Source organism: Nicotiana tabacum, chromosome 23, assembly GCF_000715075.1.
Source record: "Nicotiana tabacum cultivar K326 chromosome 23, ASM71507v2, whole genome shotgun sequence".
Taxonomy (NCBI): domain Eukaryota; kingdom Viridiplantae; phylum Streptophyta; class Magnoliopsida; order Solanales; family Solanaceae; genus Nicotiana; species Nicotiana tabacum.
Window position 1 is genome coordinate 140650718 of NC_134102.1, and position 72089 is coordinate 140722806.

The window sequence follows — 72089 nt, forward strand, 5'->3', positions numbered from 1 at the left end:
TCCGACTATGCACTTGGTGGAGTCTTGCTACAAGAAGGGCATCTCGTAGCGTACGAGAGCCGGAAACTGAAGGATGTAGAGTGGCGCTATGCCGCCCATGAGAAAGAATTATTGGTTGTCGTTCATTGCTTGCGTCTTTGGAGGCATTATCTACTTGGAACCCCATTCGTGGTCAAGACAGACAACACAGGCATTTAGCCATTTCATGACCCAGCCAAATTTGAATGGTCGACAGGCTAGGTGGCAGGAACTCCTAGCGGAATTTCACTTCAACCTGAAGTACCGAAGTGGAAAGACCAATCATGTTGTTAATGCGCTCAGTCGAAGAGCTGATCTAGCATCGGTGTGTGTACTCGCCGCCCTAAGGGAAGTGAAGTAACCACCACCATAAAAGACCAGATACAGGATCTACTCATTAAGAAACCTGTTGCACAGTATTTGGTTGATTTGGTAGGACATGGCAAGATTCCCCAGTTCTACATCGAAGATGGTTTCCTGAAAGTGAAAGGGAACCGACTTTATGTTCCTAAAGGAGAAGATCTGCGAAGGGCTCTTCTGGCGGAATGCCACGATACTTTGTGGGCCGGTCATCCCGGTGAGGAACGCACCATGGCATTGCTTCGCCGTGCATATTATTAGCCTCAAATGGTCGATGACGTCGCTCAATATGTGAAGACTTGTCTAGTATGCCAGAAGGATAAGTCAGACCATTTGACGCAATCAGGACTCTTGGAACTACTAGCTGTACCAAAAAGGCCTTGGGAAAGCGTTTCCCTGGACTTCATCACCGGATTGCCCAAGGTTGGAGATCTCACAACTATCTTGGTTGTGGTGGATCGGTTTTCCAATATGCTACCTTTATAACAGCCCCACAATATATATCAGCAGAAGATACATCTCGACTCTTCTTCTTTCATGTGGTCAAATATTGGGGCTTACCAAAAGACATTGTTAGTGATCACGACTTACGCTTCACTAGCAACTTTTGGACCCAACTCTTTAAGTGTCTCGGGTCAAAATTGAGTCATAGCTTAAGTTTTCATCCACAATCTGATGGCCAGACGGAGCGATTCAATGGCATGCTAGAGGAATATCTCCGACACTTTGTAACCGGATCGCAGAAGAACCGGGTGAAGCTTCTAGATGTTGCTCAACTGTGTTTCAATTCACAAAAGAGCTCAAGTACCAACAAAAATGCTTTTGAAATTGTTACCGGACAACAACCGCTACACCCACATACTGTGAACGCACCAAACATGTCAAAATCTCCTCCGGCTGCTAGCTTATCAAAAGAATGGAAGCAAAATTTGGAGATAGTGCGGAGCTATCTTGTCAAAGCCCAAAAGCGGATGAAGAGGCATACTGATCAGAATCGTCGCTTTGTTGAATACCAAGTGGGAGACAAAGTGATGGTCAAAATTCCAAAGCTGTACTTGTTTGCAGGGGTCCATGACCCTTGCCTATTGCAAAAATATATTGGACCCTTGTCCATTGAAAGGCGCATTGGGAAAGTTGCATACCGGGTGGATACCCCAGCTTGGTGAAAAATCCATCATGTTTTCCATGTCAGTCTCTTGAAACCTTTTCGCGAAGAAATGGAGGATCCTTCACGAAGCCAACTCACAATACCATGTATTCGAGGCCCCAATTCAACCGGGAAAAGACGTGCTGAAGCTATTCTTGATGATCGAGTTATTCACGCCTCAAGGAAAGATCACCAAGAGTTCTTGGTGAAATGGCAGGGGTGTGATGCAGAGGAGAATACTTGGGAGAGGGGAACAAACCTCAAAGCCTACAAGAGCCTAATTGATGATTATCTTGCAAGTAAAGCTATTAAACTGGAATTCCGCCCCGATTTTTGAATTTTTGTGTGCTATAGCCCACGCCTTTTGCATGGGCCTGAGCCCCTGGACCCGGATTACCTAAAAACTTTTCGGGGCATAAAAATGATGAAAGGAACAATAGTCACCGCCGTGTTGTGACCTTTCCTCATTTTCTGGCATTTTAGAGCCATAAAATTAGAATTTTGCCCGGTTCTTTAATTTTCGTGTGCTATAGCCCACACCTTCTGCATGGGCCCTGGCCCTCGTACCCAGATCGGTTAAAAGTTTTTGGGCCATCAAAAATGACCTAAGGTACAATGGTTACCCCCTCCCCCCATGATCGTACCTCATTTTTTTTAACTTTGTAGGGCCTTAAAACTGGAGTACCGCCCGATTTTCTGATTTTCGTGTGCTATAACCCATGCCTTTTGCATGGCCTCGAGCCCCCGTACCCAAATCGCTTATAATTTTTTTGGGCCATGAAAAACGACCAAAGGTACAATAGTCACCACCCAGCCATGTCCGTTCCTCGTTTTTTGGCGTTTTAAGGTCATAAAACTTGAATGTCGCTCAATTCCCAAATTTATAGCCCACGCCTTCCGCGTAGGCCTAGACCTTGGGATCCGGTCGCCTAAATTTTTTTCGAGCCATCAAAAATGACCTATGAAAAAATAGTTACCTCCCTGCTATGACCGTGCCCGTTTTTTGTGTTTTAGGGCCATAAATCTTGAATTTCGCCCGATTAACTGATTTTCATATGCTATAGCCCACGCTTTTCGCATGGGCGCGGGCCTCTAGACCCGGGCCACCTAAAAAATTTTCGGACCATCAAATATGACCTAAGAAGCAATAGTCACCGCCCCACCATGACTGTTCCTCGTTTTTGGCGTTTTAGGACCATAAAACTGAAATTTAACCCGATTACCTGATTTTCATATGCTATAGCCTACACCTTCCGCATGGGCCCGGGTCCCTGCACCCAGATCACCTAAAAATATTTCGGGCCATCAAAAATGACCAAAGGAACAATAGTCACTGCCCAGCCATGATCGTTCTTCGTTTTTTGGCATTTTAGGGCCATAAATCTGGAATTCCGTCCGAAATCCAGATTTTCGTGTACTATAACCCACGCCTTTCGTATGGGCCCGAGCCCCCTGATCCGGATTGCCTAAATTTTTTTGAACCATAAATATGACCTAAGAAACAATATTCACTGCCCCGCCACGACCGTTCCTCGTTATTTGGCGTTTTACGGCCATAAAACTGGAATTTCGCTCTATTATTTGATTTTCATGTGCCATAGCCCACGCCTTCCATATTGGGCCGGGCCTTCGGAACCTGATCGCCTAAATATTTTTCCAAACCATCAAAAACGATCTAAGAAATAATAGTCACCGCCTTGCCATGACCGTTCCTCGTTTTTTGTCATCTGCCTGATTCACGTGTGTTATAGCCCACGCCTTTCGCATAGGCCCGACCCCTCCATAAAATTTTGCAAGTATTTGGATATTTTTCGAAAGCGAGTTTTTCAAAATTTCAATATTTTTAGAAAAAACTTTTTTCCCACTCATAAAATTGTAACATTTTTAAAAGTAAAATACATGTTTAAACACAATTTCAAATTTCAAATATTATATTTCAACTTTAACTCCAAATACTACCTTTTCTTTTCTTCAAAATTATAATTTTTATGTCCAAACACCTACTAAGTTTTTAATCAGTTCTATCTTTATTTTCTCCGAATGATTTAGGCCTATGATATTCTGTTCACAAATATTATGTCTTTAACTTAATATGCCTCCTTGGTATTCAGTTCACAAATATAACGTCTCTACGGAGCTTTTTCACCCTATTTAGGACCATGTTTTCTTGCATATTTCCGTCAATGCTGTTCTACAACAGTGGAAAAATGTAATGTAACTTAAGCTATGTTCAATCAAATATATCACAATAAAAAGCATTAAATAATCAGTGAACTTACATAAGTTTGTACATTGAAAGAAATAAAATCAATATGAACGAAAAGAATGTAACTAAGAAATCTAATACACTTATCTTTTTGGACTTTTGTTTTCCCTTTTCCTTATCTGGCTGAGCTAGAATGCAAGTAGATATACCATGTTTGGGTTGTGTGAAGTAAAGCAAAATACAAAATTGGTTGGTCAGTCGAAATTAATGTATTTGCTATCCGAAAATTATATAAAGTATGTATATTTTCCGTATATAATACGCATATATACAAAAAATATACATTGTCGGCTATTAGTTTTGGAGGCAATTAACAATATACATTTCTCAATTCGAATGATAATTATGTGAGCCGTCTCAACACATGTTAGACCTTTGCGCCACGATTCAGAGTCTCAAGTAAAAATTGCACAAGTTAGCCATTTTTCGGATCGGTAATTGAAAGATAATCGCAAATTCAAATGTAATTAGCAATAGCCACTGCTATAATCTATTTGACCAAGTTTCTCTAGGCCAAAAGTACTTTTTTTTCAAAGTTGTGGGAAAAAAAATACTTTTGAGTAGAAGCAACAATATTTAGCTTCTCCCTAAAAGCACTTTTTGAAAAATACTTTTAAGAAAAATACATTTGGAATCAGTTTCTTAAAATTTTGCCAAACATTAATTGTTGCTCAAAAGTGCTTTTCAAATTGATTAGCTAAATACAAACTAAGCTAGCGTTTGGCCATAGATTCCCAAATTTATTCTGAAAAATCTGATTTGAGTGAAGTTTGGTTTGAAGATGAAATGTGTTTGGACATCTATTTTGGGTGAAGTTTGATTTGGAAAAATATTAAACATGACTTATACCCACAAGTTCTAAAAACTATCACAAATACCCAACAGTACCATTATCAATAACATTAATTATAATATCGCAAACCATAGTCCTGAACATAAATAAATTTGATACAAAATTATCATTTTTATAATGAACTACATGATACACTATCAGATGACCAAGAAGACGAAGCAACATCGTTACAAAATAATAAATGGTGGGCTCTTTTATAAAATACAAAAGTTTGGGCAATTTTTAAAAAATATAATAGTGATATTTTGGCCCAAAAACCAACTATTGAGCTGGTTTTGGGATTTGGTATTTGAGATTTGGGATTTGGCTAAAATGTAGGCAAAATCTATGGTCAAACATGTGTTTGACAAATAAAACCCAAGTTTATTTTAGCAAAATCTATGGCAAAACGGTCCTTAGTATTCTTATATATAGGTTAAACTCCCAACATGATATTATGGAGTTCAAGCTCCTCCAAATTAAACTCCAGAATTTAAAACCTGTCAAATTTAAACTCCACAATGAGCATCCATCTTTGTAACTGGTGATGATCTAGAAACTCAGACAGACAATGCTTCTTTGATTTAGAAAATTCGCACAATGTGATAATTCTAATTTTTCCTTGAATCAGAATCTCGCTTTGAAAGCCCCCAAATATTCTTACCTTCAAATACCAAATCCTCAACAAACATGTATTAACATATCTGAATCAAAATAATCGACAAACCTAAGTATAAAAATTGAAGCTGTTGTTTGTTATCATCGGCGGTTCTAGTTGCCGAAGATTGGGAAGCTTCAAATCGGGATAATCGACGGCGACGAACGGGAGATGATACGAATCTGGGTTGGTAGGTCTTACTTTATAATATATATTTGTTTCATCTCTTCTTTCCCAGGGATATAACCCTTGATGTAAAGAGTGGAGGATTATTGATGCGATTCTGAGAAAATGCAGAAAAAGTAGGTCTGTGTGATTTTTACTGTATTTTTTTTCAAATTTTATTTTTGCTTTAAAAATAGTTAATTTGCAACACTTTTGAACCTGCGGCTATTTTTTCAATACATACTCTAAAAATGGCTAATCGTGAACTTTATCATACTAGTTGTACAATTCGAGTCCAAATCCAACAAGTTCCGAATTTTTTGGGCTTGTCATCCACAAAATCCTTGTCAATATAGGAATTTACTTGCACGCCCAGTCCAATTCCTAGTTCCTAAATTAGAAAAAATCTGGGCTTGTCATTAGTATTCAAAATCCATGTCAATATAGGAATTTGCTTGCTCGCCTATATATATGTCCTTAGATTCATTTGTCTTGCTATGGAAGCGGTTCTTTTTCCTTGCCCTAGAAATAGAGAAGCCTCACATCCTCAAACTATGGCGAACTGGGCAGAGTTGCCCATCGATCTGATTAATGAGATTGCAAAGCGTGTTAAAGTGATTGAAGATTTCATTGCTTTTGGTGCCGTTTGTACCTCATGGCGAACTGCTGCTTCAAAGCAAAATTTTGATGTGCTTTCGCCCCAAGTTCCATTGCTTATGTTGGGTGCCAAAGATGACGATTATCGAGAATTTTACTCTCTTTCCAAGAAGAAAGTTTCACGCATATTTCTCCCGGAAGCTGGAGGACGAGAGTGTTTACCATCCGAGGGATGGCTTTGCACCGTGGCAAATAATACGGGGGAGATGAACTTGTTGCATCCTTTCTCTCGAATCAAAATACAGCTTCCCTCCCGAAAAGATTTACTGTCTTTTCATGGTCTCGATTATCTCGAAAGAGCACGTGAAGGAAAGCGTTGGCACTGCATAGACAAAGCTATCTTATCTGCAAATCCATCTCTTACATCAGATTATACGTTGTTGGTGCACTATTATGGAGGAGGTTCTTGTTTGGCTTTTTGGCGACCCGGAGATCTTAATTGGACGGAGATTGATGTCGTTACTGATGGTGGAGTCTGCAATATGATTTTTTGTAAGGGCCAATTTTATTCCGTGAGTTACTGTGGCGAAGTATGGGCTTATGATATTGCAGGGCCTAGCATTACTCAACCAAGTGTACAGACACGCTTGCTTGCTGAGCTGGAAGATGATATGTTTAAACTGCCTTCAGTTCAGTTCTACCTAGTTGAGTTATCTGGTGCACTATTACTTGTTACTCGATATGCAATCAAGAGCATAGGTGAGGATCCAAATGGTACATTTAAGAGCTTTAAATTTAAGATCTCTGAACTAGATATAACCAAAGGTAAATTCAAGGAGGAGGATCTTAAAACCTTGGGAGATTCATCAATATTTTTGGGCCGCAATGGAGCAAGTTGCGTTGACTCTTCTAAGTTTTCAGGAATCAAACCTAATCACATATATTTTACTGATGATTGGTTGGAATATGGTAGAAACGAGGAAGGAGGGGCTGGAAGAGATATGGGGGCTTACAATATAGAAGATGGAACAATTGAATCATTTTATCCTAGATTGTCAGTAAGTCTTATTTGCCCACCAACTTGGGTTATGCCTTCACTAATAACGTGATTGCAACTTATTGTTTGTTTTGAATTGTTATTTTTATTATATTATCAGTTTAAAGCTAAGTTAATCTATTTATTCTCCTTCATTGTAATCTTGGCTGGTGGATTGTTGTTGTGTTTAATAGATGATCGAGGCTTATGATATTTAGTTTGCAAAGTAACAATAAAAAAGAAATATTTAGTTTGTAAATTTTAACTCTCTCATTTGATTCCCCCTACATTTATCTCCTTCGAACATGTCATTTTAGTTGTCCGTGTCTTATCTAAAGGCTGGAGGCTGAAGCAGGTTTGATCCCAGGTTCAATAGTAAACAAGTTAGTAAATTTCAGCTATTGTGGACACACATATATCCCACTTAAGAAGGACCATTGTCTACCAATATACCTGGAAAATATTTTGCTTGATAATTTCATATGCTGATGTTATGGTGCTCGAGATCAGAAGACGTTATACTTGCATTTGTTACATTGGCAAAGCTGATCAATAAGAATTACGTATATGTTAATATTTGCTTTTTATCAGTTTAGCCTTTTGTTGCATTATCGCATTTATTTGATTGACTTGGTTGCTTTGATTCTTTTATATTGAGGTACAACCAACTGAAACTTTTTGATAACTAATCTTTTTAACAACACCAAGGAGGAATTGTCTAGCGATGTTATTGGCTGGTTTTTGTACCTCAATTACACACTGGATCAATGAACTCCAGTACAGAATTTATATCATTTGCAAGTATAACTTACGGGAAAATCGACTCATGTTCAACGAACCCTTTAAATTTACTAGTATATTATATAATTTTGGTCTCAAGTAAGGTGATGTAGCACATCTATAAACTAAGAATCCTATTTATCTTTTTTCTTCTTTTTTGTTATTTTTTCTCTCATTATTTCATTTGAAAAGCCTAAAAGTCATACTTTACAACTTCCAGAATTTGATGGTTGCCGACGATTGGGAAGCTTCACCGGAATAATCGACGGCGACGAACGGGCGATGATACGAATCTAGGTTGGTAAGTTTTACTTTGTATATTTGTTTTATCTCTTCTTTCCAAGGGATATAACCCACCCATGTAAAGAGTGGAAGATTATTGATGCGATTTTTAGAAAATGCAGAAAAAGTTGGTATGTGTTATTTTTACGGGTATTTTTGTTTAAATTTTATTTTCGTGTTAAAAATAGTTAATTTGCAACACTTTTGAACTTGGGGCTATTGTTTCAATACATACTCTAAAAATGGCTAATCGTGAACTTTATCCTACTAGTTGTACGAGTCCAAATCCAACTAGTTCCGAATTTTTTGGTCTTGTCATAAGCAAAATCCTTGTCAATATAGGAATTTACTTTCATGCCGAGTCCAATTCCTAGTTCCTAAATGAGAAAAAATTTGGGCTTGTCATTGATATTCAAAATCCATGTCAATATAGGAACTTACTTGCACGCCTATATATATGTCCTTAGGTTCTTTTTGTCTTGCTATGGAAGTGGTTCTTTTTCCTTTCCCTAGAAATAGAGAAGCCTCACATCCTCAAACTATGGCGAACTGGGCAGAGTTGCCCATCGATCTGATTACTGAGATTGCAAAGCGTGTTAAAGTGATTGAAGATTTCATTGCTTTTGGTGCCGTTTGTACCTCATGGCGAACTGCTGCTTCAAAGCAAAATTTTGATGTGCTTTCGCCCCAAGTTCCATTGCTTATGTTGGGTGCCAAAGATGACGATTATCGAGAATTTTACTCTCTTTCCAAGAAGAAAGTTTCAAGAATATTTCTCCCGGAAGCTAGAGGACGAGAGTGTTTACCATCCGAGGGATGGCTTTGCACCGTGGCAAATAATACGGGGGAGATGAACTTGTTGCATCCTTTATCTCGAATCAATATACAACTTCCCTCCCGAAAAGACTTACTGTCTTTTCATGGTCTCGATTATCTCGAAAGACCACGTGAAGGAAAGCGTTGGCACTGCATAGACAAAACTATCTTATCTGCAAATCCATCTCTTACATCAGATTATGCGCTATTGGTGCACTATTATGGAGGAGGTTCTTGTTTGGCTTTTTGGCGACCCGGAGATCTTAATTGGACGGAGCTTGATGTTGTTACTGATGGTGAAGTCTGCAATATGATTTTTTTTAAGGGCCAATTTTATTCCGTGAGTTACCGTGGCGAAGTATGGGCTTATGATATTGCAGGGCCTAACATTACGCAACCAAGTGTACAGACACGCTTGCTTGCTGAGCTTGAAGATGATATGTTTAAACTGCCTTCAGTTCAGTTCTACCTAGTTGTGTTATCCGGTGCACTATTACTTGTTACTCGATATGCAATCGAGAGCATAGATGAGGATCCAAACGGTACTTTTAAGAGCTTTAAATTTAAAATATCTGAACTAGATATAACCAAAGGTGAATTCAAGGAAGAGGAAATTAAAACCTTGGGAGATTTATCAACTTTTTTGGGCCGCAATGGAGATTTAGAAATGTGGAAGGAGGGGCTGGAAGAGATATGGGGGCTTACAATCTAAAAGATGGAAAAATTGAATCATTTTATCCTGGATTGTCAATAAGCCTTATTTGCCCACCAACTTGGGTTATGCCATCACTAATAATGTGATTGCAACTTATTGTTTGTTTTAAATTATTATTTTTACCGTATTATCAGTTTAAAGCTAAGTTAATCTGTTTATTCTCCTTCATTGTAATCTTGGCTGGTGGATTGTTGTTGTGTTTAATAGATGATCGAGGCTTATGATATTTAGTTTGCAAAGTAACAATAAAAAAGAAATATTTAGTTTGTAAATTTTAACTCTCTCATTTGATTCCCCCTACATTTATCTCCTTCGAACATGTCATTTTAGTTGTCCGTGTCTTATCTAAAGGCTGGAGGCTGAAGCAGGTTTGATCCCAGGTTCAATAGTAAACAAGTTAGTAAATTTCAGCTATTGTGGACACACATATATCCCACTTAAGAAGGACCATTGTCTACCAATATACCTGGAAAATATTTTGCTTGATAATTTCATATGCTGATGTTATGGTGCTCGAGATCAGAAGACGTTATACTTGCATTTGTTACATTGGCAAAGCTGATCAATAAGAATTACGTACTATATGTTAATATTTGCTTTTTATCAGTTTAGCCTTTTGTTGCATTATCGCATTTATTTGATTGACTTGGTTGCTTTGATTCTTTTATATTGAGGTACAACCAGCTGAAACTTTTCGATAACTAATCTTTTTAACAACACCAAGGAGGAATTGTCTAGCGACGTTATTGGCTGGTTTTTTACCTCAATTACACATGGGATCAATGAACTCCAGTACAGAATTTTTATCATTTGCAAGTATAACTTGCGTCGCACATGGGAAAATCGACTCATATTCAACGAACTCTTTAAATTTACTAGTATATTATATAATATTTGGTCTTAAGTAAGGTGATGCAACACATCTGTAAACTAAGAATCATATTTATCTTTTCTTCTTCTTTTTTGTTCTTTTTTACTCTCATTCTTTCATTTGAAAAGCCTAAAAGTCATACTTTACAACTTCCGGCACCTGTTTGTATTCCAAAGTAAATTCATGTAGATTAATTAAGTTATTTATACATGAAGGAGATTCCACATTATATCTTACATCAAAAACACACAACATTCTCCGGTTCTTCTCTATCTATAACCTATTGTTCTTCTTTTCCCGTTTAGATTTGCAGTTGATGAAGGAAAATTTAGCAAAGTTGCTCCTTGGCAATGATATATCTGGTAGAGATAAGGGTGTCTCATCTTCACTGGATACATCAAATGTAATCACAAACCTGATAGTTAATTTGACTTGGTGGAAAACTGGCACCACGTGCAGTGTATACCTTTAGGGGTCATTGGGTTGCCAGATAAGGATTCTAAATGTTGGAATAGAATTTGGGATTGTATTTATCCCATGTTTAGTTATGGGTATCAGTTAATCCCGGATAAATTTTATACCAAAATGGTGGGATTAGCTATCTTATAGAGAAGGTGGGATAGCTAATCCCATGGGATGAATATCCTTGTCTATCCCACAATTGAACGAAACGACCCCTTAATGAATTTAAGCAGAAGTATCCATGCATATAACTAGAAAAAGGTGGTAATTCAACTACTTGTGAATTTCACAAAAGCTATTTAAAGAAAAAGAAAAGCACACATTTTCTTATCAATGTCTAGTATGTTATTAAAGAAAAATTATATTAAGGTTTCGTGTATATGATTATCCTTAATTTCTAAGATTCTAGCTTCCGTTTCTTTTACTTATTTCTCATGTATGTGCTATATTAAAAAAAAGTAACTTCTTAAATTATCTTAAAAACACCTCCATCTCTTCCTCTCCTAACTATTCGACATCTCTTTTCAGTTTATCAAATGATATTGCGTATTAGATGCACCCAAGGGTGTGACCTAGTGTTCATTGAAATGAGAGTAGAGCCATAAGAACAGTTACAAATCTTAGCTGGGGCAAAAACACTAGGTGATTTCGTTCCATCTTTCCAAGCCTTGGTGGAAAGAGTTACCGTGCTGGTGGGCGGTAGCAGTAGCAGGTACCCGATGGAATAGTCGAGGTGCGAACAAGCTGGCCTAGACACTAGCGTCTAAAAAAATGATATTGCATATTAGACGAGTGAGATTCTTCAAAGAAAATGTCAAGACCTTTAAGAGAGGCCACAATGTTCATCTGCCCAACAAGCAATTGGTGGGAAATTTTGGTTCTCTCATCGAGTAAAACAAGGAATGTATTCAAAGGCAGTCTAAGCTAACAAAGTATTAGGCTTTGGGTAGTAAGAGTTTCCAGCTTGGATTGTTAGCAAGTAGCCTAATTTGCAGGTAGGGTGAGAATCTCTGCTCTATGTAGGCGTGTTTATTTGCATTAGTTTTGTGCAAAGAATTCAGAGAACAAGTGCTTGATGGAATCAAATGCTCCTTATAAGGTGGCATGTTTCTGTTGGTTGGTAACTCAAAGGCTTGTTTAACACAACTTTCAATTATGTTTGAAAAGCTGTTTATGTAGAGGCAAGCCATACGGTGTTATAGCCTCATTGGCCAAGCTTCTAAAATCAGCTTATTTTGAGAAGTACTTTTCTCAAAAGTACTTTTTTAAAAAGTGCTTTTGGTGAGAAGCAGTTTGTGTTTGGCTAATTAATTTGAAAAGCACTTTTGAGCAGTAATTAGTGTTTGGCCAAGCTTTTGAAAACTGCTTCTAAGTGTATTTTTCTCAAAAGTGCTTCTCAGAAAAGTGCTTTTGGAGAGAAGCTACTTTTTTCTGCTTCTCAAAAACCGCTTCTGCTTCTCCTCAAAAACACTTTTTATCCTTCCAAAAGCTTGGCCAAACACCTCAATTTTTGGCCAAAAGTGCTTTTGGCAAAAATAAAATACTTTTAGCCCAAAAAGAAGCTTGGCCAAACAGGCTATTAATCACATATTTTTGCATTGCCATATTACCGCTTAGCTATGACAATGGTTTCTTAATATGGAGGGACTTAAATGGATTATCCCAAAGGATATGTGTGAGCTGCTGAAATGCTGGAACATTAGAGGGAGGACAACAAAAAAAAGTGGAGTACACTGTTCCTGCATGTATATGGTGGATAGTCTGAAGGGAGAGAAATTATAGATGCTTCGAAGACAGAAAATTCCTTTTTAGAAGATCAAATGAATTGCTTACTTTATTTTTAGTTGGTATAAATAAGACTTGTCAATGATGCTGAAGCAGCTATAGATCTCATAGAATCTGTTGTGAATCAGCCCTAGTCCAATATGGGATACCAACAAGGATGTAACACAAATAGCTATTGGCCCGAGAACAAGCAACAGGGCCAGGAGGTCTTCACAGGTTAATCTGGGACCCAGGTTAGTGGGCTTGGAAAAGAAATCAATGGTGCAAATTGGGAACCGGTTAAAAAGGGGTTAGGAGTTAGCAAGGAACGACATGCATAGTGTGAAGAAGAATTTTGTGTCCTCTCATCCCCCTTTTCTGGTCTAAGTTTCTCATCCCTCCTCCTCTATCCTTTGTATTCAATTCAGCCATACTAGCAATAGTTCTTATATTTTGAGTTGAGGTGTAATCTCGTTTCTCGGTTGATATGTAAATACTTTTGACAGCACCTCCTTGGTGCTATATTTATGACGCACTTATCTTTCCTTAGGAAGTACTTCATCGAACATTTTCTTTCTGATGCTTCATTTGCAATTAAACTACATGACAAATGGGAACGGGCTCTACTAAACAAGAAGTAAAATATTATGACATCTAATGATAGCTAAATAAACCTTGCTTCTTTTCCTTTTGATTTCAGGTGAGGGAGATGATTGTGGCACCAGTATCCGAGTTAGACTCAGTGCTTTCTGATGATAAAGGAGAAATTTTTATCAACAAGGTACTCTCATTCAATTAAGCTTACTAGACTACAATATGGTAATTCTATAGTTTAAGTTAGTTAATTGTCATACTTAACCCTAATTTATATCTTGGCTATAAATATATTTTGAGGAGGCAATTCTAAATGAGATCTAAAGATAGATACACAAGAGTGACTTTTAAAAAAACAAGATACATACGCAATAATGGAAGAATTTTGTAGTTAGGAATCCATCTCTACTAAAGAACACTGCAATTCCATTATAAAATAATTCTCGAATTCTATTACATTGCTTTCTATATTACTAGATTACCATAGAGTCCTGTTATTTGGTTGCACCATTGTCAAGGCACTTGCATAGCAAAGATGGAGTGATGTGTTGAAACTTTTGGACTTCAATGAAATGTATTCATTGGTCTTATAGATTTTTCAAAGACCCCATATCAGCATAGATGACTTTGACTAGCTTTACAAGAAGGGAAAATTATGATTAATATTTAGCTATTAACACTGATCAAAATGGAAACGAAGTTCGGCATAATTCTTTTTTTGTGTGTAAGCTTTGCACATATTGGTTAATAGGCTATATTACCAGGTATTTTGCTTATCTCAAAAAAATCCTCATTCCCAGGTTATTCAAGCTGAATCATACCAATCTTCTAATGACTAATGAATTGACATGACGAGTTATGATATTATGCAGAGATACGACAGCCATATTTCCTAGCTTTGTGTCAAAACATGAAATGATGATGAAATTTGCAAATTCTTTTGTTAAAATGTGAATACAATGGTACACAATTGCAGTGAATATGAATCCAGCAACCTGCTCATCATTTCTCTGCAATAACAAAAATTGAAAATACAGAAATGTTACCTAAAACATAATAAAAAAATCTAAACAAGTTATGCGGTGATCATATCTTCAGGAATTACAATGCTAATTTGCATGCAATGAGATGCCTAGGTCCTCACGGGTAGCCCAACAGTTGTGTGTAGGATGGACCAGAAATCATCATGTAGGGATGCATTAATCACATCATTGATTGGGAAATTGGGCTCACCAGATATCGTTAGAGGCATCTCGGCATGCCCCTCCCGGGAAAATGCGCATAATTGATAATACAGCCTTTGTGTTTGCCTAAACCACAGTGTCTTCTTTGACGCCGAAACCTAAATTGAAATGGTAAAGAAATGGTGGGTTTGAGTTCCACTATATATGATGCACTCCATCAAAAGAATATCCTATGGATTGCTCACAATAGCAGTCACAATTTGGAATGATGCACATTGAGCTTGCAAATGCATAAGAAGATGGCAGTTGCAGCCACCACATCTTCATAAAGTTCTGTAACCATCTCTTGGAAAAGTTGTATCCTAGTATTATGCCATTTACGGTATCCATGCATGCCTGCCCTCGGCTGTGGCATAGCCATGAGTAGTAAGGTAGGCATAGGTAGGAGGAGCACAGCCTATTGGAGCTAGTCCTATGACTCCCATCACAACTGCTTATTCAAGATCTTGGGTCTATACAAGTTATGTGCCAACAGTATACATCCCATAAACTGTTGGAATATAAAGTTGGCCTTACATAATATCATAAGACATATAGAGGACGGAATAAGGATATAGACGTTAAGCACATTTCAGAATGTATTGAAACTCCACTCCTACATTACCAGATCACAAAATGAGTTATTTATAGTGCTAGAGGAGAAGTCTAGAACTATTTCTAGATAAATTTTATCACCTAGCAATTGCAGAAAACTATTCTAGATTTTCTTTTAAATTTATCCATCTAGAGCATACAAAAGGGTAAAGCGAGAAAATTATCCACATTACCCAACACAGATTCTGAAGAATTCAAAATTACTGAAAAAAACTTTGAAAAGTAATGCTGCTCTCTAAAAGCAGACATTTCTCTAACGATTGAGCTAAATAATGTTAGGAAGAACTTAGGGATATAGGGGGAATTGAAACATGTAACCGCATGACAGAGGGATTAAGCTAAGTGATTAAAAGTTGCAAATAATGCTTGCATGGAGTAATTTGATGCTGTTTCAAGTTTCCTTTAAATATCAGAAAAGGATCTCTTTGTACCATTATCCATATGCTATTCTTGGCAAATGGAGATCAAATTCAGTGTCCTCTGGACATGCCGAAGCAACAATGTTGGGAATGAAGACTTTGTGACAAGGGTTTTGAAAGAAAACCCTAGCAAGGTGGAACTCAAATACCTCATTGGGAAAAATAACTTTACGCTCTGAAGGAAAAAGAACTTGGCAAGAAAGGCTTAAACAGTGGCGTATTTGAGATATTGAAAATGTTGAATGTCAAAGCTGGTGAAGAATGAAAGTGATGTGGGAAGTTTAGTGAAGTCTAAGGATGTCTATTTCAAGGACATCTTTAACTCATAAGCAAATTTTGGTGGTGATTTATCTGAAAAGAGGATTTGCTAAGAACATTGAGGATTTGCTCTAGATGAGATTTTTGGATTTTCAGAAGTACATGAAATATAATAAGTTATGGATATTGACTTTTAAAGAGGACAATGGAGTTTCTTTGGGATTTGGGTTTAGAGATTTTGTTTTTGAGTTGAAGAAGATACCTAGGGATCAAAGCTTTGTCTAGTGGTAAGAGCGCAATTTGTGATATATGGGTTAGGCGCATATCATAAGTTAGAACTCCTCCGCATGCAAAAGCCCTGTATTTAAGCGGAGAAGAATAGAGCGGGAGGCCCATTATTCACCGTTTCAAACCGTATGTCACCTGCCTCGGGGACTTCTCGGTTATCAAAAATGAGTTCTGGTTAGTGACCTATAACCTCTAGTGCCAGCACACACACACACACACCCGAAAAAAAAACCATTTATAATTAGTGAAATTTGAGCATATGGCTGATCAGATTAATTCAATCAATGGTTTGAATAGAGCACATAGTATTAGCATTGATATGATCAAATGAATTTACAGGGAGAAGAATGGAATTGCCTAAGAAGCTAAGGAGGGAATTGTTGAATTACAAAAACCTAACTTCTAACTAGCTCCAAACCTTACAGATCTGCTAGTCTCATTTTACAGCTGAAAGTGTTTTCCTGATTTAGGCTCATGACAAGCATGATGTTTTGGAATTGATCCTTTCAGGGCTAGCTGGATAGCTTCTTTTGCATGGGAAATAGAGTTGATAAATATATCGTATATACTTTATGATGGTCAAATGCTTTCGTACTTTTTGAGACCTTAGATCCATATGTCCTAGTAAGGAAAATTGTGTTGAGATTACTACTGTTATCTTTAGATTGTGGCTTCGCTTTGGAGAGGCATGTGTTTGGCTTCGCATTTCTCTAAGGTTTATGCTAAGAGACAAGCTATTTTCTCTTGTTTGACATGCATACCTGTTGGGAACGCCGGGGTTTGCAAATCTTGTATCATTTCTTGCCATTATGGTCATGACTCATGAGGTATTACTAATCTAAGACTTGAATTTTCCTTTATATAATTGATTAATGATTATGTTAATGATCTTAGGCTGCTGATGAAGCGTGATGCTAGCGAAGATGTTGAAAACACGGGGAATTCATCTAACCACAATTGCAAAGGTTCATACTGCACATGTGGCTGGCCATATCCTGATCCAAGTGGCCATTGCAATAGAAAATGACATTTTGGAAATATAACAATGTTTTGTTACAAAAAATTCTAAAAAAGGAATACAAGCGTAATATCTCAAACCACGAGGGAGGTTAGTTCTATAAAGATAAACATGATTTGGATTTTCCCTAATTATAACTTATATTATGAACTTTATTTTGAAAAGGACAAAGGTCCAAATATGCCCTTGTACTATACGAAATTAAGCACATTTGCCCTTCGTTAATACTTTAGCTCAAATATGCCCTTACCGTCACATAGTTGGTCCATATATGCCCTTAGAGTTACACAGCAGTGGCGGACCCAGGTGGTGGCTAGCGGGTTCAACTGAACCCGCTTCGCCAAAAAATAATACTGTGTATATGTATAAATTAGAATTAAAATTGTATAAATATTTTATTTGAACCCACTTGACAACTACTATTTTACGACTAAAGTTATGTACTTGTAAAATTAAACCCGCTTGCACAAAATTCTGGGTCCGCCAGTATTACACAGTTGGCCCATATATGCCCTTTTCGAAATGGAATTCACCCAAACTAATTAGCTCTTTCATTAATTGTATTAAATTGTATTACAAACACTATTTTCTTTTTATTAGTACTTTTTTCTTTACCTTCCTCTTTTCTTTCTTCTTTTTTCTTTTCTTCCCTTTTTTCTCCCTTTTTCTTTCTCCCTTATCCGTTTCTTCCATTACTGATATCTTCTCCATTTTTATTACTAATTTCACTTGACAAAACTCATGAATTCCAATCACTAAGAAAATTCTCCCATAAGGTAATCAAGTTCCAATTTCACTAGCCCTCTAAATAAACGAAATTAAATTGTTCCAAAAATTATGGTTTAAACTTTAAAATAATAAAAACATCTCAACCTTTAACAATACTCAAAAGACCAAAATATTTAAATTGTTTCCAGAAAGATAATTTAATGATTAAAAGCCTAGAGTTCAAGTTATAGTATTATAAATTTGAGTTGTTAGTCTTTTTTCATCTTTTTTCAGCTGGACATTTTATATTTTTTTATTAACTATGTAAATTAGGGGTGTACATAGAACGGGTTGGTTCAGTTTTTATCAAAACCAAACCAAACTAATTATATCGGTTTGGATTGTTCGGGTTTGTTGGATTTTTCGGGTTTTTTGTTACATAAATATTATTTCAATCTTACTTTGTTAAATTTTTTAGTACTAAATATATGTTCAGTAAAAATTAAAAAATTGACAAACATATGATCTATTAAAATATTCTTATGCGAGAATTTTCTTAGTAATTGGAATTTATGAGTTTTGTCAAGTAAATTGGTGACAAAAATAGAGAACACATCAGTAATGGGGGGAAATCGGATAAGGGTGAAAGAAAAAAGAAAAAGAAAGAGAAGAAAAGAAAAAAGAAGAAATAAAAGAGATAGGTAAAACTGGAAGGGAGTCGGCAGATTCAAACGATACTCCTAAGTCCTATCTCTTATCAGGCCCTCCCCAAAGGAATAGAAAAAAACAAACACAACAAATTAACACACCTAACACCAGGGGCGGATCTAGAATAACATGTTCAATTGATACATAACTTTCGACGTAAAGCATAAATTTATATATGAAGTTCTATTAAAAAATAACAAATAGGAGTAGTAAATATGAGCACATAAGTTTAAAGATATAATGAATTTAATACTATAAAACTTAAAAGTTGAACCCGTAAAGTTTAAATCTTGAATCTGCCTAACACACCCCGACATTAATTAATTCTAAAATGATCTTTGATAGTTCACATGAGAGTATTCACAGGAGGAGGGCACAAGTAGATGAAGAAGACAAAGATATAAGGGAAAGGGGCCTCCTTTTGCAATTACTTTTTCCTTCTCTTGTGCTATTCTGTATTTTGCCTAATAACTGGAAGTCTGGAACTTACAAACCAAAGGCAATGATACCTCATTCCATCTGTCATATTGATTTATGATTTGATTAGTGTAACGATCAAAAATACACCAAGCACCTTAGCATAATCACAGAAAATTGGCACTTACATGCAAGTGCCACCAGAAAAAGAGAATATTTTGCCACACGATGTTACTCTGTTAATCAACATCAGAATCTCTAGTAGCATAGCATAAATGTGCTGGTTTGGAGACAAATTCAACAGTATTAATGAAATTTGGGCTTTAGACCTCCAAATCTAAACAAATTACAGCACTAACTATAATTCGCAATGGCAGTTTAAGGTCTCCACAGAATGAAATTAAATGAAAAACAACATGAATTGAGTGCAAGCAGACATAACATCCAAAGCATTCTAATACCATGAGCATCATTGACATAATTTTCCTGGCGCGCCTCAGAAGCACGTCCCGGCTCATCATTTTTCTCTTTCTCGCTACTTCCGACTATGAGTTGCTATTATTGTAATATAAATTTAATACATTTATAATACTCTCTCCGGTCCACAATAAGTGATTTTTTGGTCTTTTTTTATCGTCCAAAATATCTGATTTTTTCAGATTTTAAGAATGAATTAATTATTTTTTTTCTACATTGTCTTTGGAGTAAATAATGTTGAGTATGTGTTAGGAGTAAATAGTGTTCCTGGCTCACAAAGTTTTCAATGTTCTGCCGGTTGCTTCGTCTGCCAGTTGCTTCATTCAATGTTTAGTGGGAGTTGATAATAATCACATCCCAAATCCTAAAATGACATTATGTCAAATATAAAATAAAATAAAATAAAATGTGAAGAGATAATAAAGGTTAATACGGTCAATTTTATTATTAATTAATGTGAAAAGGTGAATTTCTTGATCTAAGTGAAAACAACCAATAAATCAATTATTATGGACCGGAGGGAGTAATATATAACTTAAATATAAAATTCATACAATATACAGATTAGTTATAACTTTCATACAACATTCATACTAATTTTTCTTTCTTCCTTATGAAGGAAATACGGTAATTAGGTGGTATACCATATGTATAATTTTTAGAACTCCTTCTAATGACTTATGCATTTTGTTATCATTTTCAATCGGATAATCCGTGTATTCTTGATAAAGCAGAATTTATATATATATGAGAATCTGTTTGGGAAGTAAGAAGCCTCCTTTGATATCTCTACATATGCAAATAACCCTTGATGTGAAAACACAAAGCCAAGGGTCTGATCTTTGAATAGGAAAAAGAGTGGACCTGCAGGGTCCCAAATGAATTTGCTTATTCGAAAAAGATCTTGTTCTTTGGAAGATCTATCTCGTATCTGAAATACAACTACAACATAATACAACTGAAATACAATTATCATATAACATAATAGAACTTTAATACAATTTTGATACATATATACAAATTTATGTAAAAGAAAGTATTTATAACTTAATATTAATTTCATACAACGATTCATATAATATGCAACTTATTTATAACTTTAATGCAACATTCATACAAAAAATACAACAACAACAGAATACAACTTAAATACAATTTTTATGCAAATTTCATACAATTTTAATACAATCTTGGAAATACAACCTTCCTCTCGAGTTTCAATCTGAAAGTCGAACCAAAATTAACTCTATCCTTCATCAAATACCCTCATAATTGAGATATAAATTCCAAAGGATACTCTCAATCATTTGCAATAATATCCAATCCAAATAAATAATAATTTTAAAAAAAAAAACCGAATTTAAATTCAAAACTTCCAAGTTTTTTAATGTCTGTTAATGGCTCACGGACAGTAACTGATTTGCTGGTGATAAGCAGCGACGTGAAATTCATTATTGAATCCCTGAAGAAAAAGGAGAGAAAGGAGATGAGAAAAAGATAAGAAAAATAGAGAAGCAGAGAATATCGAATAAAGAAGAAATAGGCAGAGGAAAGAACGCGCGCACACACTCACAGAGAGAGAGAGAGAGACGAAGAGAGAGATTAATGGGCAATTGGTTGAAGTGTATGAACTCGGTCACCACAGTAAAGACTACAATCTAGGGATACTCATTTAATATTAATTTGTATATAATTGTAAATTGTATATCAAATTATAAATAAGTTAAACCCTTTCATTTAAGTAAATAATTTCTTATCTTAAAATTTTGAAATGCCTTTAACCTACAAGTCCCTGGTTAGAATTGCACCAATAAGCACCTGAAAGGAAAACAGGTTGGAGGTAATAATAGTGCAGGTTAGCTACTTTTTAGTCCTGTAATTAAAATATAGCCACTATTATGGAATTTCAAATTTTAAAGGTGAAACTCCATAATAATGTCTTGGAGTTTCACATATGGAATTTAAAATCCATTGTAGTTGCTACCTTTCAATTACAAGAGCTAGATCTGAAAAGTGGCTATTTCTGAATATTTGGGCAGCATACGGTAGTTGGGTCAGTTCGCACAGAGTCCAACAGGTATATCTCTGTAGAGATGGCCCAACAGAGATTGACATAGCATGCAATTTACAAGTGATGTTGAGCCTTATGCCCATTTGGATAAACTTATTTTAAGTGATTTTTAAATTAAAATAATTTTTAAGTCATATTTTATATATATATATATATATATATAAAAATAGATAGAATATCACTAGTATCTCTGTTACTTCAATTTTTTAACGCCTGTAACTTCATCTCACGCCGCCGCTATAACTTCGCCTCTCGCCGCTGCCATAACTCAGCATATGGGAAAAACAACTCCTCATCATTATGAAGATCTTACTGAGAGAAAAAAAAGAGAGATGCTTAGGGATGCTCCTGCTTTGGATAACATCAAATGCGATGTTCCCAAATGTAATAGGACGTTTACGTCACTGGAAAAACTTAAACTGCATTACGAGGCAATCCACACTTAAATTGCAACAGTCCCGGATAACCTCTGTGCAGCCTGCGGGAATTATTTCCCTACCCAAGGTGACAAAGCCGCGCACAAAACTTTTTCTGGGCATTGAAATGCTCATGGGTTTCTCTGCAATCAAGATTCTGTTCATCTCCATTTCTTTCGTATACCCAAAAAACATAGCTCTCATAACCCATGATTCTGTTTTTGATTTTTGGCCACCATTTTCGCCCTCTTTTTCTATCTCTCCAGCTCCAATTTTTGCTTTAAAAATAGTTAATTTGCAACACTTTTGAACCTGCGGCTATTTTTTCAATACATACTCTAAAAATGGCTAATCGTAAACTTTATCATACTAGTTGTACAATTCGAGTCCAAATCCAACAAGTTCCGAATTTTTTGGGCTTGTCATCCACAAAATCCTTGTCAATATAGGAATTTACTTGCACGCCCAGTCCAATTCCTAGTTCCTAAATTAGAAAAAATCTGGGCTTGTCATTAGTATTCAAAATCCATGTCAATATAGGAATTTGCTTGCTCGCCTATATATATGTCCTTAGATTCATTTGTCTTGCTATGGAAGCGGTTCTTTTTCCTTGCCCTAGAAATAGAGAAGCCTCACATCCTCAAACTATGGCGAACTGGGCAGAGTTGCCCATCGATCTGATTAATGAGATTGCAAAGCGTGTTAAAGTGATTGAAGATTTCATTGCTTTTGGTGCCGTTTGTACCTCATGGCGAACTGCTGCTTCAAAGCAAAATTTTGATGTGCTTTCGCCCCAAGTTCCATTGCTTATGTTGGGTGCCAAAGATGACGATTATCGAGAATTTTACTCTCTTTCCAAGAAGAAAGTTTCACGCATATTTCTCCCGGAAGCTGGAGGACGAGAGTGTTTACCATCCGAGGGATGGCTTTGCACCGTGGCAAATAATACGGGGGAGATGAACTTGTTGCATCCTTTCTCTCGAATCAAAATACAGCTTCCCTCCCGAAAAGATTTACTGTCTTTTCATGGTCTCGATTATCTCGAAAGAGCACGTGAAGGAAAGCGTTGGCACTGCATAGACAAAGCTATCTTATCTGCAAATCCATCTCTTACATCAGATTATACGTTGTTGGTGCACTATTATGGAGGAGGTTCTTGTTTGGCTTTTTGGCGACCCGGAGATCTTAATTGGACGGAGATTGATGTTGTTACTGATGGTGGAGTCTGCAATATGATTTTTTGTAAGGGCCAATTTTATTCCGTGAGTTACTGTGGCGAAGTATGGGCTTATGATATTGCAGGGCCTAGCATTACTCAACCAAGTGTACAGACACGCTTGCTTGCTGAGCTGGAAGATGATATGTTTAAACTGCCTTCAGTTCAGTTCTACCTAGTTGAGTTATCTGGTGCACTATTACTTGTTACTCGATATGCAATCAAGAGCATAGGTGAGGATCCAAATGGTACATTTAAGAGCTTTAAATTTAAGATCTCTGAACTAGATATAACCAAAGGTAAATTCAAGGAGGAGGATCTTAAAACCTTGGGAGATTCATCAATATTTTTGGGCCGCAATGGAGCAAGTTGCGTTGACTCTTCTAAGTTTTCAGGAATCAAACCTAATCACATATATTTTACTGATGATTGGTTGGAATATGGTAGAAACGAGGAAGGAGGGGCTGGAAGAGATATGGGGGCTTACAATATAGAAGATGGAACAATTGAATCATTTTATCCTAGATTGTCAGTAAGTCTTATTTGCCCACCAACTTGGGTTATGCCTTCACTAATAACGTGATTGCAACTTATTGTTTGTTTTGAATTGTTATTTTTATTATATTATCAGTTTAAAGCTAAGTTAATCTATTTATTCTCCTTCATTGTAATCTTGGCTGGTGGATTGTTGTTGTGTTTAATAGATGATCGAGGCTTATGATATTTAGTTTGCAAAGTAACAATAAAAAAGAAATATTTAGTTTGTAAATTTTAACTCTCTCATTTGATTCCCCCTACATTTATCTCCTTCGAACATGTCATTTTAGTTGTCCGTGTCTTATCTAAAGGCTGGAGGCTGAAGCAGGTTTGATCCCAGGTTCAATAGTAAACAAGTTAGTAAATTTCAGCTATTGTGGACACACATATATCCCACTTAAGAAGGACCATTGTCTACCAATATACCTGGAAAATATTTTGCTTGATAATTTCATATGCTGATGTTATGGTGCTCGAGATCAGAAGACGTTATACTTGCATTTGTTACATTGGCAAAGCTGATCAATAAGAATTACGTATATGTTAATATTTGCTTTTTATCAGTTTAGCCTTTTGTTGCATTATCGCATTTATTTGATTGACTTGGTTGCTTTGATTCTTTTATATTGAGGTACAACCAACTGAAACTTTTTGATAACTAATCTTTTTAACAACACCAAGGAGGAATTGTCTAGCGATGTTATTGGCTGGTTTTTGTACCTCAATTACACACTGGATCAATGAACTCCAGTACAGAATTTATATCATTTGCAAGTATAACTTACGGGAAAATCGACTCATGTTCAACGAACCCTTTAAATTTACTAGTATATTATATAATTTTGGTCTCAAGTAAGGTGATGTAGCACATCTATAAACTAAGAATCCTATTTATCTTTTTTCTTCTTTTTTGTTATTTTTTCTCTCATTATTTCATTTGAAAAGCCTAAAAGTCATACTTTACAACTTCTAGAATTTGATGGTTGCCGACGATTGGGAAGCTTCACCGGAATAATCGACGGCGACGAACGGGCGATGATACGAATCTAGGTTGGTAAGTTTTACTTTGTATATTTGTTTTATCTCTTCTTTCCAAGGGATATAACCCACCCATGTAAAGAGTGGAGGATTATTGATGCGATTTTTAGAAAATGCAGAAAAAGTTGGTATGTGTTATTTTTACGGGTATTTTTGTTTAAATTTTATTTTCGTGTTAAAAATAGTTAATTTGCAACACTTTTGAACTTGGGGCTATTGTTTCAATACATACTCTAAAAATGGCTAATCGTGAACTTTATCCTACTAGTTGTACGAGTCCAAATCCAACTAGTTCCGAATTTTTTGGTCTTGTCATAAGCAAAATCCTTGTCAATATAGGAATTTACTTTCATGCCGAGTCCAATTCCTAGTTCCTAAATGAGAAAAAATTTGGGCTTGTCATTGATATTCAAAATCCATGTCAATATAGGAACTTACTTGCACGCCTATATATATGTCCTTAGGTTCTTTTTGTCTTGCTATGGAAGTGGTTCTTTTTCCTTTCCCTAGAAATAGAGAAGCCTCACATCCTCAAACTATGGCGAACTGGGCAGAGTTGCCCATCGATCTGATTACTGAGATTGCAAAGCGTGTTAAAGTGATTGAAGATTTCATTGCTTTTGGTGCCGTTTGTACCTCATGGCGAACTGCTGCTTCAAAGCAAAATTTTGATGTGCTTTCGCCCCAAGTTCCATTGCTTATGTTGGGTGCCAAAGATGACGATTATCGAGAATTTTACTCTCTTTCCAAGAAGAAAGTTTCAAGAATATTTCTCCCGGAAGCTAGAGGACGAGAGTGTTTACCATCCGAGGGATGGCTTTGCACCGTGGCAAATAATACGGGGGAGATGAACTTGTTGCATCCTTTATCTCGAATCAATATACAACTTCCCTCCCGAAAAGACTTACTGTCTTTTCATGGTCTCGATTATCTCGAAAGACCACGTGAAGGAAAGCGTTGGCACTGCATAGACAAAACTATCTTATCTGCAAATCCATCTCTTACATCAGATTATGCGCTATTGGTGCACTATTATGGAGGAGGTTCTTGTTTGGCTTTTTGGCGACCCGGAGATCTTAATTGGACGGAGCTTGATGTTGTTACTGATGGTGAAGTCTGCAATATGATTTTTTTTAAGGGCCAATTTTATTCCGTGAGTTACCGTGGCGAAGTATGGGCTTATGATATTGCAGGGCCTAACATTACGCAACCAAGTGTACAGACACGCTTGCTTGCTGAGCTTGAAGATGATATGTTTAAACTGCCTTCAGTTCAGTTCTACCTAGTTGAGTTATCCGGTGCACTATTACTTGTTACTCGATATGCAATCGAGAGCATAGATGAGGATCCAAACGGTACTTTTAAGAGCTTTAAATTTAAAATATCTGAACTAGATATAACCAAAGGTGAATTCAAGGAAGAGGAAATTAAAACCTTGGGAGATTTATCAACTTTTTTGGGCCGCAATGGAGATTTAGAAATGTGGATGGAGATTTAGCTTCTGGAAGAGATATGGGGGCTTACAATCTAGAAGATGGAAAAATTGAATCATTTTATCCTGGATTGTCAATAAGCCTTATTTGCCCACCAACTTGGGTTATGCCATCACTAATAATGTGATTGCAACTTATTGTTTGTTTTAAATTATTATTTTTACCGTATTATCAGTTTAAAGCTATGTTAATCTGTTTATTCTCCTTCATTGTAATCTTGGCTGGCGGATTGTTGTTGTGTTTAATAGACTATTGATGCTTATGATATTTAGTTTGCAAAATAACAATAAAAAAGGAATATTTAGTTTGAAAATTTTAACTCTCATTTGATTCCCCCTACATTTATCTCCTTCGAACATGTCATTTTAGTTGTCCGTGTCTTATCTAAAGGTTGGAGGCTGAAGCAGGTTTGATCCCAGGTTCAATAGTAAACAAGTTAGTAAATTTCAGCTATTGTGGACACACATATATCCCACTTAAGAAGGACCGTTGTCTACCAATATACCTGTAAAATATTTTGCTTGATAATTTCATATGCTGATGTTATGGTGCTCGAGATCAGAAGACGTTATACTTGCATCTGTTACATTGGCAAAGCTGATCAATAAGAATTACGTACTATATGTTAATATTTGCTTTTTATCAGTTTAGCCTTTTGTTGCATTATCGCATTTATTTGATTGACTTGGTTGCTTTGATTCTTTTATATTGAGGTACAACCAGCTGAAACTTTTCGATAACTAATCTTTTTAACAACACCAAGGAGGAATTGTCTAGCGACGTTATTGGCTGGTTTTTTACCTCAATTACACATGGGATCAATGAACTCCAATACAGAATTTATATCATTTGCAAGTATAACTTGCGTCGCACATGGGAAAATCGACTCATATTATATAATATTTGGTCTTAAGTAAGGTGATGCAACACATCTGTAAACTAAGAATCATATTTATCTTTTCTTCTTCTTTTTTGTTCTTTTTTACTCTCATTCTTTCATTTGAAAAGCCTAAAAGTCATACTTTACAACTTCTGGCACCTGTTTGTATTCCAAAGTAAATTCATGTAGATTAATTAAGTTATTTATACATGAAGGAGATTCCACATTATATCTTACATCAAAAACACACAACATTCTCCAGTTCTTCTCTATCTATAACCTATTGTTCTTCTTTTCCCGTTCAGATTTGCAGTTGATGAAGGAAAATTTAGCAAAGTTGCTCCTTGGCAATGATATATCTGGTAGAGATAAGGGTGTCTCTTCTTCACTGGATACATCAAATGTAATCACAAACCTGATAGTTAATTTGACTTGGTGGAAAACTGGCACCACGTGCAGTGTATACCTTTAGGGGTCATTGGGTTGCCAGATAAGGATACTAAATGTTGGAATAGAATTTGGGATTGTATTTATCCCATATTTAGTTATGGGTATCAGTTAATCCCAGATAAATTTTATACCAAAATGGTGGGATTAGCTATCTTATAGAGAAGGTGGGATAGCTAATCCCATGGGATGAATATCCTTGTCTATCCCACAATTGAACGAAACGACCCCTTAATGAATTTAAGCAGAAGTATCCATGCATATAACTAGAAAAAGGTGGTAATTCAACTACTTGTGAATTTCACAAAAGCTATTTAAAGAAAAAGAAAAGCACACATTTTCTTATCAATGTCTAGTATGTTATTAAAGAAAAATTATATTAAGGTTTCGTGTATATGATTATCCTTAATTTCTCAGATTCTAGCTTCCGTTTCTTTTACTTATTTCTCATGTATGTGCTATATTAAAAAAAAAGTAACTTCTTAAATTATCTTAAAAACATCTCCATCTCTTCCTCTCCTAACTATTCGACATCTCTTTTCAGTTTATCAAATGATATTGCGTATTAGATGCACCCAAGGGTGTGACTTAGTGTTCATTGAAATGAGAGTAGAGCCATAAGATTAGTTACACAACGCCCAGCGCCACGGTAGGCCCCGTGGTCTCGGCAGCTTCAAGTGACAAGCGCGCATGTGCCTCTATCGTCCCACCGATAGCCATCGCCAGCGCCCATCCACAGGCAGATGCCAACAGCGCCGCGCGCGCAAACAATGCCGCGTGTGCCGACCCTGATGCTGAAGACAAAGTTGCTGCCAACGGACTTGTTTCTACTTTGTAGAAGACTAGGTCCTTTTCATTGTAAATATAGAATAGTTTTACTGCATTTTTCTTTAAGTGTGATTTTACAGCTTTTATAGGTCTAGTCATGTAACTTTGGTTTATTTCTTTTAAGCATTATTAAGGGGGACCAAGCAATCAAACTTTCAAGCAAGCAAACAATTATCTGTATTGGTGTCTCTCCCCCCGACACCGTGTTGTTTTTCTGTAATATCTTTCATTCAATGCAATCAAGCTTTCTTTCATTCTCAACTCTCTTTTTTGCTCTCTCTCAATTGCTCATGATATTGGTTTTCCCGTACGACACTAACAATCTAGTCTAGCGTACGGAGGGGACCTCAGTTGGCGGACATCAATCGCACTGACATCGATTGCTTAGCCTTACGTCACCCTTCCAAGGAACTTCAGGAAGGCATCGCGTAACAGTTATAACCCATGCCTTCCGCATGGGCTCGGGCCCCCAGATCCGGATCGTATAAAATTTTTTCGGGCTATCAAAAACGATCAAAGAAACAATAGTCATCGCACCGCCATGACTGTTCCTCATTTTTTGGCGTTTTAAAGCCATTAAACTGGAATTCCGCCCCGATTTTTGAATTTTTGTGTGCTATAACCCACGCCTTTTGCATGGGCCTGAGCCCTTGGATCCGGATTACCTAAAAACTTTTCGGGGCATAAAAAATGATGAAAGGAACAATAGTCACCGCCGTGTTGTGACCTTTCCTCGTTTTCTGGCATTTTAGAGCCATAAAATTAGAATTTTGCCCGGTTCTTTAATTTTCGTGTGCTATAGCCTACACCTTCTGCATGGGCCCTGGCCCTCGTACCCAGATCGGTTAAAAGTTTTTGGGCCATCAAAAATGACCTAAGGTACAATGGTTACCCCCTCCCCCCATGATCGTAACTCATTTTTTTTTAACTTTGTAGGGCCTTAAAACTGGAGTACCGCCCGATTTTCTGATTTTCGTGTGCTATAACCCATGCCTTTTGCATGGCCCCGAGCCCTCGTACCCAAATCGCTTATAATTTTTTTGGGCCATGAAAAACGACCAAAGGTACAATAGTCACCACCCAGCCATGTCCGTTCCTCGTTTTTTGGCGTTTTAAGGTCATAAAACTTGAATGTCGCTCAATTCCCAAATTTATAGCCCACGCCTTCCGCGTAGGCCTAGACCTTGGGATCCGGTCGCCTAAATTTTTTTCGAGCCATCAAAAATGACCTATGGAAAAATAGTCACCTCCCTGCTATGACCGTGCCCGTTGTTTGTGTTTTAGGGCCATAAATCTTGAATTTCGCCCGATTAACTGATTTTCATATGCTATAGCCCACGCTTTTCGCATGGGCGCGGGCCTCTAGACCCGGGCCGCCTAAAAAATTTTCGGACCATCAAATATGACCTAAGAAGCAATAGTCACCGCCCCGCCATGACTGTTCCTCGTTTTTGGCGTTTTAGGACCATAAAACTGAAATTTCGCCCGATTACCTGATTTTCATATGCTATAGCCTACACCTTCCGCATGGGCCCGGGTCCCCGCACCCAGATCACCTAAAAATATTTCGGGCCATCAAAAATGACCAAAGGAACAATAGTCACTGCCCAGCCATGATCGTTCTTCGTTTTTTGGCATTTTAGGGCCATAAATCTGGAATTCCGTCCGAAATCCAGATTTTCGTGTACTATAACCCACGCCTTTCGTATGGGCCCGAGCCCCCTGATCCGGATTGCCTAAATTTTTTTGAACCATAAATATGACCTAAGAAACAATATTCACTGCCCCGCCACGACCGTTCCTCGTTATTTGGCGTTTCACGGCCATAAAACTGGAATTTCGCTCTATTATTTGATTTTCATGTGCCATAGCCCACGCCTTCCACATTGGGCCGGGCCTTCGGACCCTGATCGCCTAAATATTTTTCCAAACCATCAAAAACGATCTAAGAAACAATAGTCACCGCCTTGCCATGACCGTTCCTCGTTTTTTGTCATTTTAGGGCCGTAAAACTAGAATTCTGCCTGATTCACGTGTGTTATAGCCCACGCCTTTCGCATAGGCCCGACCCCTCCATAAAATTTTGCAGGTATTTGGATATTTTTCGAAAGCGAGTTTTTCAAAATTTCAATATTTTTAGAAAAAACTTTTTTCCCACTCATAAAATTGTAACATTTTTAAAAGTAAAATACATGTTTAAACACAATTTCAAATTTCAAATATTATATTTCAACTTTAACTCCAAATACTACCTTTTCTTTTCTTCAAAATTATAATTTTTATGTCCAAACACCTACTAAGTTTTTAATCAGTTCTATCTTTATTTTCTCCGAATGATTTAGGCCTATGATATTCTGTTCACAAATATTATGTCTTTAACTTAATATGCCTCCTTGGTATTCAGTTCACAAATATAACGTCTCTACGGAGCTTTTTCACCCTATTTAGGACCATGTTTTCTTGCATATTTCCGTCAATGCTGTTCTACAACAGTGGAAAAATGTAATGTAACTTAAGCTATGTTCAATCAAATATATCACAATAAAAAGCATTAAATAATCAGTGAACTTACATAAGTTTGTACATTGAAAGAAATAAAATCAATATGAACGAAAAGAATGTAACTAAGAAATCTAATACACTTATCTTTTTGGACTTTTGTTTTCCCTTTTCCTTATCTGGCTGAGCTAGAATGCAAGTAGATATACCATGTTTGGGTTGTGTGAAGTAAAGCAAAATACAAAATTGGTTGGTCAGTCGAAATTAATGTATTTGCTATCCGAAAATTATATAAAGTATGTATATTTTCTGTATATAATACGCATATATACAAAAAATATACATTGTCGGCTATTAGTTTTGGAGGCAATTAACAATATACATTTCTCAATTCGAATGATAATTATGTGAGCCGTCTCAACACATGTTAGACCTTTGCGCCACGATTCAGAGTCTCAAGTAAAAATTGCACAAGTTAACCATTTTTCGGATCGGTAATTGAAAGATAATCGCAAATTCAAATGTAATTAACAATAGTCACTGCTATAATCTATTTGACCAAGTTTCTCTAGGCCAAAAGTACTTTTTTTTCAAAGTTGTGGTGTTTGGCCAATCTTCTAGGGAAAAAAATACTTTTGAGTAGAAGCAACAATATTTAGCTTCTCCCTAAAAGCACTTTTTGAAAAATACTTTTAAGAAAAATACATTTGGAATCAGTTTCTTAAAATTTTGCCAAACATTAATTGTTGCTCAAAAGTGCTTTTCAAATTGATTAGCCAAACACAAACTAAGCTAGCGTTTGGCCATAGATTCCCAAATTTATTCTGAAAAATCTAATTTGAGTGAAGTTTGGTTTGAAGATGAAATATGTTTGGACATTTATTTTGGGTGAAGTTTGATTTGGAAAAACATGAAATATGACTTATACCTACAAAATCTAAAAACTATCACAAATACCCAACAATACCATTATCAATAACATTAATTATAATATCGCAAACCATAGTCCTGAACATAAATAAATTTGATACAAAATTATTATTTTTATAATGAATTACATGATACACTATTAGATCATCGAGAAGACAAAACAACATCGTTACAAAATAATAAATAGCGGGCTCTTTATAAAATACAAAAGTTTGGGGTGATGATCTTTGAAAAATACAACATCGTTAGAAAATAATGCTTTGTAACTGGTAAAATACAACATCGGTAAAATACAACATCGTTACAACATCTTTGTAACTGGTGATGATCTAGAAACTCAGACAGACAATGCTTCTTTGATTTAGAAAATTCGCACAATGTGATAATTCTAATTTTTCCTTGAATCAGAATCTCGCTTTGAAAGCCCCCAAATATTCTTACCTTCAAATACCAAATCCTCAACAAACATGTATTAACATATCTGAATCAAAATAATCGACAAACCTAAGTATAAAAATTGAAGCTGTTGTTTGTTATCATCGGCGGTTCTAGTTGCCGAAGATTGGGAAGCTTCAAATCGGGATAATCGACGGCGACGAACGGGAGATGATACGAATCTGGGTTGGTAGGTCTTACTTTATAATATATATTTGTTTCATCTCTTCTTTCCCAGGGATATAACCCTTGATGTAAAGAGTGGAGGATTATTGATGCGATTCTGAGAAAATGCAGAAAAAGTAGGTCTGTGTGATTTTTACTGTATTTTTTTTCAAATTTTATTTTTGCTTTAAAAATAGTTAATTTGCAACACTTTTGAACCTGCGGCTATTTTTTCAATACATACTCTAAAAATGGCTAATCGTGAACTTTATCATACTAGTTGTACAATTCGAGTCCAAATCCAACAAGTTCCGAATTTTTTGGGCTTGTTATCCACAAAATCCTTGTCAATATAGGAATTTACTTGCACGCCCAGTCCAATTCCTAGTTCCTAAATTAGAAAAAATCTGGGCTTGTCATTAGTATTCAAAATCCATGTCAATATAGGAATTTGCTTGCTCGCCTATATATATGTCCTTAGATTCATTTGTCTTGCTATGGAAGCGGTTCTTTTTCCTTGCCCTAGAAATAGAGAAGCCTCACATCCTCAAACTATGGCGAACTGGGCAGAGTTGCCCATCGATCTGATTACTGATATTGCAAAGCGTGTTAAAGTGATTGAAGATTTCATTGCTTTTGGTACTGTTTGTACCTCGTGGCGAACTGCTGCTACAAAGGAAAACTTTGATGTGTTTTCGCCCCAAGTCTCGTTGCTTATGTTGGGTGCCAAAGATGACGATTATCGAGAATTTTACTCTCTTTCCAAGAAGAAAGTTTCAAGCATATTTCTCCCGGAAGCTAGAGGACGAGAGTGTTTACCATCCGAGGGATGGCTTTGCACCGTGGCAAATAATACGGGGGAGATGAACTTGTTGCATCCTTTATCTCGAATCAATATACAGCTTCCCTCCCGAAAAGACTTACTGTCTTTTCATGGTCTCGATTATCTCGAAAGAGCACGTGAAGGAAAGCGTTGGCACTGCATAGACAAAGCTATCTTATCTGCAAATCCATCTCTTACATCAGATTATACGTTGTTGGTGCACTATTATGGAGGAGGTTCTTGTTTGGCTTTTTGGCGACCCGGAGATCTTAATTGGACGGAGATTGATGTTGTTACTGATGGTGGAGTCTGCAATATGATTTTTTGTAAGGGCCAATTTTATTCAGTGAGTTACCGTGGCGAAGTATGGGCTTATGATATTGCAGGGCCTAACATTACGCAACCAAGTGTACAGACACGCTTGCTTGCTGAGCTTGAAGATGATATGTTTAAACTGCCTTCAGTTCAGTTCTACCTAGTTGAGTTATCCGGTGCACTATTACTTGTTACTCGATATGCAATCGAGAGCATAGATGAGGATCCAAACGGTACTTTTAAGAGCTTTAAATTTAAAATATCTGAACTAGATATAACCAAAGGTAAATTCAAGGAAGAGGAAATTAAAACCTTGGGAGATTTATCAATTTTTTTGGGCCGCAATGGAGCAAGTTGCATTGACTGTTCTAAGTTTTCAGGAATCAAACCTAATCACATATATTTTACTGATGATTGGTTAGAATATGTTAGAAATGTGGAAGGAGGGGCTGGAAGAGATATGGGGGCTTACAATCTAGAAGATGGAAAAATTGAATCATTTTATCCTGGATCTGGATTGTCAATAAGCCTTATTTGCCCACCAACTTGGGTTATGCCATCACTAATAATGTGATTGCAACTTATTGTTTGTTTTAAATTATTATTTTTACCGTATTATCAGTTTAAAGCTAAGTTAATCTGTTTATTCTCCTTCATTGTAATCTTGGCTGGTGGATTGTTGTTGTGTTTAATAGACTATTGAGGCTTATGATATTTAGTTTGCAAAATAACAATAAAAAAGGAAATATTTAGTTTGCAAATTTTAACTCTCTCATTTGATTCCCCCTACATTTATCTCCTTCGAACATGTCATTTTAGTTGTCTGTGTCTTATCTAAAGGTTGGAGGCTGAAGCAGGTTTGATCCCAGGTTCAATAGTAAACAAGTTAGTAAATTTCAGCTATTGTGGACACACATATATCCCACTTAAGAAGGACCGTTGTCTACCAATATACCTGTAAAATATTTTGCTTGATAATTTCATATGCTGATGTTATGGTGCTCGAGATCAGAAGACGTTATACTTGCATCTGTTACATTGGCAAAGCTGATCAATAAGAATTACGTACTATATGTTAATATTTGCTTTTTATCAGTTTAGCCTTTTGTTGCATTATCACATTTATTTGATTGACTTGGTTGCTTTGATTCTTTTATATTGAGGTACAACCAACTGAAACTTTTCGATAACTAATCTTTTTAACAACACCAAGGAGGAATTGTCTAGCGACGTTATTGGCTGGTTTTTTACCTCAATTACACACGGGATCAATGAACTCCAGTACAGAATTTTTATCATTTGCAAGTATAACTTGCGTCGCACATGGGAAAATCGACTCATATTCAACGAACTCTTTAAATTTACTAGTATATTATATAATATTTGGTCTTAAGTAAGGTGATGCAACACATCTGTAAACTAAGAATCATATTTATCTTTTTTTCTTCTTTTTTGTTCTTTTTTACTCTCATTCTTTCATTTGAAAAGCCTAAAAGTCATACTTTACAACTTCCGGCACCTGTTTGTATTCCAAAGTAAATTCATGTAGATTAATTAAGTTATTTATACATGAAGGAGATTCCACATTATATCTTACATCAAAAACACACAACATTCTCCGGTTCTTCTCTATCTATAACCTATTGTTCTTCTTTTCCCGTTTAGATTTGCAGTTGATGAAGGAAGATTTAGCAAAGTTGCTCCTTGGCAATGATATATCTGGTAGAGATAAGGGTGTCTCATCTTCACTGGATACATCAAATGTAATCACAAACCTGATAGTTAATTTGACTTGGTGGAAAACTGGCACCACGTGCAGTGTATACCTTTAGGGGTCATTGGGTTGCCAGATAAGGATTCTAAATGTTGGAATAGAATTTGGGATTGTATTTATCCCATGTTTAGTTATGGGTATCAGTTAATCCCGGATAAATTTTATACCAAAATGGTGGGATTAGCTATCTTATAGAGAAGGTGGGATAGCTAATCCCATGGGATGAATATCCTTGTCTATCCCACAATTGAACGAAACGACCCCTTAATGAATTTAAGCAGAAGTATCCATGCATATAACTAGAAAAAGGTGGTAATTCAACTACTTGTGAATTTCACAAAAGCTATTTAAAGAAAAAGAAAAGCACACATTTTCTTATCAATGTCTAGTATGTTATTAAAGAAAAATTATATTAAGGTTTCGTGTATATGATTATCCTTAATTTCTAAGATTCTAGCTTCCGTTTCTTTTACTTATTTCTCATGTATGTGCTATATTAAAAAAAAGTAACTTCTTAAATTATCTTAAAAACACCTCCATCTCTTCCTCTCCTAACTATTCGACATCTCTTTTCAGTTTATCAAATGATATTGCGTATTAGATGCACCCAAGGGTGTGACCTAGTGTTCATTGAAATGAGAGTAGAGCCATAAGAACAGTTACAAATCTTAGCTGGGGCAAAAACACTAGGTGATTTCGTTCCATCTTTCCAAGCCTTGGTGGAAAGAGTTACCGTGCTGGTGGGCGGTAGCAGTAGCAGGTACCCGATGGAATAGTCGAGGTGCGAACAAGCTGGCCTAGACACTAGCGTCTAAAAAAATGATATTGCATATTAGACGAGTGAGATTCTTCAAAGAAAATGTCAAGACCTTTAAGAGAGGCCACAATGTTCATCTGCCCAACAAGCAATTGGTGGGAAATTTTGGTTCTCTCATCGAGTAAAACAAGGAATGTATTCAAAGGCAGTCTAAGCTAACAAAGTATTAGGCTTTGGGTAGTAAGAGTTTCCAGCTTGGATTGTTAGCAAGTAGCCTAATTTGCAGGTAGGGTGAGAATCTCTGCTCTATGTAGGCGTGTTTATTTGCATTAGTTTTGTGCAAAGAATTCAGAGAACAAGTGCTTGATGGAATCAAATGCTCCTTATAAGGTGGCATGTTTCTGTTGGTTGGTAACTCAAAGGCTTGTTTAACACAACTTTCAATTATGTTTGAAAAGCTGTTTATGTAGAGGCAAGCCATACGGTGTTATAGCCTCATTGGCCAAGCTTCTAAAATCAGCTTATTTTGAGAAGTACTTTTCTCAAAAGTACTTTTTTAAAAAGTGCTTTTGGTGAGAAGCAGTTTGTGTTTGGCTAATTAATTTGAAAAGCACTTTTGAGCAGTAATTAGTGTTTGGCCAAGCTTTTGAAAACTGCTTCTAAGTGTATTTTTCTCAAAAGTGCTTCTCAGAAAAGTGCTTTTGGAGAGAAGCTACTTTTTTCTGCTTCTCAAAAACCGCTTCTGCTTCTCCTCAAAAACACTTTTTATCCTTCCAAAAGATTGGCCAAACACCTCAATTTTTGGCCAAAAATGCTTTTGGCAAAAAAAAAAATACTTTTGGCCCAAAAAGAAGCTTGGCCAAACAGGCTATTAATCACATATTTTTGCATTGCCATATTACCGCTCAGCTATGACAATGGTTTCTTAATATGGAGGGACTTAAATGGATTATCCCAAAGGATATGTGTGAGCTGCTGAAATGCTGGAACATTAGAGGGAGGACAACAAAAAAAAGTGGAGTACACTGTTCCTGCATGTATATGGTGGATAGTCTGAAGGGAGAGAAATTATAGATGCTTCGAAGACAGAAAATTCCTTTTTAGAAGATCAAATGAATTGCTTACTTTATTTTTAGTTGGTATAAATAAGACTTGTCAATGATGCTGAAGCAGCTATAGATCTCATAGAATCTGTTGTGAATCAGCCCTAGTCCAATATGGGATACCAACAAGGATGTAACACAAATAGCTATTGGCCCGAGAACAAGCAACAGGGCCAGGAGGTCTTCACAGGTTAATCTGGGACCCAGGTTAGTGGGCTTGGAAAAGAAATCAATGGTGCAAATTGGGAACCGGTTAAAAAGGGGTTAGGAGTTAGCAAGGAACGACATGCGTAGTGTGAAGAAGAATTTTGTGTCCTCTCATCCCCCTTTTCTGGTCTAAGCTTCTCATCCCTCCTCCTCTATCCTTTGTATTCAATTCAGCCATACTAGCAATAGTTCTTATATTTTGAGTTGAGGTGTAATCTCGTTTCTCGGTTGATATGTAAATACTTTTGACAGCACCTCCTTGGTGCTATATTTATGACGCACTTATCTTTCCTTAGGAAGTACTTCATCGAACATTTTCTTTCTGATGCTTCATTTGCAATTAAACTACATGACAAATGGGAACGGGCTCTACTAAACAAGAAGTAAAATATTATGACATCTAATGATAGCTAAATAAACCTTGCTTCTTTTCCTTTTGATTTCAGGTGAGGGAGATGATTGTGGCACCAGTATCCGAGTTAGACTCGGTGCTTTCTGATGATAAAGGAGAAATTTTTATCAACAAGGTACTCTCATTCAATTAAGCTTACTAGACTACAATATGGTAATTCTATAGTTTAAGTTAGTTAATTGTCATACTTAACCCTAATTTATATCTTGGCTATAAATATATTTTGAGGAGGCAATTCTAAATGAGATCTAAAGATAGATACACAAGAGTGACTTTTAAAAAAACAAGATACATACGCAATAATGGAAGAATTTTGTAGTTAGGAATCCATCTCTACTAAAGAACACTGCAATTCCATTATAAAATAATTCTCGAATTCTATTACATTGCTTTCTATATTACTAGATTACCATAGAGTCCTGTTATTTGGTTGCACCATTGTCAAGGCACTTGCATAGCAAAGATGGAGTGATGTGTTGAAACTTTTGGACTTCAATGAAATGTATTCATTGGTCTTATAGATTTTTCAAAGACCCCATATCAGCATAGATGACTTTGACTAGCTTTACAAGAAGGGAAAATTATGATTAATATTTAGCTATTAACACTGATCAAAATGGAAACGAAGTTCGGCATAATTCTTTTTTTGTGTGTAAGCTTTGCACATATTGGTTAATAGGCTATATTACCAGGTATTTTGCTTATCTCAAAAAAATCCTCATTCCCAGGTTATTCAAGCTGAATCATACCAATCTTCTAATGACTGTAATGAATTGACATGACGAGTTATGATATTATGCAGAGATACGACAGCCATATTTCCTAGCTTTGTGTCAAAACATGAAATGATGATGAAATTTGCAAATTCTTTTGTTAAAATGTGAATACAATGGTACACAATTGCAGTGAATATGAATCCAGCAACCTGCTCATCATTTCTCTGCAATAACAAAAATTGAAAATACAGAAATGTTACCTAAAACATAATAAAAAAATCTAAACAAGTTATGCGGTGATCATATCTTCAGGAATTACAATGCTAATTTGCATGCAATGAGATGCCTAGGTCCTCACGGGTAGCCCAACAGTTGTGTGTAGGATGGACCAGAAATCATCATGTAGGGATGCATTAATCACATCATTGATTGGGAAATTGGGCTCACCAGATATCGTTAGAGGCATCTCGGCATGCCCCTCCCGGGAAAATGCGCATAATTGATAATACAGCCTTTGTGTTTGCCTAAACCACAGTGTCTTCTTTGACGCCGAAACCTAAATTGAAATGGTAAAGAAATGGTGGGTTTGAGTTCCACTATATATGATGCACTCCATCAAAAGAATATCCTATGGATTGCTCACAATAGCAGTCACAATTTGGAATGATGCACATTGAGCTTGCAAATGCATAAGAAGATGGCAGTTGCAGCCACCACATCTTCATAAAGTTCTGTAACCATCTCTTGGAAAAGTTGTATCCTAGTATTATGCCATTTACGGTATCCATGCATGCCTGCCCTCGGCTGTGGCATAGCCATGAGTAGTAAGGTAGGCATAGGTAGGAGGAGCACAGCCTATTGGAGCTAGTCCTATGACTCCCATCACAACTGCTTATTCAAGATCTTGGGTCTATACAAGTTATGTGCCAACAGTATACATCCCATAAACTGTTGGAATATAAAGTTGGCCTTACATAATATCATAAGACATATAGAGGACGGAATAAGGATATAGACGTTAAGCACATTTCAGAATGTATTGAAACTCCACTCCTACATTACCAGATCACAAAATGAGTTATTTATAGTGCTAGAGGAGAAGTCTAGAACTATTTCTAGATAAATTTTATCACCTAGCAATTGCAGAAAACTATTCTAGATTTTCTTTTAAATTTATCCATCTAGAGCATACAAAAGGGTAAAGCGAGAAAATTATCCACATTACCCAACACAGATTCTGAAGAATTCAAAATTACTGAAAAAAACTTTGAAAAGTAATGCTGCTCTCTAAAAGCAGACATTTCTCTAACGATTGAGCTAAATAATGTTAGGAAGAACTTAGGGATATAGGGGGAATTGAAACATGTAACCGCATGACAGAGGGATTAAGCTAAGTGATTATAAGTTGCAAATAATGCTTGCATGGAGTAATTTGATGCTGTTTCAAGTTTCCTTTAAATATCAGAAAAGGATCTCTTTGTACCATTATCCATATGCTATTCTTGGCAAATGGAGATCAAATTCAGTGTCCTCTGGTCCATATATGCCCTTAGAGTTACACAGCAGTGGCGGACCCAGGTGGTGGCTAGCGGGTTCAACTGAACCCGCTTCGCCAAAAAATAATACTGTGTATATGTATAAATTAGAATTAAAACTGTATAAATATTTTATTTGAACCCACTTGACAACTACTATTTTACGACTAAAGTTATGTACTTGTAAAATTAAACCCGCTTGCACAAAATTCTGGGTCCGCCAGTATTACACAGTTGGCCCATATATGCCCTTTTCAAAACGGAATTCACCCAAACTAATTAGCTCTTTCATTAATTGTATTAAAGTGTATTACAAACACTATTTTCTTTTTATTAGTACTTTTTTCTTTACCTTCCTCTTTTCTTTCTTCTTTTTTCTTTTCTTCCCTTTTTTTTCCCTTTTTCTTTCTCCCTTATCCGTTTCCTCCATTACTGATATCTTCTCCATTTTTGTTACTAATTTCACTTGACAAAACTCATGAATTCCAATCACTAAGAAAATTCTCCCATAAGGTAATCAAGTTCCAATTTCACTAGCCCTCTAAATAAACGAAATTAAATTGTTCCAAAAATTATGGTTTAAACTTTAAAATAATAAAAATATCTCAACCTTTAACAATACTCAAAAGACCAAAATATTTAAATTGTTTCCAGAAAGATAATTTAATGATTAAAAGCCTAGAGTTCAAGTTATAGTATTATAAATTTGAGTTGTTAGTCTTTTTTCATCTTTTTTCAGCTGGACATTTTATATTTTTTTATTAACTATGTAAATTAGGGGTGTACATAGAACGGGTTGGTTCAGTTTTTATCAAAACCAAACCAAACTAATTATATCGGTTTGGATTGTTCGGGTTTGTTGGATTTTTCGGGTTTTTTGTTACATAAATATTATTTCAATCTTACTTTGTTAAATTTTTTAGAACTAAATATATGTTCAGTAAAAATTAAAAAATTGACAAACATATGATCTATTAAAATATTCTTATGCGAGAATTTTCTTAGTAATTGGAATTTATGAGTTTTGTCAAGTAAATTGGTGACAAAAATAGAGAACACATCAGTAATGGGGGGAAATCGGATAAGGGTGAAAGAAAAAAGAAAAAGAAAGAGAAGAAAAGAAAAAAGAAGAAATAAAAGAGATAGGTAAAAAAAAAGTACTAATAAAAAGGAAATAGTGTTTGTAATACAATTAACGAAAGAGCTAATTAGTTTGTGTGGATTCTGTTTCGAAAAGGGCATATATGGGCCAACTGTGTAATTCTAAGGGCATATATAGACCAACTATATGACAGTAAGAGCATATTTAAGCTAAAGTATTAACGAAGGACAAATGTGCTCAATTTCGTATAGTACAAGGGTATATTTGGACCTTTTCCGTTTTGAAAATTATTTTCTGCACATAAACACATTTCTAGGCCCAGTACGATGGATAGTCCAGTAACATAGTCCTGGCCCAAGGATTAAGATCTGTTACGTGCATAAGTCTATTAAAGGTTTTGCCGATAGGCTTGGTTTATTTTAAAGTACCGTAATACAAACTTATTTATCCGCTTTAATTAAAGTTTCCTATTTAAAGCTAACTGAGTTTTCTTTAAAAATTTGTATATATTCCCCCTTAAAGATTCTCAAATCATAATTAGCGTCTTCAATTAAAGGATTCAGTGAAGACTCTTTTTCTTTTTTTCTCTCCTCTCCCTAATCTTCAACAACCTCCCTCCCTCTCTTCTGCCGCGTCCCTCCTATACATTGTATTTTGCCTAATAACTGGAAGTCTGGAACTTACAAACCAAAGGCAATGATACCTCATTCCACCTGTCATATTGATTTATGATTTGATTAGTGTAACGATCAAAAATGCACCTTAGCATAATCACAGAAAATTGGCACTTACATGCAAGTGCCACCAGAAAAAGAGAATATTTTGCCACACGATGTTACTCTGTTAATCAACATCAGAATCTCTAGTAGCATAGCATAAATGTGCTGGTTTGGAGACAAATTCAACAGTATTAATGAAATTTGGGCTTTAGACCTCCAAATCTAAACAAATTACAGCACTAACTATAATTCGCAATGGCAGTTTAAGGTCTCCACAGAATGAAATTAAATGAAAAACAACATGAATTGAGTGCAAGCAGACATAACATCCAAAGCATTCTAATACCATGAGCATCATTGACATAATTTTCCTGGCGCGCCTCAGAAGCACGTCCCGGCTCATCATTTTTCTCTTTCTCGCTACTTCCGACTATGAGTTGCTATTATTGTAATATAAATTTAATACATTTATAATACTCTCTCCGGTCCACAATAAGTGATTTTTTGGTCTTTTTTTATCGTCCAAAATATCTGATTTTTTCAGATTTTAAGAATGAATTAATTATTTTTTTTCTACATTGTCTTTGGAGTAAATAATGTTGAGTATGTGTTAGGAGTAAATAGTGTTCCTGGCTCACAAAGTTTTCAATGTTCTGCCGGTTGCTTCGTCTGCCAGTTGCTTCATTCAATGTTTAGTGGGAGTTGATAATAATCACATCCCAAATCCTAAAATGACATTATGTCAAATATAAAATAAAATAAAATAAAATGTGAAGAGATAATAAAGGTTAATACGGTCAATTTTATTATTAATTAATGTGAAAAGGTGAATTTCTTGATCTAAGTGAAAACAACCAATAAATCAATTATTATGGACCGGAGGGAGTAATATATAACTTAAATATAAAATTCATACAATATACAGATTAGTTATAACTTTCATACAACATTCATACTAATTTTTCTTTCTTCCTTATGAAGGAAATACGGTAATTAGGTGGTATACCATATGTATAATTTTTAGAACTCCTTCTAATGACTTATGCATTTTGTTATCATTTTCAATCGGATAATCCGTGTATTCTTGATAAAGCAGAATTTATATATATATGAGAATCTGTTTGGGAAGTAAGAAGCCTCCTTTGATATCTCTACATATGCAAATAACCCTTGATGTGAAAACACAAAGCCAAGGGTCTGATCTTTGAATAGGAAAAAGAGTGGACCTGCAGGGTCCCAAATGAATTTGCTTATTCGAAAAAGATCTTGTTCTTTGGAAGATCTATCTCGTATCTGAAATACAACTACAACATAATACAACTGAAATACAATTATCATATAACATAATAGAACTTTAATACAATTTTGATACATATATACAAATTTATGTAAAAGAAAGTATTTATAACTTAATATTAATTTCATACAACGATTCATATAATATGCAACTTATTTATAACTTTAATGCAACATTCATACAAAAAATACAACAACAACAGAATACAACTTAAATACAATTTTTATGTAAATTTCATACAATTTTAATACAATCTTGGAAATACAACCTTCCTCTCGAGTTTCAATCTGAAAGTCGAACCAAAATTAACTCTATCCTTCACCAAATACCCTCATAATTGAGATATAAATTCCAAAGGATACTCTCAATCATTTGCAATAATATCCAATCCAAATAAATAATAATTTCAAAAAAAAAAAATCGAATTTAAATTCAAAACTTTCAAGTTTTTTAATGTCTGTTAATGGCTCACGGACAGTAACTGGTTTGCTGGTGATAAGCAGCGACGTGAAATCCATTATTGAATCCTTGAAGAAAAAGGAGAGAAAGGAGATGAGAAAAAGATAAGAAAAATAGAGAAGCAGAGAATATCGAATAAAGAAGAAATAGGCAGAGGAAAGAACGCGCGCACACACTCACAGAGAGAGAGAGAGAGACGAAGAGAGAGATTAATGGGCAATTGGTTGAAGTGTATGAACTCGGTCACCACAGTAAAGACTACAATCTAGGGATACTCATTTAATATTAATTTGTATATAATTGTAAATTGTATATCAAATTATAAATAAGTTAAACCCTTTCATTTAAGTAAATAATTTCTTATCTTAAAATTTTGAAATGCCTTTAACCTACAAGTCCCTGGTTAGAATTGCACCAATAAGCACCTGAAAGGAAAACAGGTTGGAGGTAATAATAGTGCAGGTTAGCTACTTTTTAGTCCTGTAATTAAAATATAGCCACTATTATGGAATTTCAAATTTTAAAGGTGAAACTCCATAATAATGTCTTGGAGTTTCACATATGGAATTTAAAATCCATTGTAGTTGCTACCTTTCAATTACAAGAGCTAGATCTGAAAAGTGGCTATTTCTGAATATTTGGGCAGCATACGGTAGTTGGGTCAGTTCGCACAGAGTCCAACAGGTATATCTCTGTAGAGATGGCCCAACAGAGATTGACATAGCATGCAATTTACAAGTGATGTTGAGCCTTATGCCCATTTGGATAAACTTATTTTAAGTGATTTTTAAATTAAAATAATTTTTAAGTCATATTTTATATATATATATATATATATATAAAAATAGATAGAATATCACTAGTATCTCTGTTACTTCAATTTTTTAACGCCTGTAACTTCATCTCACGCCGCCGCTATAACTTCGCCTCTCGCCGCTGCCATAACTCAGCATATGGGAAAAACAACTCCTCATCATTATGAAGATCTTACTGAGAGAAAAAAAAGAGAGATGCTTAGGGATGCTCCTGCTTTGGATAACATCAAATGCGATGTTCCCAAATGTAATAGGACGTTTACGTCACTGGAAAAACTTAAACTGCATTACGAGGCAATCCACACTTAAATTGCAACAGTCCCGGATAACCTCTGTGCAGCCTGCGGGAATTATTTCCCTACCCAAGGTGACAAAGCCGCGCACAAAACTTTTTCTGGGCATTGAAATGCTCATGGGTTTCTCTGCAATCAAGATTCTGTTCATCTCCATTTCTTTCGTATACCCAAAAAACATAGCTCTCATAACCCATGATTCTGTTTTTGATTTTTGGCCACCATTTTCGCCCTCTTTTTCTATCTCTCCAGCTCCAATTTTTTCTCCTACTAAGGAATTTCTTGTTCCTGCTTTGTTCGTAATTGGTGATTCGTCAGTTGATTGTGGTACCAACAATTTTCTTGAAACTTTTGCTCGTGCTGATAGGCTTCATTATGGACGTGATTCTGATACACATCAACCTACTGGACGCTTCTGCAGTGGAAGAATTCCTGTCGATTATCTTGGTAATTTTATTTTTCAATTTCTTGGTACTTTTTTCTTTGTATAAAACTTGTTGAGATTCTTTTCAATTGGGTTAGTGGGATTTCTTGAAAAGTTGAGAATGTTTCTATTGGGTTAGTAAGATTTTGTGAAAAGGTTGAGAGTTTTTCAATTGGGTTAGTGAGATTTGAGATTGATGTGTTTTTGATTGACTGTCAGTGAGGGAAATGATTGGACTTTCAATTAAATGGTTTATGGTTCTTTTTCTGTTAATTTCTTGCCTGATTAAATGGTTTATGGAAAGTCTTGGTTTGTAATTTTTCTAAGGTATCTCAGTGATACATTCTTGATCTTTTTGAAGAAATTTTGGGTTAAGACTGCTAATTTTCCATTTTTGTTGATTTGATTATATCAGCATTGCGTCTTGGATTACCATTTGTGCCAAGTTATCTAGGGCAGGCTGGTTCAATTGAAGACGTGATTCTTGGTGTTAATTATGCTTCTGCTGGTGCTGGCATTATTTTCTCAAGCGGCTCTGAATTGGTACATTTTCATTATATATACTTTCTGTTTTAATAATCATATACACTGTAACTATGATCAATTTTATGGTGAGTTGTTGATTTTAATGCTTAGATTAGTATTTAAACTAGATGAGTAATATTTGTGCAGGGTCAGCATATCTCACTTGCACAGCAAATAGAGCAGGCCACTGAACACTATTCAGCAGTTTATAATGACTATTGGTGAGGAAACAACAGCTGATCTGATGTCAACTTCTGTGTTCTACATTTCAATCGGGGCCAACGACTACATTCATTACTATCTCCGGAATGTATCTGATGTTCAATCTGTTTACTTACCCTGGAGCTTCAACCAGTTTTTGGCACAGACAATGAAGCAGGAAATTAAGGTGCAGTGTTATATATGATCTTAACACCTTCTTTTATTGTCTTCTGTGATCATATTATATCGTCGACAGTTTCCTTTTGAATACATTAAATTTTGCAGCTATACACAATAGTTTATTCTTAGAGTTCTAAGTTAAATAATGTCTCTCTATCTAGCACAGATTGTAAGACACACCTATATGACCAAGAAAGCTGCACATTGACATATTTAGGGACAGGGAAATTCAGTACTTGATTTAGTAAAATTAGAAGAAGAGTATGGTTTTCTCTACTTTTAATGTCACTTAAGCCATTCACATTTTCTTTCAACAAATTACTCTATTTGCGCTCGTTGTTCTGCTCCCTCTCATACATTACATGCTTCAGTTTCCCCTATGACTTTACATTGTTTCCAAGATTATTTTGAAAATGGTTCTTTGATATTTGATTCTGCTATTATATGTCAGCAATACTTTTCGAAGTTTTTCTTCATAAATTTATCTGATGTATATATATACTGGGGGCACAGAACTTGTACAATGCAAATGTCAGAAAAGTGGTTGTAATGGGACTGGCTCCAATAGGTTGTGCTCCTTATTACCTATGGCTATACCATAGCAAGAACGGGCAGTGTGTGGAAACCATAAACGACATGATACTCGAGTTCAACTTTGCTGTTAGATATATCATCGCTGAACTTAATGAGGAACTTGTTGGTGCCACTGTCATATTCTGTGATGCATTTGAGGGGTCAATGGACATCATTCAGAATCATGACCGTTATGGTGAGCGGTCTCTATAATCTGTATTGAGTCATTTGACAGGACGCTTCGCAGTTAGATGTATGCAATCTAATTTTTTTTGCATTTTTCACTATAGGTTTCAATGTGACAGACGAGGCTTGCTGTGGTTTAGGCAAATACAAAGGCTGGATCTTGTGCATTTCCCCTGAAATGGCGTGCAGTAACGCCTCAAATCATATCTGGTGGGATCAATTTCACCTCGACTGATGCTGTGAACGCGATCCTTACTGACAATGTATGGTCCGGCTTACACACACCTATGTGCTACCCAATGAAGTTGCAGGACATGTTAGCTCCAAGCACCAGATAATTGGACCTATACACATTCTCGCTCTGTGCCTATTAGCACTGTATAGTTGATATAGCATTCTTTATGTGTTGCATTTTTGCGATTATAACGCGGAAAGCCTTGTAAATTTCAGTATTCCTTTCCAGTTACAGCACAAAAACTAGGAAATGCAGCTGTGATATGTCTGCAATGACAAAACTCGTTCTGGCAGTTCATTCAAGTTTCTCTACTTACCTGGGAATAAGGCCTATAAACCAATAGGTGCAAACATATAAAAAGATGAATCAACCCTCTCGTTTGACAACCTATAAATCACCAAGAGGAAGGAAACAAAATTGTTGAAAAGTTATAGCTTGGTCTAAACTATTTCAGCTGAGAATTATTCAGAAACTCACTGAATTCTCAAAATGGAGATTGCTAGTAGGATAACATTTTGAAACTTTGAAGTTTGAACTATTAGTTTAGAATTTATGATAACAAAACTAAAATAAACTCTGTAATAGTAGTAGGCATTTGATTCCATCAAGCACTTGTTCTCTGAATTCTTTGCACAAAACTAATGCAAATAAACACACCTACATAGAGCAGAGATTAGCTCACCCTACCTGCAAATTAGGCTACTTGTCCAAGCTGGAAACTCTTACTACCCAAAGCCTAATACTTTATTAGCTTAGACTGCCTTTGAATTATGGGTGTTTAATGGGCGGGCTGGACACAAAAAAAATCAGCCCGTCCGTTTAACGTTGCGGGCTGTACTTTTTCGGGTTTTTTTTTTCCGTCCGGGTTCGGGCTTAGCGGGTTGTTAGCGGGCCATGAATTTTTTTTTTAAAGTAAATTTTATTTTTCTTATTCAATGTTATTGATACTTAAGTGTTTGCAAACTTTTAAAGCTTAGAATTAAACTTTGAAGTTTAAAATTTTAAATTTGAATTTTATAGTGTTAAAATTAAAATTTAAAATTAAGTGGCTACAAAAAATTATTTAATAAGACCTATATGTAAGGATCAAGCTCCGAAGACTTTCATTTGATATTTTTATTGAATAATATATAATACTTCAAATTAAGTTGCAAGTTCTTTTTTGATTTTGTTATTTTTGAACTTGCAAATTAAAAGTTTACAACAATTATAAAAAACAAATAGTACATCGCATGCTTTGCATCATTTTTGTAAGTTCATCCATGTCAACATGAGGTTCTTGGTTTCCGGCATTGGTTGAATCAGAACCATAAACCATTATATCTCCAATTTCTTGGTCCTCCGCTTCATCTACCTCGTCACGCCCTTGATTTCGTTGTTCTGATCTTATCCAATCTCTGAAGCACACTAGAATTTCCAAAGCGTTGCTACCCAATGAATGACGGGTATCTCCTAGTTGCTGCCTTGCTTGGCTAAATGCGCTCTCTGATGCGACTGTTGAAATCGGCACATTTAGCACGTCTCGAGCCATGGCCGAAAGAACAGGAAATTGATTTGAGTTGCTCCTCCACCAACCCAATGGTAGAAATTCCTTTGTGCGGGGCTCTGCTGACTAGTATCAATATCAGAAGTTGGGAAGTCCAATATCCATATAAGAATATAAAGCAGTGATTAATTGGTGACAAGTGGTCATTTTGATAGAATGGTTTAAAATAGCACCAATTAGGTAAATAGGGGAAATTGGATAAAAATATTTTTTAAACTTATCTAACATAGATTCAACAACAGAAGTATATCCTTCTTTCTTCTTCAAATTATGTAGTAAAAGAGAAATTTCAGTAATATGAACTAAACCATTTGCAATAGTAGGATAATAAGCTCCAGAAAACTCAAGTATAGCCACATAAAATTTTTGTAAAAACTTTACAACATCTTCAATGACATCCCAAGTTCTAGATGTTAACAAATGGCTAGGATCGGTACAATGAGAATTAGCAACTTCAGTTATAGGCATTCTATATTTATAACAACATTTTAAGAATAAATAAGTATAATTCCACCTAGTAACTATTTCTTCAGGCATGAGTCTTGGTTTTAGTCCATAGTGTAGACATTTTTCTTTAAATGCATTTAATCTAGCACTTCTATTATTTTCTTGAATTATACCAACAACTCTTCTAACTAAAGTGATATCATCTCTAAATAATTCAATGCCACTCTTCACAATCAAATTATAAATATGACATGCACATCTAACATGAAATATTTCAGAAAGTGGTGGGTGTAGATGCAATTTTAATATTGTAATAGCAGCATTGTTGTTAGAAGCATTATCAAATTACACACATAAAATATTTTCTGCAAGATTATAAAATATAGCAACTTCATGGATAGTATTACTTATAAATGTACCAATATGACTTTGATCTTCATCATATTTAAAAGCAATAATACGTTTTTGCATACAAAAATTACTATCTATCCAATGGCATGTAACAGTCAAATAATCATTACCATTTACAGCACGACCAATATCAGAAGTAAGAGAAATTCTACAAGAAAGACTGGCGAACAAATAACGTATATATGTATGATATTGTCCAAAAAGCCTAAAGATATCAGCTCTACAAGTACTTCTAGGAATACCTTTAAACAAAGGGTTATAAATTCTTTGAATATAAGTAACAAGATATGGTGAAGCAGCAAAACTAAAAGGTAAACAACCTAAAACAATCATTTTAGCTAATTCTTCCCGATCTTTCTTAATATCGTATTTACCCATTAACCCTCCAGTACCCGGGTTAAGTTTTTGTTGCCCATCTTCCTTATCTACTCCCCAATCAAGAGGGTGGTTGTCTACCATATACCTATGAAGTTGACCCGTTCCACCTCCCTTACCGGTCTCATGTTTATAAATATCCTTACAAATTCTACATCTTACATAATTTTTATCTTCTTCTAGTATGTCAAAAAAATTCCAACACTTACTTCTTAATCTTCGATTCTTCTTAATAGGGAGGGGAGGCCTACTTGTATTACCACGACTTTCACCCCTAATATTTTGAGTTTGACTAGCATTACCAGGTGTAGCTGGTGGTATTTCAAGATTATCCGGTGATGGAAATGGAATATCATCTAAATTATCATCTAAATCATCATCTATACCATAATTTTCTTGAAGTCCCTCATAATCTACATTTAAATTTTCACGTGAACTTTCAGAAATATGTGTAAAGTTACTAGAAGAACAAGCACCACCTCTTGATCTTTTGGAAGTTTTCTTACTACCACCTCTACTAGTGCACGCTTTTTTGGCTGCTCTAAATATATCCATTATGTAAATTAAATTAATAATTGTAAATAATAAAATAAATGTACACCAAAGAAGAGAAAGATATAGAACGAGTGTACCGGGATTCCGGATGCCGCACTAAATTTGATATCAAAAACCAAACTTCAATTGATAGATCGATACTTGATAGTTGATACCACACTTCACTTGAATACTTGATATTTGATAATAATAATTTTGTAATGTCTAAACTAAATATTTGATGAAACTTGAAATAATAAGTAATTGAGAATTTAAGAACAATAATCAATAATATCAAGAGAGAATTAGAGTAGTAAGAGAGTGAATTGTGAGGAAAAATGAAGAAGAAGGGGGCTATTCATAGTTTTTAAAAGGTTAAAATTGTAATTTATCAAATATTAGGGGTGTGAGGACTATTTTCTTAAGAGGGTAGGCCGAAATGGCCATTTATGCAAAAAAAGGCCGTTGGCCAACGATCATATTTGAATTTGACCGTTGGCAACGGTAAAAAAAAAGAAGTTAAAAATCGGGCTGAACGGGCTGTAACCCGTTAACAACCCGTTAACGGGTTAACGGGCTTAGCGGGTTCCAGTGCACCGATATTAAAAAACTGTTCGTTTGAAACCCGCTCCCCGCCCAACCCGTCCCAGCCCGCCCCCATGCTACAGTACCGGACTGACCCAGACTGAACCGGATTGTAAACGGGTCAGCCCGACCCGATTAACAGGTATACTTTGAATACATTCCTTGTTTTACTCGATGAGAGAACCAAAACTTTCCACCATTTGCTTGTTGGGCAGATGAACATTGTGGGCCTCTCTTAAAGGTCTGACATTTTCTTTGAAGAATCTCACTTGTTTAATATGCAATATCATCCTCTACCTCTATATCAACTTCAGAGCTTCTGTTTCTGAGCAAAGCAAAACTTACCAACCCAGATTCGTATCATCGCCTGTTCGTCGCCGTCAATTATTCCGGTGAAGCTTCCCAATCTTCGGCAACTAGAATCGCCGATGATAACCAACAACACCTTCAATTTTTATGCTTAGGTTTGTTGATTATTTTGATTCAGATATGTTAATACATGTTAGCTGAGGAGGTGCTCATTTGGTATTTGAAGGTAAGAATATTTGGGGGCTTTCGAATTATCACATGACTCATATATTATTCAACCTCAAAACATTTTCTGAATCAAAGAAGCATTGTCTGTCTGATTTTCTAAATCATCACCAGTTACAGAGATGGATGCTCATTGTGGTGGGGTTTAAATTTAAGCTTATAATGCTGGAGTTTAACTTATATAAGTTTGAATTACGGCAAATTGTACCGGAGTTTTAAATTATAGAAAATTTGAACTCCAGTATATTTTTACAGTAATAGTTTGTGTTTGGCTAATCAATTTGAAAAATATTTTTGAACAACAATTAATGTTTGACTAAACTTTAAAAAAATTACTTACTCATGTATTTTTCTTAAAATCGCTTTTCAATAAGTGCTTTTACGGTTTTACGGAGAAGCTACTTTTGTTGTTTCTCAAAATTGATGCTTTTACTCAAGAACACTTTTTTTCCCTATAAACTTGGCCAAACTCTACAACTTTGAAAAAAAAAAATGCTTTCGGCCTTAGAAAAACTTGGCCAAATAGACTATAGCATTGTGACTATTGTTAATTACATTCGAATTCACATCTATCTTTCAATTACCGATCCGAAAAGTGATTAACTTGAGCAATTTTTACTTGAGACTATGAATCATGGCGCAAAAGTCTAACATGAGTTGCGAAGGCTCACATAATTATCATTCGAATAGAGAAATGTATATTTTTAACTGCCTCCAAAACTAATAGCCGATAACGTATATTTGTTTTGTATATATGCGTATTATATACAAAAAAATATACATACTTTGTATAATTTTTGGATAGCAAATACATTAATTTCGGCCTACCAACCAGTTTTATATTTTGCCTTACTTCACACAACCCAAACATGGTATATCTACTTGCATTTTAGCTCAGCCAGATAAGGAAAGGAAAAACAAAAATTCTAAAAGATAAGTGTATTAGATTTCTTAGTTACATTCTTTTCGTTCATATTGATTTTATTTCTTTCAATTTCAATGTACAAACTTATGTAAGTTCACTGATTATTTAATGCTTTTTACTGTGATATACTTGATTGAACATAGCTTAAGTTACATTACATTTTTGTTTTTCCACTGTTGTAGAACACCATTGACGGAAATATTCAAGAAAACTTGATCTTGGACAGGGTGAAAAAGCTCTGTAGAGACGTTATATTTGTGAACTGAATATCAAGGAGGGATATCAAGTTAAAGACATAATATTTGAGAACTGAATATCATAGGCCTAAATCATCCGGAGAAAATAAAGATGGAATTGATTAAAAACTTAGTACGCGTTTGAACATAAAAATTATAATTTTTTTTTAAGAAAATGGTATTTGAAATTTGAAATTGTGTTTGGACGTGCATTTCACTTGAAAAAATGTTACAGTTTCTTAAGTGGGGAAAAAAGCTTTTCTGGAAATTTCGAAAAACTCATTTTCAAAAAATTTCCAAAAACTTGAAAAATTTCATGGACAAACACAATTTTAAAAAATAATTCCGAAGAAAAAACAAATCTATGAACAAACATCATCCATCAGCCAGGATAACAAAGAATATAAGTAAACTATACGATGATTATACATGATTATACACATATTATACATGAATTATACATATATTATACATTTGATGACTATTTTAAATTTAAACACTTGGATAGACGACTATTTAAGTTAATTTTTCATAAAAGAAATATGTTTAGCTCAACTTGTCCAAGTCTGGATAGGTTAGATGTATTGGATACATGCATTGTATATTTCATAAAAAGAATATGTTGTTCCTAAGGAAGCATCATGTAACGACCCGGCTAATCGTTTCGAGTATTACAACTCCGTCTTCCCATTTACTGCTCAAATTGTGCTTTTCGGTTATTATTTGACTTGCCGGGGGTAATTGGTTCGGGTCCGGTGATGTTTGGAATGATTTGGAACACTTAGTTCCAAGGTTTAGAACTTAAGTTAAAAAGGGTGATAGGATGTTGACTTATGTGTAACGACTCCGGAGAAATTTTTCTATGAAAATTAAGATTTTGTGGTGCTGAGGAAGATTAATTAGTACAAAGGTTGTAAAAATTTCTCGCGGCGAGCTTGCGAGTCGCGGCTCGGACTTTTTAGATTGAACAATGCGCCGATGAGTAAAGGAAACTTTTTACGGTAAAATAAATAAAAATATCATTTATGCGGCCCACTATGCAGTCGTAGAATCACTCTGCGGACTGCATAATGGCCACAAAGTGAATCAGGAGTGGGGCAAGTGTGGAGGAAAGTTTGCGGCGCATTATGCGACCGCAGATCAGTTTTGCGGTGCATTATGCGACCGCAGAATAAGTCTGCGGACCGTATAATGACCGCAGACTGAGGCATCGTTGCCTAGTTCCGGAGGCCATTTTTGCGACCCATTATGCGGGCCGCAGAAGCATTATGCGACCGCAAAGTGTGTTTCGGGGCTTTATTTTTCTGGTTTTATAAACCCGACCCCATTCTTATAAAACACTATTGGCGGTCATTTTTAAGGGTTTCATATGATATTTTAGAGAGAGAGGTGAGAGCATCTTAGAGAGACAAAGTGAAGACCTAGTCATTTGTCCATCAATTCTTGTTCAAGGTTTGAAGATTTCCTAAGGATCTTGCTAGGGTTTCAAAGAGGTAAGAATTTTTAACCTTATTCTTCAATTTCGAGTTTGGAGTAAAAGATGGGAGATTAAGAGTATGATTCTTGGGTGTGAGAGTGTTATTTATACATACAGATTAAGAGTATGATTCTTGGGTGTGAGAGTGTTATTTATACATACCAATAAGGTTGTGGAAAGATTGTTGAGTTCAAATGGGTAAAGATTGACTTGAAAATGGTAGAAATCTTCAAAGATTTTAACTTAAGATTTGAGGGTCGAGTTGATATCGGAATTTGGCGAAATTTGTATGGTTGGACTCGTGATTGAATGGGCATTCATATTTTATAACTTTTATCGGGTTCCGAGATGTGGGCCCCACGGGCGATTTTTGAGCTAAATTTCGAATTTTGTTGGAAAATTAGTATTTTCTTATGGAATTAGTTCCAATAATTTTCATTGACTAAATCGGATTATTTATGGATATATTCGAGGCGTTTGGAGGCCAATTCGCTAGGCAAAGACATTGTAGAATATAGAATTACACAGTTTGAGGTAAGTAACAATTATAAATTTGGTCCTGAGGGTACGAAACCCCACTTGAGGTGACGCACATGCTATGTGGCAGGTGTGTGGGCGTGCACCGTAGGAATTATGACTTGGTCAAATTCCATGGAACTGTGTAGTTAAATAATCTGTTGATATCCGTACATTCTCTACGTGTTAGAGAAAATTGAGGTGAGACTCGTATTAAAAATCATGCTTAGACATATGTTGTTATTATTGGTACCCACTGGATCATTTTTATGGTTGAATTATATGTTCAAATTGTAATTTCACACTTAGTCATATTCATTTATTTTATATCATATCTCAGTCTCTGCTGCTATTTATTGATACATCATATTATTATTTTTGGGTTGATTTTTCATGACATCTTGAGCCCGAGAGACTTGAGAGATTGATGACTGAGTGAGGCCGAGGGCCTAATTGTGAGGATATTTATGGGATCGAGCTGCGCGCCACAGCATGTTTCATTGTTATATGCCATGATTGGATTGATATAACGCTTGGGCTGAAGGAGCCCCTCCGAAGTCTGTACACACTCCCAGTGAGCGCAGGTACTTACTGAGTGCGAGTGCCGAGTGCTGAGTGTTGAGTGACTGAGATGAATGAGTGATTGTGAGAAAAGAGTGAATGTGAGGTTGGAGTGAATGGGAGGGCTGAGTGACTGTTACTCTGAGAGGATGCATTGATTCCATTATTGCTGCATTCAGCTGTCATATATCATTGTTTTGGAAAACTCTGAAAGACACTATTTCTATTTCAGTCAATTTTGATATGAAATTACTGTGGAGTTTTAAATGTTGAACTTGAAAGCTTGCCTACCCTTTATGTTGGAAAGTACTGTATTTAGACTTAGCTGTGAAGCTCATCACTACTTTTAGTTCTTTATTTATTATTGTTACTTGATGAGTTGGTTGCACTCATACTACACCCTGTACTTCATGTGCAGATCCAGGTAATTTCGGACACAATGGGTGTTGATTCTTTCCCACAGTTGACTTTTCGGAGATTCAGAGGTAGCTGCCATGTTTCGCATACCTTGTCTCTCCTTCCCCATCCTTTTGTTTATTGTATTTGGTCTCAGATTATTATAGACCATGTTTTCCAAACTTGTAATGTATAGATGCTCATGTACTCAGTGACACCAGATTTTGAGAGTGTTTGTATTGGTATTTATGAGATTTTTGGTATTGTATTTAAACATTATGTTTTCAAACTTAAAGAAAATCATGGGTTATTGATGTTGTCGGTTTGCCTAGTATTGAGATAGGCGCAATCGCGACAAGTTAGGATTTTGGGTCGTGACAAATCATATCTACATGTGTAATAGCAAAGATGAAAAATGCAAAACACCAAAACTTATAGACTAACAAAGCTACTAGACATCAAAATACAGATGGGTTTTTGCATATGAGTATTATTAAGCAAATGAGTGGATCAATCCAAATTGCAGCATCAAACTCAAACAAGACTTTTTGCGAGCTTTGATTACAATAGCAAGTTGTTAACTTGTGGCCACCATCAGCAATCAGTTTAATACTACATCTACTTTTGACCATGCTGTAATTTTTGTACCACAAGTCTGTTCACATTGTAAATCTTAGTTACAACAAAGTGAAATGATCTATACAGTTGATGCATCATATTCATCGCCCAATTATATTACAAAAAAGTGAAATGATTGTATCATATAACTAGTTAATTAGCCCGCGCTTCGCGCGCTCAAACATTTCTTTTATTTCAGCAAATTCAATTGATAGTTGATGTAGAAGAAATAAAACTTTTATAGTACTATAAATAAGAAACACATATCTTATATGTAAGATAGAATTTTCAAAATACGTGAGCAGACGCATGTATTGTCATGGGCTGCTTTTCATCATCGATCCATGACCCCTTGGACGAGCCCCGTGGCGTCACGACAAGCCTCCCAATGCCTAGCATCACGGTCGGTCCCGTGATCTCGGCAGCGCCAAGTGACAAGCGCGCATGCGCCTCTGTCGCCCCGCCGATAATTAGTGCCAGCGCCCAGCGGCTGGCGAGTGCCAACAGTGTCGCGCGCACTAACAATGCCGCGCATACAAACCATCATGTTACAAAAAGCGTCGCACACACAGACAATGGCCCGCGCGCAGATCCAATGCCAAGCGCCTACGCCCAGCCGCAGACAGATTCATATAGTGCCCCACTCGCCATCAGCATAACGTGCGCAAACCCTGATGCTCAAGACAAAGTTGCTGCCATCGGACTTGCTTCTACCTTGTAGAATACTAAGTCCTTTTCATTGTATTTATAGAGTAGTTTTAGTTCATTCATTTTCAGTGTACTTCTACAGCTTTCATAGGTCTACTCATGTAACTTTGGTTTATTTTTTTTAAGAATTATTAAGGGGGACCAAAGCATTCAAACATTCAAGCATTCAAACAATTCTCTGTACTGGTGTCTCTCCCCCGACACCGCATTGCATCTTGTAATAGCTTTCATCATCATCATCATCAATACAATCATCAGCTTTCATCATCAGTTGCTCATTTTCCGCTTCTCAATTGCTCACGATATTAGTTTTTCCGTACAGCACTGACAATCTAGTCTAGCGTACGAAGGGGACCTCAGTTGGCGCATAGCAACCACACTAACATCGGTTGCTTAGCCTTACGTCGCCCTTTCAAGAAACTTCAGGAAGGCGCCGCGTAACAGTTGGTATCAGAGCCTAGGCTCAACATCGGACGAGGGAACTCATTTCCATCATCACCATTTCTGACCATAGTGAATTACGGGTATCGCATCGTGACCCTTCAAGAGACGGTTGACGTATTACGGCCCATCGTGGATACGGTGCATGATCTAAAAACCAGTCTAGTGCAAAGGTTGGACGACCTGGACCGTAGAATGTGTTAGGCCGAAGTTGACATAGCAAACATCAGTCGCGACTCTGAGGAAGACCAGAAAATGGCAGCCGTCGAGGCAACCGAAATTCATGGTAAATTCGAGGACCTCCAACAGGAGCGTGCCGAGGATTTAGCCCATCGGCATCTAGAGGCAGACTGACTGACCGTCATGCATCAAACCATAGACAACTTGACAGGCCATCTCAATGTTGTCAATGCTGCCCTTCAAAGCCTACTCAAAGGAGGCGAAAACCAAATCAGAGGTGCCATGAACATTTCCCCCATGCCACAAAAGCTGAAAATTCCGGAGCCCAAGCCATACAATAGAGCCCGGGATGCTAAAGAAGTGAAAAACTTCATCTTCGACATCAAACAATACTTCGATGTCGTAGGACAGTTGGAAGAATCCAAAAAGGTAGCAACTGCTGCCATGTATCTTCAGGGTGATGCTAAACTCTGGTGGCGAGTCAAATACGAAGCCATCAGGGCCGGTGAAGATACTCTCAACACATGGGCAGAATTGAAGGCAGCCATACGCCTGCAGTTCTTCCCCGAGAAAGTGGAATACAAAGCACGGAGAAAATTGCGTGAACTCCTCCATACCACGTTGGTAAGGGACTACGAGCGAGAATTCTCCGCACTCATGCTAAACATACAGGATATGGGGGACAAAGACAAACTGTTTGCATTCATAGAAGGTTTGAAACCTCATGCTCGTATGGAGCTGCAAAGACAAATGGTAGATACCCTGCCCAAGGCCATTCAAGCTACAGAGTGCCTTGGAGATTATCATTTGGAAACTCAGAATGATAGGCCCCAGCTTCCTGTTCGAGGGGGATACAACGGGAGCCAACCTAGCAATGGCGGCCCTAACAGAAACGGAGGAGATCGAGGTACATCCAAATCTAAGACTCCTTCCTCAAGCAGCAATAGTGCTGCATCAGTCAACAACAATCAGGGGAGAAAGCCCCCTTCAGAATGCCGTCATTGCGGCGAGGAATATTGGAACAATCAATGTCCCAATACACAGATCAATGCTCAACAGACTGTTGGAGACGAGTCAGATACTGACAACTTAGACGGCCCAGAACAAGTAGGTGCCTTCAACGCATTTATTGGCTCCATTCATAATACCCTGGCGGGAACCAGTGCCGGTAACCCCAAGAAGAACGCATGCCCAATTGTCAAGAAAGGGAAAGAAAAGGCAGATGAGAGGCCTCCCACTACCCAAAAGAGGAGCTTAATATTCGTCGACATGAAAGTAAACGGCAAGCTTATTCGGGCATTGATAGACACGGGTGCTATCCACAACTACCTGGCCTCAACTCAGGTGCAGTGCCTCAGTCTAGTGGTGAAAAAGAGTAGGGGTCGTGTCAAGGCTATCAACTCTCCATCTCAGCCAGTGAGTGGAATAGCCAAAGAAGTGCCAATGAAGTTTGGCCCATACAAGGGAATATTCTACCTACGCATAGCTATCATCGATGACTTCGAACTGATAGTGGGATTGGAATTTCTCAGGCAAACAAACACCATCCCGGTACCATATGCCAACATGCTCCTAATGATGGGAGACAACGGGGCCAAACCCCGCACCATACCATGCATACCCTTAAAGATGGCCGCTAAAAACATCTCGGCCATGCGAGCAAAGAAGGGAGTCAAAATACAAGAACCTATGGTTCCGGCTGCCCTCAACATCATCAATCAAACATCAGATCATCGGCGTCCAACAATTCATGGCGCCCCTCAGTGTGTGAAGACTTGTCAAGCATGCCAAAAGGACAAGTCGGATCACTCAGCACAAGCGAGACTCTTGGAGCCGCTACCTATCCCACAGAGACCTTGGGAAAGCATTTCCTTGAATTTCATCACAGGATTACCCAAGGTCGGAAATCTTGCAACCATTATGGTGGTAGTAGACCGATTTTCCAAGTATGCTACCTTCATAACAGCCCCACAGAATATATCGGCAGAAGATACAACTCGACTCTTCTTCTCTCATATTATGAAATATTGGGGCATGCCCAAAGACATCATTAGTGACTGCGACCCACGCTTCACTAGAAAATTTTGGACCCATCTCTTCAGTTGCCTCGGATCCAAATTGAGTCATAACTCAAACTTCCATCAACAAGCAGATGGCCAGCCAGACCGGTTCAATGACATGCTAGAGGAATATCTTCGCCAATTTGCAACCGGATCACAAACACATTGGGTGAAGCTTCTGGATGCTGCTCAGCTGTGTTTCAATTCACAAAATTGCACCCATACAAACAAAAGCGCTTTTAAAATTATTACCGGACAACAACTGCTACTCCCACAGACGGTGAATGCACCAAACATGCCAACATCTCCTCGAGCTGCCAGTTTTTCGACAGAATGGGAGCAAACTTTGAAGATAGTGCAGAGCTATCTTGTCAAAGCCCAAGAGAGGGAAACGAGGTGTGCCGAACAAAACCTTCGCTTTGCCCAACATCAAGCAGGGGACAAAGTGATGGTAAGAATCCCGAGGCGGAACTTGTTTGCAAAGAGGATCCAAGATCCTCGCCTATTGCAAAGATACATCGGACCTTTTTCCATTGAAAGGCGCATCGGGAAATTCACATACCAGCTGAACACACCAGCCTGGTGGAAAATCCATCTAGTCTTCCATGTCAGCCACCTCAGAGCGTTTCAGAAATACATGAAAGATCATTCAGAAAGCCATCTCACAACACCGAGGGGAACAGACCTCCCAGCCAACAAGAGCCTGACCAATCATCATCATCGGGCAGGTAAGGCTCCGAGGACGTCGCCAACTCAGGTGGGGGAGAATGTCATGGGCTGCTTTCCATCATCGACCCATGACCCCTTGGACGTGTCCCGTGGCGTCCCGGCAAGCCTCCCAACGCATAGCACCACGGTCGGCCCCGTGGTCTCGGCAGTGCTAAGTGACAAGCGCGCATGCGCCTCTGTCGCCCCGCCGATAATTAGTGCGAGCGCCCAGCGGCTGGCGAGTGCCAACAGTGTCGCGCGCACTAACAATGCCGCGCATACAAACCATCATGTTGCGAAAAGCGTCGCACACACAGACAATGGCCCGCGCGCAGATCCAATGCCAAGCGCCTACGCCCAGCCACAGACAGATCCATATAGTGCCCCACGCGCCATCAGCATAACATGCGCAAACCCTGATGCTCAAGACAAAGTTGCTGCCATCGGACTTGCTTCTACCTTGTAGAATACTAAGTCCTTTTCATTGTATTTATAGAGTAGTTTTAGTTCATTCATTTTCAGTGTACTTCTACAGCTTTCATAGGTCTACTCATGTAACTTTGGTTTATTTTTTTTAAGAATTATTAAGGGGGACCAAAGCATTCAAACATTCAAGCATTCAAACAATTCTCTGTACTGGTGTCTCTCCCCCCCGACACCGCATTGCATCTTGTAATAACTTGCATCATCATCAATACAATCATCAGCTTTCATCATCAATTGCTTATTTTCCGCTTCTCAATTGCTCACGACATTAGTTTTTCCGTACAACACTGACAATCTAGTCTAGCGTACCGAGGGGACCTCAGTTGGCGTATAGCAACCGCACTGACCTCAGTATACACGTATGTTCCCCTAAATTAACACTCTACAATATTTTTTCAATATTTATTACAGAGGTAACAAATTAATCGAAATTAGTATTAAAAATTATATGCGCAAGTGAAGATAAATTTACAAAGAGTTGACGTGGACAAGTAAAAGAGAATTTTACAAATACTTTATATGAGTTGTACCATATCAGATTAGTGTTGGCTCGTTAAGTTACCTTCTCATTCTTCCATGAATAAAATATTTTATCCTTATTGAGAAATAAAGATAATTCACAACAAAAAATAAATATTATAAACATGAAGTTCCAATTTGATAGATGCATTCGTACATTCCCTCCGGTAGATATTTGTCAAATAGGTTTACCCAGAGAAAGTAAAGAGAATATCAAATCAAATGCCATGAAAAGAGAACTCTAAAAGAATACACAAACAATATCAAGTAAATAAACAATTGTAGGGAAGATGAAAAGTTTGAAACAACAAAAGAACAAATAAATGAATCATCAAAATGTATAATAAATAAACAATTATAGAGAAGGAAAAAAGTTGAATAATTGTAGACTTTACACTTCTAAAAGTTAGATAAATAAGAAAAAATGAGAGGAAAAAGGCAAAAAAAAAGGTGGGAAAAAAGGTAAGAAAGTTGTCATGTCACTCTCACATACACGATATTATTTTTGTTTAATGGTATCAAGAATATATATTACCGATAAAAAAAACAGAAAAAAAAACTCGTTAAGCAGCTACCCTCTTGCTTTTCCCCTGTTTATCTTTCCCAATGTATATCACCTTGTTCCTGAAAAGAAACATCATATTTTTTTGTAAGCATTCTACGTCCAGATCCAGTCTAAAAGAACAATCACCTTAACATGAATTCCCCTCTTCCACTACTAGAAAACTGCCAAAAATCATCCATCAAAACCGATCAAAATCGGTCGAAAATATAGGAAAACTGACCGATTTTCGACCGCATTTAATTCATCGTAACAATAGTGATCGCTAAGGTGTTGCGATTGAAGACAGTCGCAATTTTCCAACCGAAATCGGTCGGTTAATTCAACCGTTGGTTGACCGCTTTAACTGACAACTTTTGTTGGAAAAATTAATATACCGACCGAAGTCGATCGGTATTATTTAAATTAATTTTTATTTTTTTTAAAATAGTGACCGACTTCAGTCGGTATTGCAAATATATAATAATTTTGCATTTCCTTGCAAATATATATATATATATGTGTGTGTGTGTGTGTGTGTGTGTGTGTGTGTATTATATATATAATTTATATTGTTAAATTGATCAGTATATTCATAATAATTTTTAAAACTTATTTTTGTTATGGGAAAATTTTTAATTAAACTTCTTTTGGTAGATAATATGCAAAATCTGACTAGGTCTTGGTCAAATATTGAGCAATTTTCGACCTACATCGGTCGAAACTGTTATATGTGTCAGACAAAGAACTGTTTCTTTATTGTGAGACCACTTTTTCTGACCGAAAGTGGTCGGTATTTTTTAGTAAAATTTTTTATTTGACTTTTGCGACCAATCTAGATTTTTTCCGATCGATTTCGTTTGGTTTCCGCTTCCGATCGATTTCAGTCGGTATGGTTTGGACGGGTTTTGGCAGATTTCTAGTAGTGTTCGTTTTTATAATTCTATTTCTCTATAAAAAGAGCAATACTTTTTATAACTACTAATGGACTTTCAAATGCGTTGAACCAAGACGAAACAACTTTACATATTCACAAGAAGATAGCTGTCAAATAATTGTACTCAAAGAAAAAATAAACAAAAATTATATAAGATCTTCTAAAGACATAAACAATTATGTTATTTTTCTTCTCACTCTTAACATGTGCTAATTATTAAAGGACGTAAGATTCAAACTCAAAATAACAAAAGTTGCACGGAGAAGAAGAAAGAGAGTGACTATTCTCCTGTAAGCTACAAAGAAGATAGTAATTTCACCCGCTACTCCTCCCCCATATCAATAACCATCATCGAAAGATAATCCAACAAAAACTACTAACTTTATTAGTATTCCTTTTTCCGTATATATTATATGCAGAACCATTAACGGAAGACCAACATAATATGAATACCCAAAAAAAGCAAGTCCACACTAAACCCCCCCAAAAAAGGATAGAAACTTTATTAGTATTTCATGATGAGTCAGGAATAAATTGTCTCGGGACTAATAAACTTACAAGGTAGACATCAGCGAGAAGATTCAAGCCACCAAATCATTAGTAAGAAGCTTATAATCCTGTAAGTGAACAGTTTTGTATTATTTTCACCATTTAGACTCAAGCCTATAAATTACGGTCTTATTTATTATCATCTTCATTTTCCCACCAGATAGAAGACAACTCATGCAACATCAAATACAAAGTGTTAACCTTAAAAACTATCACGACCCAATTCCATCATAGGTCGTGATGGCGCCCAACACCGTTGTTAGGCAGGCCAATACTGATAAATCTAGTGGTTTTCACTTTTAATATGTTTGCAAAGTGAATAACTTTCCGCATTTATATAAGTTTTAGAAATTTACTGTTGTAAAGTAATTAAACAAAAGCAACTGAGTGCAAATCGAAGTCATAACAATAAATTCAAAATCATAAGTCTACTAGTGTGTGCCAAGACCTGGTATCACAAGTGTGTGGGCTACTAGCAGAATATACAAAAGAATACTAGTTTACTGTCTCAAGGAGAGACAGAAATATAAATCCAAAAGATAGACTCCGGCTGCTGCTGAACGGCTCGGAAGGGCAGCTCACCGTGTAGTCTCGAGCTAGAAGTCAAACGTGCGCGCCGGACTGGTAACCAGATGCACCTGCCCCAGATCCTTCACATCAAGTACAGAAGTATAGCGTGAGTACATACACAACGTGTACCCAGTAAGTATCTAGTTTAATCTCGAAGAATTAGTGGCGAGGGGTTGACTTCGACACTTACTAAGGGCCAAAAAATATAATAATGTGAAGTTCTAATAAAGCAGGTAATATACAATAATAATAACGCTCAAAACAAGAAGTAAGTAAGCAAATCCTTCTTTCAATTAAGAATCAAACCATTTCTCTCATCTATTCCTTTCACCTTTAAAGTCCGTGAAACATTATTAAATATAAAAAGGGATTTCAGTATCACTACGCATGAGTTATGTCGAGAACGTACGACCCGATCCAAATATACATAATAATATATTGTGCACTGCCGAGGATCGAACGACCCGAATCATATAATATATCAATAAATGCTACCGAGTCAAATGGCCTGCTCCCATGAGAGTAGTGGAAGTTTACCCTACACCCAGAATATATTTGCGAAGCGGTTGAACATATAATTTCTCAATTCATTGTAGTATTTCTCAATTCCTTTCTAAAAATAAGAAACTCAACTTGGGGCTTTAAATATTGAGGCCTTCAACTTCCACTTTATCCAACAACTAGTAAGCATAAACAAGCAACGGTATCAACAAAGCATGGTGTAAGCCTAAATCTACTCGGACATAAGCATGAATAGTAGCTACGCACGGATTCTCGTTATATCGTGCGTACGTAGCCCCCCACAAATAGAAGTACATATCAATTAAGTTCACCTATAGGGTTAATTCTCTCTTACAAGGTTAGAAAAGAGACTTACCTCGTGTCAAAGTCTACTTCCCGGTTCAAGAATTCGCTCACACCCTCAAGTCGGTGCCGAACCAATACAAACTAATCAAATAATATACAAGCTAATCAATACGTGCTCAAGAGTTCGTATTCCAACTATTAAAGAGGTTACCCAACCCTAAATGCAAGATTCTAAAAATTCACCCCCGGGCCCACGTGCCCGGATTTCGGAAATTTTTGAAGAAAGTGATTACCCATAACCTTAGAAAAAAAAATATGATTTTTACTAAGTTCCATAACCATTTTCGTGGTAAAAATCCCATTTTTATTAAACCCTAGGTATTTCATCTAAACCCATAATTTCTACTAATTTTTATATTAAAATTTACCCATAATCTATGTATTAAACTTACATTAAGTAGAAATTACTTACCTCACAAAGCTAGGTCGAAATCCCCTCCTTAAAAGCTCTCAAATCGCCCAAGAGTGGATGAAAATGTGATAAAAATGGCCTAAATCCCGTATTACATGAACCCTCACTGCCTAACGACTTTCGCACCTGTGGTGCTTTGGGCCGCATTTGCTGTCCCACACCTGTGGAAAATGCCTCGCAGGTGCGCCTATCCCCCACCTGGCCAGGCTCCGGATCTGCGGACAAGGAGGGCCGCTTCTACGAGCCTATCCGCACCTGCGACCATGGCTCTCGCACCTGCGCCCACTCAGGTGCGCCCAATCTTCCGCATATGCGAATTCTGGACTGCCCTCCATTTCTCGCTTCTGCGGCTCGTGGCTCGCACCTGCGGCTGGCCAAGCGCAGGTGCGATTATAACAGATATGGGAACTTCAGGTTTTGCTCCAAGCTCCCAACTTGGTCCGAGCCTCGTCCGATTGACACTCGGGGACCCCGGGGCCCCGCCCGAATATACCAATAAGTTTAGAATCATATAACGGACTCGCTCGAACTCTCGGAACGCCCGAAACATCATTAAAACTAAGAATCGCACCCCAAAACCAATTGAATCAAACTTATGAACTTCAAGTTCTTCTATTCACTCAAAATGCGTCGAAACGTACTTAGATTACTCAGATTGACACCAAATTTTGTGTGAAAGTCTTAAATAACATTACGGAACTATTCCCGGTCTCGAAATTCCATTTGGACCTCGATAACAACAAAATACGCTCCAAACCAAATATAAAGAACTTCAAAATTCTTTAAGAACCAACCTTTGATATTAGGCGCTGAAACACTCCCGGGTCATCCAAAACCCGAACCGAGCATACGCCCAAGTCCGAAATTATCATACAAACCTATTGGAACCGTCAAATCCCGATTTCGAGGTCGTTTATTCAAAATATTGACTAATAGCCTTTTAGGCCAACTTAAGGAACTAATTATTCCGATTTCAACCCGAACCCTTCCAAATCTCAAATTAACCACCCCCTAAGTCATAAAACAGTAAAAGCATATTCGAGGAGCCTTATTTAGGGGAACAAAGTTCTAGAAAGCAAAATGACCGGTCCGGTCGTTATATTCTCCACCTCTTAAATAAACGTTCGTCCTCGAACGGGTCTAGAATTATACTTGGAGTGCTGAACAAGCGAGGATATCTGCTCCGCATATCTCCCTCGGACTCCCAAGTCGCCTCCTTGACTGGTTGGCCCCTCCACTGGACCTTCACCGTGGAAATCCTCTTGGATCTCAACTGGCGATCCTGCCTATCAATAATGGAAACTGGCTCCACTTCATAACCCAGACTCTCATCTAACTGAATCGTGCTGAAGTCTAACACATATGACAAGTCGGGGTGATACCTCTGGAGCATAGACATGTGGAAAACCGGATGAAGTCCCGATAGACTGGGAGGCAAGAAAGCTCATAAGCAACCTCTCCAACTCGCCTCAACACCTCAAACCGGTCTATAAACCTTGGGCTCAACTTGCCCTTCTTCCCAAACCTCATGATCCCCTTCGTTGGCGAGACTTTCAAGAGAACCTTCTCGCCCACCATGAATGATAAGTCACGTGCCTTCCGATCCGCGTAACCCTTCTGTCGGGACTGTGCTGTGTGGAGTCGCTGCTGAATCAACCTTATCTTTTCCAAGGCATCCTTCACCAAATCAGTACCATACAACCTGGCCTCGCCGGGATCAAACCACCCAATGGGATAACGACATCGTCGACCATATAAAGCCTCGAACGGAGCCATCTTGATGGTGGACTGGTAACTGTTGTTGTAAGCAAACTTGGCCAAGGGCAAAAACCGATCCCACTGTCCTCCAAGGTCAATCACACATGCTCTAAGCATGTCCTCCAATATCTGAACTGCCTGCTCCAACTGCCCGTCGGTCTGTGGATGAAATACTATGCTGAGATCTACACGAGTCTGCAATTAACTCTGTACTGCTCCACAGAAATGTCAAGTAAACTGAGAAACTCTGTCTGAAATGATGGAAACAGGCACACCATGCAGCCGAACTATCTCCCGGATATAAATATGGGCCAATCTCTCCGAAGTGTATGTAGTCATCACAGGAATGAAGTGTGCTGACTTGGTCAATCTGTCTTCAATGACCCAAACTTCATCAAACTTCCGCAAAGTCCGCGGCAACCCAACTATGAAGTCCATAGTAATGCGCTCCCACTTCCACTCAGGTATAGTGATCTGCTGGAGTAGACCTCCTGGCCTCTGGTGCTCATACTTAACCTGCTGGCAATTTAGGCATCTAGCTACATACTCAACTATGTCTTTCTTCATCCGCTGCTACCAATAGTGTTGCCTCAGGTCACGATACATCTTCGTAGCACCTGGAAGAATGGAATATCGAGAACTGTGCTCCTCCTCTAGAATCCTTTCCCTCAAGCCATCGACATTAGGAACACATAGACGACCCTGAAGTCGCATGACACCATCCTCGCCAATAGAAACCTCCTTGGCACTACCCTGTAATACCGTCTCTCTAAGAACAACAGGTGCAGATCATTACACTGTCGAGCCTTGATCTGCTCCAACAGTGAAGACTCGGTAACGACGCAAGCAAGAACTCGATTGGGCTCTAAAATATCCAACCTCACAAGTCTGTTAGCCAAGGACTGAATGTTCAAGGCTAGTGGCCTCTCCTCTGCTGAAATGAATGCCAAGCTACCCATACTCTCTGTCTTCCTGCTCAAGGCATCTGTGAATATATTCGCCTTGCCCGGATGATAAAGAATGGTGATGTCATAATCCTTCAGTAACTCAAGCCATCTACGCTGCCTCAAATTGAGATCCCTTTGCTTGAACAAATGCTGCAAACTGCAATGATCGGTGTAAACCTCACATGACACCGCATAAAGATAATGCCTCCAGATCTTAAGAGCATGAACAATCACGGCCAACTCCAAATCGTGCACATGATAATTCTTCTCATGGGGCTTCAGCTGACGTGACGCATATGCAATAACTCATCCCTCCTGCATCAATACACAACCCAAGCCAACTCATGAAGCATCGCAATACACAATATACATCCTTGAACCGGAAGGCAACACAAGGACTAGTGCTGTGGTCAAAGCTGTCTTGTGCTTCTGGAAGCTCATCTTATAATCATTGGACTAACAAAACTGAGCACCCTTCTAGGTCAATCTAGTCAAAGGTGCTGCAATAGATGAGAAGCCCTCCACGAACCGGCGATAATAACCTGCTAACCCTAAGAATCTCCTAATCTCGGTCGCCGAAGTAGGACGAGGCCAACTCTGAACTGCCTCAATCTTCTTGGGATCCACCTTAATGCCCTCGCCTGATACAATATGCCCCAAGAATGCCACAGAATCTAACCAAAACTCACACTTGGAGAACTTAGCATATAACTTCTCTTCCCGCAAAGTCTGAAGCAGCACTCTCAAATGTTGCTCGTGCTCCTCCATGCTACGTGAATAAATTAAAATGTCATCAATGAATACAATGATAAATGAATCAATATAAGGCCTGAACACCCTGTTCATCAAGTCCATAAATGCCGCTGGGGAATTAGTCAAGACAAAGGACATCACTAGAAACTCATAATGGTCATATCTAGTACGGAAAGCAGTCTTCGGAACATCTGAGTCCCGAATCTTCAACTGATGGTACCCTGCTCTCAAGTCGATCTTATATAACACCCTAGCACCCTGCAACTGGTCAAATAAATCATCAATACGCGGCAACGAGTACTTGTTCTTAATGGTGACCTTGTTCAACTAACGGTAATCAATGAACATCTGCATAGTCCCATCTTTCCTCTTCACAAATAATACTTGTGCACCCCAAGGTGATACACTCGGTCTGACGAACCCCTTGGCTAGCAACTCCTCAAGCTGTTCCTTCAACTCCTTCAATTATTTTGGAGCCATACAATACGGTGGGATAGATATAGGCTAGGTACCTGGAGCCAAGTCAATATAGAAGTCGATATCACGATCTGGTGGCATGCCTGGAAGATCAGAAAGAAACACATCGGAGAACTCCCGGACTACTGGTACTGAATCAATCACCGGAGACTCTACAGTAATATCCCGAACATAGGCTAGATAAGCCAAACAACCCTTCTCGACCATGTGCCGAGCCTTCATAAAAGAGATAACCTGACTAGATGTACTAACAGACGAACCCTTCCACTGTAGCTGTCCCGTTATGAAAGTATCCTCCAACGCTCAGATGGCTATCTAGATTGTATCAATGTGATATGGGGATAACCAGTCCATGCCCAGGATGACCTCAAAGTCGGTCATATCAAGCAACAGAAGATCCACTCTAGTCTCGTATCCACAGAATATGACCACACAGGACCGATAGATCCGATCCACAACAACAGAATCGCCCACATGAGTGGACACATAAATAGGAGTACCCAAGGACTCACGAGGAATATCCAGAAAATGAGCAAACAGAGATGACACATACAAATAGGTAGACCTTGGATCAAATAGTACTGAAGCTTCCCTACCACAGACAGAAATAATACATGTGATCATGACATCTGAGGCCATTGCATCTGGTATGGCCGGAAAAGCATAAAATCTGGCTGGAGCGCCACCTGGCTGGCCTCTGCCTGCCTGACCTCCACCTCTGGGACAGCCCTTACCCACCTGCCCTCCGCCTCTGGGCGGCCAGATGGCTGGTGCGGCTACTGGGGCTGTAATCATGGGCTACTAACCCTGCTGCACTGCCTTGCCCCGAAGTATGGGGCAATGTCTCTTCATGTGACTAGGATTCCCGCACTTATAACAACCTCTCAGAGCGGTGGACTGCTGCCCTGAAGTCTGACCCTGGTAGCCTGAATACCCACCGGAAGAATCCTGAAGAGCGGGTGGGCAATATGAACTCTCTGGCATGGTACTGATATAGACACTGGAAGAACCCTGATGACCGGAGTATACACTAAAAGGACCCTGAATAGCTGGCGAGCGGTAAGAACTCTCCGGCATGGCACTGAAATAGGGCCACGCTGGAACACCCCGAGGAGGTGGTGGTGCCGGATATGGGGGCCTGCTAGGCTGACCCCTCCCAAAATGACCTCTGCCCCCAGCTGGGGCACCCCTGATCTCTCCAAAAAATGGGACCTCTTGTCCCGCTGCATCTGCTCTCTACCCCTCTGACGGATAACCCTCAACCTCCGAGCTATCTCCACTACTAGCTGATAATAAGTCCCCATCTCAACCTCCCGGGCCATAGTAACTTGAATACCTGAGTGCAAACCCGCAACAAACCTCCGCACTCGCTCCGCCTCAGTAGGAAGTATCATAAGTGCATGGCGAGAAAACTAAGAGAATCTCGCCTCATAATCGGTCACTGACATCTGACCCTGCTCGAGCCGCTCGAACTAACACCGCAACTCTTCCCTCTGGGAGGGTGGGATATAACTGTCCAAGAATAGGTGGGTGAACTGGTCCAAGTCATGGGAGGAGAATCTACTGGTCTGGCAAGAAGATAAGCCTTCCACCACCTACTTGCGCTGCCTTCCAACTGAAAGGTAGTGAAATCTACCCCGTGAGACTCCAATATGCTCATGTTGTGCAGTCTGTCCCTGCACCTATCAATAAAGTCCCGGGGATCCTCATGTCGCTCACCTCCAAAGATCGAAGGGTGAAGCTTAGTCCATCTATCCAAGAGCTTCTGCGGCTCGCTGGTCGTAGCTAGTCTAGGCTCAGGTACAATCCCTACAACTGGATAGGGCCCGTCCACGGGTAGCGTACCCGGGGTCTGATATATGACAGTTGTATGCCCAGTGCCTGAGCAGTAGGGGTCTGTGCTCCCCCTCCCGCCTGAGATATGACTGGGTCTGCTGGAAATAAACCAGCTTAGGTCATAGAATCTATGAATTGCATCATACAGTCCATGACCTCCTGAAAGCCCGGTGCTGACGTGAAATCTACCAGGGCTGGCTCTGCTGCGGGCACCCCGCCCTACTCCTTAACAATGAGATCCTCCACTGGTGGTACAACTGGGGAAACTCTAGGACGTCCTAGTCCCTTACCTCGGGCTGGTGCCCTCCCCCGACCTCTGCCTCAGGCTCTAGCCACAGGGGGAGCAGCCTCTCCCGGGTCTGAAACGTCTGTTGCACACGTTCTCACCATCTATGAGAGGATAAGAGGAAGAAACTTAGTACACCATCAACTGCACGATAGGAGATGAATAACGAGTAGTTTCCTAATACCCTATAGCCTCTTGAAGATAAGTACAGACGTCTCCAAACTGATCCGTAAGACTCTATTAGGCTTGCCCATCACTTGTGAGACTTATATGAACCTAGTGCTCTGATATCATGTTGTCACGACCCAATTCCATCATAGGCGATGATGGCTGCCAACACCGTTGTTAGGCAAGCCAACACTGATAAATCTAATGGTTTCCACTTTTAATATGTTTTCAAAGTGAATAACTTTCCGCATTTATAAAAGTTTTAGATATTTACTGTTGTAAAGTAATTAAACAAAAGCAACTGAGTGCAAATCGAAGTCATAACAATAAATCTAAAATCATAAGTTTACTAGTGTGTACCAAGACCCGGTGTCACAAGTGTATGGGATACTAGCAGAATATATAAAAGAATACTAGTCTACTGTCTTAAGGAGATAGACAAAAATATAAATCCAAAAGAGAGACTTCGGCTGCTGCTGAACGGCTCAGAAGGGCAGCTCACTGTGTAGTCTCGAGCTAGAAGTCAAACGTGTGCGCCGTACTGGTAACCAGATGCACCTTCTTCAAATCCTCCACATCAAGTGCATAAGTATAGCGTGACTACATAAATAACGTGTACCCAATC

The 72089-nt window shown here is 37.5% G+C and overlaps 3 protein-coding genes and 1 pseudogene across 21 annotated transcripts; all 4 read left to right on the forward strand.

The window, feature by feature from the left end:
* Positions 1 to 5063: 5063 nt before the first annotated feature.
* LOC107830707 (F-box protein At2g26160-like) lies at positions 5064 to 17315 on the forward strand. Of its 12 annotated transcripts, none has more exons than XR_012706123.1 (5): positions 5478 to 7101; positions 8080 to 8160; positions 13470 to 13550; positions 16831 to 16993; positions 17061 to 17315. XR_012706123.1 is itself a non-coding variant. In XM_075246744.1 (4 exons), the coding sequence occupies exon 4, from the start codon at positions 8626 to 8628 to the stop codon at positions 9667 to 9669; it is 1044 nt and encodes a 347-aa protein (XP_075102845.1). In that variant the 5' UTR covers positions 5478 to 6802; positions 7017 to 7101; positions 8080 to 8156; positions 8609 to 8625; the 3' UTR covers positions 9670 to 10220. The 12 variants fall into 12 exon arrangements, 6 of the variants coding, with proteins under 6 accessions (XP_075102846.1, XP_075102845.1, XP_075102847.1 ...); XR_012706122.1 differs by having other exon boundaries at positions 8080 to 8156; XR_012706124.1 differs by lacking the exon at positions 16831 to 16993 and having other exon boundaries at positions 5077 to 7101.
* A 3679-nt stretch (positions 17316 to 20994) lies between these two features.
* On the forward strand, positions 20995 to 37915 carry LOC142177579 (F-box protein At2g26160-like). 8 transcript variants are annotated; one of them, XM_075246754.1, is made up of 3 exons: positions 20995 to 23430; positions 23645 to 23729; positions 24708 to 26578. In XM_075246754.1, exon 3 carries the CDS (start codon positions 25227 to 25229, stop codon positions 26268 to 26270), a length of 1044 nt encoding a protein of 347 aa, XP_075102855.1. In that variant the 5' UTR covers positions 20995 to 23430; positions 23645 to 23729; positions 24708 to 25226; the 3' UTR covers positions 26271 to 26578. The 8 variants fall into 8 exon arrangements, with proteins under 8 accessions (XP_075102855.1, XP_075102852.1, XP_075102851.1 ...); XM_075246751.1 differs by adding an exon at positions 37875 to 37915 and having other exon boundaries at positions 21020 to 23729; positions 24708 to 24788; XM_075246750.1 differs by adding an exon at positions 37875 to 37915 and having other exon boundaries at positions 21020 to 23729; positions 24708 to 24784.
* On the forward strand, positions 33004 to 38320 carry LOC142161773 (F-box protein At2g26160-like). Its single transcript, XM_075245897.1, has 5 exons — positions 33004 to 34106; positions 34428 to 34444; positions 35253 to 35350; positions 37875 to 37955; positions 38246 to 38320. The coding sequence occupies exons 1-5, from the start codon at positions 33004 to 33006 to the stop codon at positions 38318 to 38320; spliced, it is 1374 nt and encodes a 457-aa protein (XP_075101998.1).
* On the forward strand, positions 37963 to 47410 carry LOC107830705 (GDSL esterase/lipase At5g08460-like; annotated as a pseudogene).
* The last annotated feature ends 24679 nt before the right edge of the window (positions 47411 to 72089 follow it).

Excerpts from the sequence above, each read along its gene's own strand:
- LOC142177579 (XM_075246751.1), top strand. The coding sequence starts at position 22,572 with ATGGAAGCGGTTCTTTTTCCTTGCCCTAGAAATAGAGAAGCCTCACAT. Across the intron at positions 23,730-24,707 it reads CATTTTATCCTAGATTGTCA|AATTTGATGGTTGCCGACGA; the intron begins GTAAGTCTTATT and ends TACAACTTCTAG.
- LOC107830707 (XM_075246743.1), top strand. The coding sequence starts at position 5,944 with ATGGAAGCGGTTCTTTTTCCTTGCCCTAGAAATAGAGAAGCCTCACAT. Across the intron at positions 7,102-8,079 it reads CATTTTATCCTAGATTGTCA|AATTTGATGGTTGCCGACGA; the intron begins GTAAGTCTTATT and ends TACAACTTCCAG.
- LOC142161773 (XM_075245897.1), top strand. The coding sequence starts at position 33,004 with ATGGCGAACTGGGCAGAGTTGCCCATCGATCTGATTACTGATATTGCA. Across the intron at positions 35,351-37,874 it reads CTTCACTGGATACATCAAAT|GTGAGGGAGATGATTGTGGC; the intron begins GTAATCACAAAC and ends TTTTGATTTCAG. Across the intron at positions 37,956-38,245 it reads GAGAAATTTTTATCAACAAG|ATTACCATAGAGTCCTGTTA; the intron begins GTACTCTCATTC and ends CTATATTACTAG.